Here is a 70,159-nt window from a genome sequence, read left to right as displayed (position 1 = left end):
ATAAAGATTAAATAAATACACTGATGTACTTTGAGCTTATCTTCACTGGCTGTTCTCCAATGTTCTGGATACAGGAGTCTAAAATTCAGAACTTGGCTCGTGAATACTGCAAAATCTTCTCTGCAGAGGCAAGAGTGATTGAAAACTTTGGCCCCTCTCTGGAGTGAGTACGATCAGTCGACTCCTCGTCCAACGTTAACATCCTATGGAGTGTTATATACAGTACACGGACCATTAAGCCTCAAACTCATTCACATCATGACAATCTTTGTCAAACAGGGTGCTTCCGGTGTACCTGATGTACCGACCAGCAAACACTGTCCCGTATGCCACAGTGGAGGCTGATCTGACAGGAGTCTATCAGAAATACTCTGTCCTGGATCATACAGGCAGAGTAGACACGAGGTCTGGCTCTGAGGCGGCGCTGAAGTGTTGTGCCCTGCAGCACTGGATCTTTCAGTGGACCAATGGCAATCTGCTAATCACTCGGCTAGAAGGTAGGCTGACGCTTGCATTTAACAAGGCTAGTTGAAGTTTCCCCCAAATGTGTGGCTAAAGTATTTAAGAAGATGATGACGCTTCGGGAAGCACAATGCTGTGGAGCTGATGCCACCTTCTGTGTTCACCTCCTGGTTCATCGCACAACACAGCAAACACTCACCAGGTACAATCAGTAGCGTATTGATCTGAAGAGGTAGTGAGCATGTGAGGCTTAAAATACAATGACGGATTACACACCTTACCATAACTAGTGAGGGAAAATCATTTTGTGATGATCTTAAAATGTTACCTTCTCAAAGAGGCATGTGTGTTTTTACACCTTACACAGGATTTGTTATGGACTGTTAGAAGATGAGAACACAACTTGTGTTTTTTTTTATGTTCCTACCTCATTTAATTGTATTGCTGTAGTTAATCTGGTGGCAATGGACAGTGCATGTTTGTCCCATTTAAATGTGTTACTGAACAACAGAAAAGTAATTGCGTGCTGTTGTTTCGCAGGTGTTGACACCAAGATCACCAATGTTGGAATTTCAGTCAAATCAACGGGGTCAGTATATTTGTGTTTTTGCTGTGATGCTGTAAAAACCTCATTTACAGGTAATTTACTTTTAAAATGATCACGACTGTAACATTTGGTTCTGTTGTGCGTCGCTGCAGGCATCAAGGTCTGTCTGTCGAAGGGAATCCCAAAGTGTTCGAGCAGTTTGTCTCCCAGCACCAGTGTAACTACTTCTGTGGTCTGCTCAGCCTGAGGTCACTAAAGGTCATGGACTCTTTATTGACGCCAACGAAGCCCAAAGGCTCCAGGAGCCCGTTACTTCAACGCAAAATGGCCGCTGGCTCCTCCAGCCCCCAGACCGGCCGGAAAGCTGCCGGCAGCCCCAGACTGCCCAGGAAGACTGAGCCAGAGGGCAGAAATACTCCCACTAAACAAAAAGCTGCTGATGCTCCCACAGCTGTGAAGGTGGAGTAGAATTATCTCTCAATAAGACATGAAAGATGACAGATTTTCTCAATTGAACAGTATTCTCATCACATGCCATTGATTGATGAAGTCCTAAAGCAAAAACGGCTCAATGTATCTGCAAAACGCACAGGAGCAAGTTGGAGACAGAAAGATGTCTGCTCAGAGAAACTCTTCAGATACCAGGAAAAAAGATGAATGAATTATGACTTAACTCTTTAATTTTAACAGCTTCCATTCCTTGTCATTATCACTTAGTGTGGACTGATGCCGTCACGTGTTGTGGTGTTTACCTTTTGTATCCTACATTCAACCGATCTTAGGGTTGGAACTCAAACTACAGTGTATTCTATCAACCCAGGTCACTGTATTTGTACTAAATAAAACATTTTTGAACTGAAGTGGCATTACGTAGTCTATGTGTAATTTGTTTTTAATGTAAAAGCACAAACACTTTGACCTTTGTGAGAATGTAGGAGAGTTATTATGTCAACTGAAGTCAAACAAATGCACAGTGCTGCACATTTTCAGGCTGGGAGTAAACAACCTATATTTTTTCAGGAATGTATCAAGTGAAATCACGTGACACTGTTGTACAGTGGCAAATGGTGCTGTGCTTTTATATTGTAACCTGTCATGTTTACTTGCTGTTCTACATTGCACTGTATTCAAAGAACCTGCACCTTTTGAATGCAACAGGCTGTAAAATAAATGAAATGAAATGAAAAGATATGCTTACGCCTTGTTCGAGTGTCATTCTTAATAGAAACGATCATGTTATTGAGTGAGCCCACTCCATCTGACATCAGCAGTCACTCATTATCATATATATCGTCTAGAAAGATAAGTAATCCGGTGTTATCTCAGTGACTCCTTTTTTCTGAGAGGACTGCGTCACATTTCTTTCTGTCGTTACCCTGACATTCACCCGTTATTTATAGCATTTCTATGAAAAGGATTGCCATATTTGGGCTGATTCCTTTAGAGCAACACTATCAATATCTTTTCCAGTTACATCAGAATTGTACTAAATATGTTAAATCTACTTTAGCTGTAGTACTCTGCAGCACAGTAATATCCTATAGTATCCTTTACTGTATCTGTCCGGTAACATCTAAGTGGAGCAGGAATGTGTAACACAGACATCTTGGGCACTAGGTCATCTAAAACACGACCTTGGAACTTGTTGGCCAGACAAAAGACAGAAATAGACTTAGCGGAAAAAAGTGCACAAATATATGTCAAAGGCCAAAATGTAAACAAGATGAGTCCACCGCCACGCTCGCAGCTCTGTGACTGCACTGTATCTGTAATTAGTTGAGCTAAAACGTCAATAATTATCATGCAATTTAGGTTTAGATGAGGTTTAGCAGGTTTAATGAGCACTAAATACAAAGTATAGCAGAAGCTAAGGGGGATGTCTTTAGTGTTGCATGTATTGGCTACATTTAAATGTGACCTAATGATGGCATTAGATAAATAATAAAGGGGTCACCACAGTTATGTTTGATTCATCCTGAAGAAAACATCAATGTGTGTCCAATCCAACCAAGTTGTTGAGACATTTCAATATAAAACCCACAAATATCAGACTCATGACGGTGCTACAGTTAAAGTCAAAGGATCGGTAGAGTCTGTAAACAATGTAATAACAATCCATTTTATAGTTGTTGAGATGTTTCAGTTTGGAGCGAAGTGGTGGTCCGACTTCTAGCGAGGCTAAAAATGATGCATGTCCACACATGGATCCAGAAAAATTGGTTTACATATAATTTGTAATCCGAACAATGCACTGCAGGATTCATCCCTTTATGCTGTATGATCTTATGAATGTCTACCATGACACTGTAGCATGCTTAGGAGCACTACCACTCAGACTCCTTCACAGATAAAGTGTCGCTCGCAACCAGTGTGTGTTTACAGAGTGAAAGGCTAACTTCATCATGATAATCGTTTGTGATTCCCAGTCATTGGTGAGTCACCGTTTATGTAAGCAGTGGCCTCACAAGTGTGAGCCGTGCCGGGAAGCTAAGTGTGCGCTAAAAAGTTAACTTAGTGTCACTTCTGATGTTGTCCAGTAGCAATGAGAGGGTCACATGCTGTCAACTGAAGGAAGAGACGACAGACTTAAGTGTGAAGTAGCTGAACCGGGTCCTTATTTCTTACACGCTGCTTCTTTGTTATGCCTGTCTTAATATAGCTGTGACACGTGTTGGCAGCAGTACACAAATAGGACTTCAAGCACAGTAGGAGCCCTTTTTATTACAATTTTAACAAAATGTTCATTAAGCCTGTGCAAGACATTCACAGACTTTCCAGTGTTTAATGTTTGGGGCCAAAGAAACAATCTTCTGCAACGATGACAACACACCTTTATTTATATATTGAATACAACAAAACTGCGTGACATCTGGTCCACTTGTCTCATTAATTCATTGATTTCCTCCTTGTGACTGTCCACACCTGGTGCACTCCATTCATGACTCTATTCAGACGTGAGACTAGATGATGTCGTGTAACTGAGGTGTGACTGCAACATGGAGTAGATTGCACCTATCATGAGACGAGACACTCCTGCCACCTACTGTTAGTAGTACCTTTGGAGTTGAAATATTTACTCACTGATTAGCAGTGATGAACAAACACAAAAGTATACAAGAGGTATAGGGGCTGTTTTATACCAAAAAGGGACATGCTCATCACAAATTATGCACAAAAATAAAAGTATTAATAGATTATGTTGAGTGGCAAAAATGTGTAAAAATCGATATTATTTTGGAAATGAACTCTTTTCTTCTCATACCTCTCCACTTTGTAAGATCAGATCTCATCACATTGTCAGTCTATTAGAAAAATCACCATTTTTCTGAGAGGAATAATGTCAGACAATGAGGCATACCTTAATCTGAACGAGTTTCCTGCAAGGCGTTACAGAAATAATTATGAGCAAAGTGTGGAAATTACAGAGAAAAGATGCGCTGGCACAGCTCGTCCTGCCGCTCTGAGTAGCTCTGTCCGAATGCTATAAAGAGCACTGGATCGCTCGCATTAATCTCAGCATTAATACCCATGATAAGACGCAGCAAATGAGAGAATTGTTAGTCCCCAACTGTAGAGATTTTGTGTGTACATTTAGGCCCTAAGTAATTGCCATTTCATTTAATAGGACATAATGTTGAGTTAATGTGAAGACCTCCCACTCAGAGCCCTTTAACACATTAAACACATTTGTAGCCTTCAGTCTCACATTCAGGCTCATTGTGAAAATATGCGTCACACAAAAGATTTAATATATAATATCTTTATATTCAACCAGACTTTATTTGTGGAAGATCAGAGGCACAAGGAGGATGCTCAGTAAGATGTCATTATATCGACAAACAGAAACAGCGACAGGTGTGGTATCTACGAACTCCTCGCTCACAAGGCTGCCGGGGATTCTGACCTCACATTGTTGTGCCTGACTGACCTCAATTACCATCGGCAGGCCACGGTAGTTGTGACCATGTTGGCAGATTATATGAAAATGATCACACGTTCCTAAATGCCACAGACTAGTTGGCATTTGAAAAAAGTTTTATCTCCAGTGCACCAAAAGTCCCTGGTTGCCCATGGTCTCTGTGCCATCGCTAAGTTGACTGTCACTGCCGAGTTAATCAACATATCACCTCGAGCTTTTGCTGACCACAAAACAATGACACACTGATGCATATCTCACGCTCACAGGAACATAAAGGCTAAATCTGAATAAAATGGATGTTGTCTAAATTCTGTATATGCATGATGTAGTGCTGAGCAATCCACCTTCCACATACTACAGAGAAGGAGGAGTTGTGGATATGCTGCTAAATGAAATACAAATCTGCTCCATTATGTTTTGCATAAAGCTCACCAAAGCCACTTATTGTGACACATGGGTGTAAAGAGGTATCTGTAATATCTACAGCAAAGATACCTGGGAAATCACCTGATATTAATCCAGATGTAGAAGAGGTATTCATATTCAGGAGGAGGCATTGTGGACAACCTTTTAAACGGCTGGTTTTCAATATTGGATGTATTAACAATCAAAACATGACAGCAACGCTTCACAACGATCTCCCTCCCTGCTCAGAGGCGGTTGCAGAAAAAAACTGATAAAGGATATGCAGCAACCACATCCTCTGTATGAAGCATGGCAGATGTATCGCCAAGATGTTCACAGATCACAACAATCCGAGGGAGTAAACCCTTCATAAACCAACTGTGAAATCCAGTTTTGCATACGGCATTCACACGCTGCTTTGTTGATTTACGATATAGATTAAGCATATATGGAAGTGTGACTTCATACATAGTTACATAATGCTCTTTAAGGGATGTACTGTATAAAGGGAAAACAATCAACAAAGAAGAAAATATGTTGAATCCAAAGAGTATATGTAAGCTTTTCTTTTTTGCCTTTAGTGATATGATAGTTTAAGATCAAGAAAGCAGGAGAGAGTTAGGTTGACATGCAGCAAAGGCCGTGTGTTGGAGTAAAAACCATGTGCCGCTGCAGGAAGGACTCATCCTTTGGTTACGGGCACCAGCTCTACCAGGAGCTACTGGAGCATCGCAAAGACTACATTTAGGTTTGAAACTGCCCGAGAGATGCATGAGCATTAATGAATAACTGAACTCTGCAGTGTGTGGGAACTTGACAGCTGCCATTGTTCCATAAGTGCACCTGGATATTCATGAAAGCTTTGTTAAAGAATGAGATGTAAAATGTTGCTGAAAAGCACAAAACTGTCATTTATCTTCCTTATTATTATTATCTGGATTTCTTTTTAGGATTTTCCTTTAACAATTATAAACAGACAGTATACATGTTTTTCTTCACATATAAGTTAACGGCTGAAAAAAGACAGAACTTCTTTATTTTAAATCCTTGGTTTTACAATTTATTATAAGTACATTTCCAAAACATATAGGCTCCGTCATAATGTGATGTCCCTGCAAACACACTCAGCACATTCAAAGAACATGTCGTGAAATGAAATTGACAACTCAGTATTAGTTATATATATATGCCAACATAACATCATGTTTTGAGTGTAACATATGTTACTAATATTCTCCAAAGGCTGAGTCAACAACTGAAATGGCAGCTGGGCTTCAGGTGTGTGGTCACTAATTATTGTAAACCCTTACTCAGTCAAACACACTTCCTCTAGGAAATTAGATTTGGTCCATGATAAAAGAAAGCAGTTAATAATTGGTGGTGATAGAAGCTTCTCACTTGTCCAGGTGTTGATATGGTGGAAAGTAAACTCACCTACATTCACTTTATGTTTTATTTGCAGGATAGAGTTTACCCACCTTTAAAGACGGCCATTAATATGTCATAAGTGATTGATTCAGAGTGATTGTTTTTTATTAGTGGTTGTTTGGTTTATGAGTCATAATAGTTATCACTGATTGTAAGCTTTACTTCATGTGAATCACAATAAAAAAGAAAAGGTACTCTGTTTGTATTGTGAATGTTTTAGCCAAAGCTTGACATAATTTCTTTAAGCTGAACTCAATATATATTTTTTTAAAACATGGCACAAATGACTATGTAAAGTCAGTAGACTGGTCCAAAACATTACCTGAAAAGCTATGATTTGGCTGTAAAACCTGCACACTTCTCCACACAGCTGTGAAATGTCAGTAAGGAGCTGGTCTCATGTCATCCTTTCTTGGAAAGAGTGGGGCTGTCGCAACCATCCCAGGTCTCCAAGTATCGACATGCAAACCACCTATACCTAACCCTATCATTAACCTGTTGTGTTTTCTATCCATACTGTTTTGGCATGGTCATGGACGGATTACTGAACAGGCCTACTTGGCACAGGAACAGAGACCCAACAGGTTAGGGGTCATCTGCCTCTGCTTGAAGTCATTTCTATCATTTCTTGTTGTGTCACAAATAGACACAAAATGAACACAAAGAGACGCTAAACAACCACAAGGACACACAAAATAACCACAAAGAAATGCAAAAAGAAGGAAACAAACGTCTCTTTGAATCTGTGGCTCTGGGAGGGGTGGCCCATTCTCTCATAATCCGTCCATGGGCATTGTATGTATACATTTGCATTAGATTTTTATATTAGCACTATAACTTTGTACTGTTCCCACGTTGTACTGCAAAATGCTGCACAGCAATTTCCCTCGAGACAACTATCTTAACCATTAATATCCTTATTTTAATATAATATCGCCCCTTGGCTGTCTTTAAACTTCTGCAAAACACTGCTGAACAAACACAGATCCAGCCACAACACGTTTGTTTTCAGTGTCTGCTCCCTCTCGTATCCTAAACTGACACCTCAACACAGCGCGCGTACGAGGGCGGGACTTCCGGTTGCGCGCACCCGGAAGATTCGGATGCAAGTTTTCAGCGCTTGTCCGTGCATCCATATGCTCGTTACTTTAAACGTTTTAATGTGATTTAGGTGCTTTTTCTACCCAGTAGTATTTGCAAAAATGTTATCTTTAGACTTTCTCGACGATGTTCGTCGCATGAATAAGCGGCAGGTATGTACCGGAACATTAGTTTTCACTGATGTTACGACCGTGTCTTTGTATGGTGGAGACCTCTGAGCTAACGTTAACTAGCCGCCAACGGCTTTTAACGCTGTAGCCTGTCTGTCACTTGTTAGCAACATAGAAAGTAAACTGTTTTATGCGCGTGTGTATCCAACACAATGTCCCCTTTTATACTGCGGCATAAAATACACATTGTAACCTTGTTTACAGTCTTCCTGACTTCAGTGTAGCTAGCCAATTTCCTCATTTTACCTCACTATTCATGGCACTGTTAGCTAAAACCAGTGAATCACCACTGACTTCAGTGTTAGCGACCATATGGTGGAGAAACCCAAGAGTTAACTAAGTTGGTCTACTTGAAATGGTGTTATTTATAGTTAGGGTTACAGGCACACTTGTTTTTGAGAGGTTATTATTAGAAATGTAATTTTAATATGTTTTTGTTTTGTTTGCAGCTCTATTACCAGGTGCTGAACTTTGGTATGATAGTTTCCTCTGCGCTGATGATCTGGAAAGGACTGATGGTTGTCACCGGCAGTGAGAGTCCAATTGTTGTTGTTCTCAGGTAAATTAGTCATATGTGTTGGGATTTAGTATCCTGTTATGCTTTACTTTGGCATTACAAGCATCTGCTGATGAGTTAGTGTTGTGAGAATTTAAATAACTTCCAGGTTTGTGGGTTCAGCTTGGAAATATTTAAAACATGTGCACAGAATAAACAACAAGTTCAAACTGTTATTTATTTATTTTTAATAGGCAAGCCACATTTGTGCCTCAACAGTTGGTTAAATTTAGTTTTTGGGGGGGTTCACATTTTCTCACAGACCGCTGTAAATTATTATTTGGGATACACGAAGAGATTGAGGGCTTTGTTAGCACAGAAGCAGAACATTTAAAGTATTGTACCACGGCACATATTTATAAGTAGGGCTGTGTATTGGTCATAATTTGGTGATAAGATGCGTATCCTGATACACGGGTTATGATTCAATATATTGAGATTTTTCAAAATCTACTTTTAGGGAAAGTAAACGCACAGCAATATGCATAAAACCTGTATAAAGAAAAGTAAACGTTTGTGCCCTTACGTCTACTTCCTGTCTCCGTTTAAGTTGTTTCGTGGGAGTGGAAGAGTCTATGGCTGAAGATAGATTGCAACACTGCTCTTTATTCTAGCGGTCGGAGGTTTATACTCGACACAAAATGGACCACTGTCTGCCAAAAACACTTTGCATATAAACTATTAATTATAAATCGATGCTTTGATTTTAAGAATTGACGCAGTATTACAAAGCTTAATAGCGCTATACTGTTCATTTGGGGAAGTTGCTCAGTCACTGCTTGGATCCTTTTTTTGTTTTCTTCCATGGATTAATTTTCACCAGGTTGTTACTTTTATAGCATCTTTAAGCAGTCACAGGGTAAACATCTCCCACACCCTGGGACTGAACTAAACGGAGTTAAAGTCGCCAACAATCTTGTTGTTGAGTTGTTTATGTCTCTGTTGCACAGAATTACAAAATTATTTTTATTCTGAAAGATCTGGGTCACACAAACATCCCCATGTGGAAAAGTAAACTCGACTTTCTGTCCAAAGTTCATTTGTTCATCTCCAGTTTTACCTCGCCAGCATTTAAGTCAACACGCTGCAAGTAAACTGGGACAATTCTTCACTAAGAACAAAGAATACCTTAACGTACCTTAACCCAAACCTAGAAATAATATTGAATACCGTTTCACCATTATCCTGTATGTGTATGAAAGTAGGATCCTTCTGCTCGTATTCAATCGCTTTCTGATTCTGTGAAAGTGTGTGTAAAGTAATGTGTTAAGCTGTGTGTTGATTAGTCCTCTCATGCATGCCTGGTGCTAGTTACACGTAATCTGTTGTGAACGGTAACAACGTACGCAGTTGATCAGCTGCTGACCTGTTGCTGACCTGTTGATCATACCAGTTCAACCTCTGATTGGTCGGGATGTCCTGATGCAGTTGGCTTTTTAGTCCTAACCTGCGTCATGTAATGTTGAGCAGTCATGTGGAAAGTTATTCTTAATACCTCTTTGTGACTCTGTTGTTTTCCAAATGAAAAACAAATCCACATTGTAAACATTTAGTTGTTTTTGAACTCTTAAAAGACACGACTCGCTGCCACTAGCTGTGGATAATGTATGTATGATATTTATCAAGAGTGAAAATCATATATTTAAATGGTAACTGACTGTGATGTGCGTCTACCATTCATTTCAGTGGGAGTATGGAGCCAGCGTTCCATAGAGGAGACCTGCTGTTTCTGACCAACCGGGTAGAGGATCCCATCAGAGTCGGAGAGATTGTCGTCTTCAGGATAGAAGGCAGAGAGATCCCAATAGTACACAGAGTTCTAAAGATCCATGAAAAGTATGAATACACATTTTTATTAGTGCTGTCCATGAATAAGTTGTACTTTCAGTATCACTGAGTCCCATGTCTGTGTATCAAACCTGAACATGCCATTCATAGTATTGCAAAGAAAATGCTCTGTGATATTTCACCCTCATCCAGACACAGATGTGTCGTGAAAGACTCGGTGGACGTTGTGATCTAAACTCACGCTGTTACTTTGTCCACAGGGAAAATGGAGACATTAAGTTCTTGACCAAAGGGGACAACAACGCAGTGGATGACAGAGGACTGTACAAGCAGGGCCAACACTGGCTGGAGAAAAAAGATGTGGTGGGACGAGCTCGAGGGTAAGCACTTTGGATACTATTCATAACAATACAGATATCTAGACAACATAATAGGGCGGATAGCTTCACCTATTCTGCTCTACAGGAGAGGCCACAAGTCTCAGTGAGATGGTTTTAGTCCAGCAGGGAAATACTTATTCAATTGAATAGTCTTTATTGACGAGATACATTAATATGTTCTGCCTATTCTTTAGGGCGCAATAAAAGCAACACTTGTACAATGTAATGGAGTCGAGCCCTTTTTGTCTTTGGTTGGTTACAAACTGAGCAGAAGGTCATATGCAAAGTAGCAATTTCACATTTTTGCTGTTTTTAGATTCGGGGATTAGGGTTGTTCTATTATCTTTGCCAGTTAATTTATATTGAAGAAGGTAGGACTTAGACAATTCGTTCTCTTCATCGGCCCACATGTACGAGAGGGATGGTGCTGTCACGATTATCAAAGATGGATAATTAACTGCTGGGAGGGCTAACGTAGTGAAGTCTGTCGGTCTGAAACTCCATAACTACAATCTGGTTGTTATTGTACCGACAAAAAACACCCACCTTTACCTTTTTACCAGATGTGGTCTGCATGATTTAATATCGTGGAAAGACTGGACAATAGATCTCCCTACTCACCCTGATGCAAACAAAACTGATAACAAGCAGGCACGCATGAAATATTAATTGCACCTCCACACACAGTTACTATCAGTGACTGAGCGATAGGCACATTAAATGCATCCCTTGCTCCTCCAGGTAGGATGGGCAGTGAACACTTAAATGTATGTTTGAGCAGATGTTTAATACAGAATAGGGCTGTCACGATCATGACCTCTTTAGTTGACTGTACTAGAAATGTTTGCAGTTTAATTGTCCTTTTTTCTGTTCATGTTACGCCACAGAGCAGTGCTGTTGTGTTGTGTTCAATGACTGCTCATTGAAGTGATGCAAAAGAGTGTGAATGATCTTCGGTGTTTCACCCCCTTTGCTACACACACATTTATTTTAAAATAGCTTAAACTGTTGTGTAGGCCGGCCGCATCTTAGGAGAAAGTGGTTCGAGACAGTAAATGGAGGCTTGATTTTATTTTCAGAAGTTAATATACAACAGGGATTAACCGTTCCTGCTTCCACACCGCACACGGGAGGCCAAGGAGAGACTGCCTTCAGCGCCGAACTTTACTTTGCTCTGCAGGAGCTGCAGTGTTTATTCAGAGTCAAACTGAAACCTAAAGGAGCTCATCCACCATCACTCTGTATGCAATGAGCTGTTCTTTAAATGACTCCACACTACTCGTATAGCGCCATGTGTCCATCCAAACCTTTGTATGTGAATTATTTAATAGGAAAAGCTGGAAGGAAGCAACAACTGACATATTATGCATTAATAAAATGTCTTGTCATCTCCAGGTTTGTGCCATACATTGGAATTGTCACCATTCTCATGAACGATTACCCCAAGTTCAAAGTAAGTTGGTCGACCTCAATGCAACATGCCCAGTTGACACTTTAGTGTGTTCAGCATGAGCCTCTAATGTGTTAAATGTCTCCTGCAGTATGCTGTTCTCTTCCTGCTGGGTCTCTTCGTGTTGGTCCATCGGGAGTGAGTTTACCCCAAACGTCAGGACTCGCGAAGGATAAACTACGTCCAGGAAACCTCAGTCATGCCTTTCAAAACAGAATTAAGTTAGATTTTGTCAAAACCCAACTGGCTTTTTTGTACCATTTGTTTGAACATTTTGTAGAAATGTGGATAGGGTGTTTACATTTGAAAAATCCAAGCTTTAAAAATATTTTTGTGAGGGACTCGACTAGATTTAGTTTGAAATCGATCTTTATTTGTAATCCTCAGAATGTGAAACGGCATTCATCAAGATAAATTACGTCTTGTTTATTTCCTGTTCAATCATTGTCTTAAAAAAAAAAAAAAAAAGATGTGTGAAGTATTTTATGACTGAATATGAATGATATTAAATATGAAATCTGGTTACCATCCACTATGGGTTATTTGAGCTCTTGGTCTAATTTCTTGCAATGCTGATCTATAACTGTCGAGGACCTGTCACAAGTTATTCTGCCTATACACCGGGGTTCCCATGGTCATGATCAAATGAGAGAAACTTCTCCAGGCCTGGAAATGTTTTGGAATCAACAGAATGTTTTGAAAATATATTATTTTGACTATTGTTTGAAAAATGTTAATAAAAATCCCCAAACATGCCTAACGTTACGCAAGATATGTTCTTTGTGTGACCTTTGAAACGTAACTAGTATCACATGATGCACGTTGGCGTGTGCAGCTAGTTAAAGTGTTAGCCCCTCTGTAGTGTGCCCTATAACCGCTCTATAGTTCCTTACATTAAACTACTTAGAGTCATGGAAATGGGGGAAAATAAGTGTTCATTGGTAAAAACAAATGTGTGGGACCTCTAATATACAGAATCAAATTAATTCACAAAAAACTAGGCATGTCTTGTGTCCAGTATTTGTTTTAGGGAGTAAAAAGGAATATCTCTTCTGGAAATCTTTTTGAAAGAAAAGCTTTACTGTAAAATGTTGAGCAATGCATTCTCTTACAGAGAGCGGCACTTAACCCTGAGTTGCTCCAGGGAGACTGTCCCTGTACTTTAGTTAAGTAAGTCGCTCTGGATAAAAGCTGTAAATGACCTGTAATAATAATTTTTCATTCATAAATCCAAATATTCTATGAAACCACTAACATCCTCTCTGAGTTTCCTGCTCACACGTGTTCTTGTTCATGAAATGGTGGTTGTTTGATAACTTAGGTAGAGGTCACTGATGTGGGCCTCATGCACCGCCTCTCTTTAAGTGAGCTGAGCTCTTCATTAGTGCAGATGTGGCTTTGAGTATTAACCTTGTTGCTGTTCTATTTGTTTATACAATGTGAGCACACTTGCAGTGTATTTGTTATCAGGGAGAATTCAGCTGAGGCTTTCCAACACAGTAATGTAATCATACAGTATACTGGTTCATTATAATGTGGATTTACTTGAAAACTCTATCAGGATACTTTGGCTGCCGTCTTCACTCCACCTCAAAGACCTCCATCGTGTGGCCTGTTCGGTGGGGCTTTTTTATTTATTTTATTGCTGTTATATGCAGTTCGTCATATAAATGCTTCAGGTTCACAAATGGGCACGAGAAAGCAGCATGTGGATTAGGAAATGATCAGTTAAGCAGTCTCTAGATACAACTTTGGATAGTTGTTCTGTGTCCGTTGTGGAATGAGAACGAGCTTTTCACGCTGTCAACTTTCCATTTTTTTTGTGAGTGAACAAAACAACACCAAGTTACTGCTAGAACATAATTATATCCCTTGATCTATGAATCAATTGTTTTAAAGCCTGAGATGCAAATATCAATCACGTCTTTGAACGGAGATGCGGTGCTGCTAAAACCACAGCTGTCTCAGTTCATCTGGTCTGAGAGAGTGACGGTCCGACGGTCTTCTAATTAAACTGACCTTCAGCTGTGCAGAATATCTAAAATCACAAGTATGTGTGAATGCCAAAGGTTATGAAAAGAGCAAGATGCAAACTGCAGCCCTTACACTTAACTTGCAACTTCAGCACCCCGAAGTGACAAAAAGGCTGTCTGTCTATCAGCTCTAAATTAGCTGCGAGAATCAGCAGGTTTTCCTTTCCTCGGAGGACTGATGGTGATCACAGCAGCATGCTGCAACTGGCCAAATGTCATGTTGCTCATTGTTAGGGGCCAGGCCCTGAGAGCAGGGAGGGGGTTGAGGGACCTGGACAGAATTACTATATGTGTTGCTAGAAGGAAGCATTAGTTGTCACCTCTGATATGTCTCCACAATTTACAACAATAGTGCACAACCAGTGTGTATGAAGCTTTGTATTAATGGTTGCAATCTACTGTATGTTGTGACATCATTTTCATTGGTTTAATATGAATTATAGGAGCATGAAGAATCTATTTGAGGAGATTTTCCTCAAAGAATTATAAATATAGTGGAAGCTATATCCCCAAAAACGTCTGAAAACTATTCCATGCTTTAACAAGAAAAAGTCCAATCAAACCTTAAGTAATTAAACCCCACTGGACATGTGTGCACTGATGTTTGCTGGTCGTGTAATTGGATGAATGAGAATACTGTTTTTCAGCAAAGATTCCGCATCTGCCCTGTGTTAAAGATAAATCGTGTGGTTGCGTAAATACGCACAGCAGAGGCGCGGTTCAACGAATCCTGACAATGACTCGGTTGAATACATTTCGATTTATGCAGCTGGCTGAATGAAAGTACACGCAACATAACAGAGCCCACCCCGCAGGGAAGCCTATAAAAGGAGGATGAGTCTGAGCAATCCACAACCAACAGGACACATTTGGAAATTTGCGCCTTGAGGACAGTTTGAAACTCTGCGCTAAATGAGAGGGTTTACGCTGAATAATTTTTGCCAGTGTGGCTTATTTGCTTATCTTGTCTTCTTTCTTTCATGTCTTTCACCGCCGCAGTCAGTTTCGACCTGACTGAGTTTAGGAATAAAGTTGCCAAAATCAAAGTGAATCCAAGAGGCAATCTTGGGCTACAGGTAAGAATCTGATCCAACAGCTTCGACCAGCCGAGTCATGTTGCATCGTATAGAATCGAATGACTCTAATGTAATATATTGTGCTTATATAATAGCCTACATTTATTTTTTCATGATCACATGTTCTGCCTCTAAGCAATGTTGATTTTCTCATGTCCCTCAAAGGATTTTCTCTTCTCCTGGTCTCACTTAGTTTAAGTCTATATTAAAAAGCGTTGTTTTGATTATTGCAGGACATTTCATGGGCAAGAAGAGCGTGATGGATACTCCCCTGCTGCCTTCAGCTGAGAGGCAGAGTGTGGATGCGCTGGAAGTCACCCCTGCCTGCAGAGCAGAGAGCTCTCGTGGAGCTTTTCCATGAGTTCCTGCGGGTGGCGTTGCAAGCGCAGGTGGATACACAAGAGAGCCGCACGAAAGATCAGTGTGAGCACCTCTGATGTTAAAATGACTCTTTATGCGCAAAAAAAGAGACTGAAATTCTGAACTTGATGTTATGGTTCTCCGTTTCAGGAGGAGGACATGTTGGTGAAGATTTTAGAAAACTACATCCAAAGCAGAAAGTGATACAGAAGGATGTCTGGCACGCATGGATCCGAGTCACCTGACCTCATGGGTTAAAATAAATACATCAGATACAGTCTACAGTCTCCTGCTCATCATGATTGTAATTTACTGTAACTGTCATACTGTTCATGTGCCTTTGCAATGCACGTAAGGTGTTTTAAATTTATGTTGATGATGATATTTCACATTGTCTTGTCCTTTAAAGTTATTATATTAAATAAAATAATTATTTGCACTGCTGTGAGTTTGATCTTCAGCAGATAGATTATGAACAATGGATGGATCACGTCTGTCAGCACACAGAAGACCTTCATTATGGTCATCACTGGTTTTCTTCTATTTGTTTCTGAAACATCCGTGAGAGAATATAAAAAAGAGATTATTGAACGTGTCACTAAACGCCTCTGTAGTGAGAAAATTATGATTTATTGAGGCCTCGACAACCACATTAGTGAGCATGGCTGCAGGTTCTGAAATAAAACAGAGAACAGTGCCTGTAAGCCGCTCGGCTTATATGTCTTGGCTTTACAGCATGAAAACTTTGTGTTTTCCTGCAGGGGTCTGGTACATGTGACCTTCACAGACTTTATTTATAGGCCCAACGCTAACAACTCATTGTTCAGCGATTCTTAAAGGCATTTCCAAAATAACACTTACATAAATACAACATGTAGGCAGCTTATATAAATCACATTTTCTACTTTCCTGAATACATGAAATCGATTATTATCTTGTGTACTTTCCCCGTCCTTTGCATAAAGGGATGATCTGTTCTCTCGATCAATAGTGGTGAGATGACATGCCTTGGGCTAATTCATTGTAGATAACGGGTGTAGGCTATTTTAATATCTCTCCCACAATGCCTGGTCTGTTGCTTAACATCAGGTTTGAGGTGAGGAGATGCTCTGTGTTCAGAGTGGTGGGAGGACCCATACACTGTAATCCACTACTCAGGTGAGAGCTGCCGGCAGCCCCAGACTGCCCAGGAAGACTGAGCCAGAGGGCAGGAAATACTCCAACTAAACAAAAAGCTGTGATGCTCCACAGCTGTGAAGGTGGAGTAGAATTATCTCTCAATAGACATGAAAGGATGACAGATTTTCCAATTGAAAGTTTCTATCACATGCCATTGATTGATGAAGTCCTAAAGCAAAAACGGCTCAAGGTATCTGCAAAACGACAACAGGAGCAAGTTGGAGACAGAAAACGATGTCTGCTAGAGAAAACTCTTCAGATACCAGGAAAAAAAAGATGAAGAATTATGACTTAACTCTTTAATTTTAACAGTCCATTCCTTGTCATTATCAATTAGGTGGACTGATGCCGTCAGTGTTGTGGTGTCTACCTTGTGTATCCGACATTCAACCGATCTTTAGGTTGGACTCAAAACTACAGTGTATCTATCAACAGGTCACTGTATTGTACTAAATAAAAATATTTGAATGAAGTGGCAGACGTAGGCTATGTGTAATTTGTTTTAATGTAAAAGCACAAAACACTTTGACCTTTGTGAGAATGTCGGAGAGTTATTATGTTCAACTGAAGTCAAACAAATGCACAGTGCTGCACATTTCAGGCTGGGAGTAAACAACCTATATTTTTTCAGGAATGTATCCAACTGTGAAATAACGGACACTGTTGTACAGTGGCAAATGGTGCTGTGCCTTTTATATTGTAACCTGTCATGTTTACTGCTGTTCTAAGTGCACTGATCAAAGAACCGCACCTTTTTGAATGCAACAGGCTGGAAAATAAATGAAATGAAATGAAAAAGATAATGCTTACGCCTTGTCGAGTGTCAGTCTTAATAGAAACGATCATGTTATGCGTGAGCCCACTCCATCTTGACACAGCCAGTCACTCATATCATATATATATCTAGAAAGAGAGTAATCCGGTGTTATCTCAGTGACTCCTTTTTTCTGAGAGGGACTGCGTCACATTCTTTCTGTCGTTACCCTGGACATTCACCGTTATTTTATAGCTTTCATGAAAAGGATTGCCATATTTGGGTGATTCCTTTAGAAGCAACACTATTCATAGTCTTTTCCAGTTACACAGAATTGTACTAAATATGTTAAATCTACTTTTAGCTGTAGTACTCTGCAGCACAGTAATATCTATTAGTATCCTTACTGTATCTGTACGGTAACACGAAGTGGGAGCAGGAATGTGTAACACAGACATCTTGGGCACTAGGTCATCTAAAACCCGACCTTGGAACTGTGGACAGACAAAGACAGAAATAGACTTAGCGGAAAAAAAGGCACAATATATGTCAAAGGCCAAAATGTAAACAAGATGAGTCCACCGCCACGCTCGCAGCTCTGGATGCACTGTTCTTGTAATTAGTTGAGCTAAAACGTCAATAATTATCATGCAATTTGGTTTAGATGAGGTTTAGCAGTTATGAGCACTAAATACAAAGTATAGCAGAGCTAAGGGGGATGTCTTTAGTGTTGCCATGATTGGTCAGTAAATGGTGACCTAATGATGGCATTAGATAAATAATAAAGGGGTCACCACAGTTATGTTTGATTCATCTCTAAGAAAACATCAATGGTGTCAATCCAACCAAGTTGTTGAGAAATTTCAATATAAAACCCAACAAATATCAGACTAATGACGGTGCTACAGTTAACGTCAAGATCGGTGAGTCTGTAAAACAATGTAATAACAATCCAGTTTATAGTTGTTGAGATGTTTCCAGTTTGGAGCGAAGTGGTGGTCGACTTCTAGCTGAGGCTAAAAAATTATGCATGTCCACATCATGGGGGGGAATCCAGAAAATTGGTTTACATATAATTTGTAATCCGAAAAAATGGCATGCAGGATTCATCCCTTTATGCTGTATGATCTTATGAATGTCTACCATGACACTGTAGCAGATTAGGAGCCACTACACTCAATCCTTCACAGATTAAAGTGTCGCTCGCAACCAGTGGTGTTTTACAGAGAGAAAGGCAAATTCATCAGGATGAATCGTTTGTGATCCCAGTCAGTGGTGAGTCACCGTTTATGTAAGCAGTGGCCTCACAAGTGTGAGCCGTGCCGGGAAGCTACGTGTGCGCTAAAAGTTAACTTAGTGTCACTTCTGATGTGTCCAGTAGCCAATGAGAGGGTCACATGCTGTCAACTGAAGGAAGAGACGACAGGGAATTAAGTGTGAAGTCGCGGAACCGGGTCCTTATTTCTTACACGCTGCTTCTTTGTTATGCCTGTCTTAATATAAGCTGTGGGACACGTGTTGGCCGCAGTACACAAAATAGGGACTTCAAGCACAGGAGGAGCCCTTTTTATTAAAATTTAAACAAAATGTTCATTAAGCCTGTGCAAGACATTCACCAGACTTTCCAGTGTTTAATGTTTGGGGCAAAGAAAACAACTTTCTGCAACGATGGACAACACACCTTATTTATATATTGAATACAAACAAAAACTGCGTGACATCTGGTCCACTTGTCTATCATTAATTCATTGATTTGTCCTCCTTGTGACTGTCCACACTGGTGTTTCACTCCATTTCATGACTCTATTCATACGTGAGATAGATGATGTCGTGTAACTGAGGTGTGACTGCAAACATGGAGTAGATTGCCCTCTCATGAGACGCGACACTCCTGCCACCTACTGTTAGTATACCTTGGAGTTGAAATATTTACTCACTGATTAGCAGTGATGAACAAACAACAAAAGTATACAAGAGGTATAGGGGCTGGTTTATTACCAAAAAGGGACATGCTCATCACAAATTATGCCCCACAAAAAATAAAGATTAATAGAGATGTTGAGTGGCAAAAAATGTGTAAAAATCGATATTATTTGAGAAATGAGACTCTTTGCTATCTCGATACCTTGATCCATTTGTCAAGAGTCAGTCATTTGACTCATCGACGATGTATGTATGACAGTAGCTAATATTGTAGATAGATCATTTACACGCCCCATTCGGCGACAGCCGAGACGGACATTGAACTCTCTGTCCTTTTGTTTACGGACACAATTTGATGGGACGCATACCACTTATACCTTCCTGAACGAGTTTCATGCAACGGTTTTTTTATTTTCGTTTACTACAACGAACATTAATATGAGATAAAGTGTGGAAATTACAGAGAAAAGATGCGCTGGCACAGCTGTCCTGCCGCTCTGAGTATATAGTAGCTCTGTCCGAAATGCTATAAAGAGCACTGGATCGCTCGCATTAATCTCAGCATTAAACCCCCACCCATGATTAAAGACGCAGAAATGAGGAATTGTTAGTCCCCAACTGTAGAGATTTGGGTGTACATTAGGCCATAAGTAATTGCCATCATTTAATAGACATTAATGGTTGAGTTAATGTGGAAGACCTCCCACTCAGAGCCCTTTAACACATTTAAACACATTGTGCCTCAGTCTCACATTCAGGCTCATTGTGAAAATATGCGTCACACAAAAGATTTAATATATAATATCTTTTATCAAACCAGACTTTATTTGTGGAAGATCAGAGGAACAAGGAGGATGCCTCAGTAAGATGTCATTATATCGACAAACAGGAAAAGCTACAGGTTGTGGTATCTACGAACTCTCGCTCAAAAGGCTGCGGGGATTCTGACCTCACATTGTTGTGCCTGATGACCTAATTCCCATCGGCAGGCACGGTAGTTGTGAACATGTGGCAGATATAGAAAATGATCACACGTTCTAATGCCACAGACTAGGGGCATTGAAAAAAAAGTTTTATCTCCAGTGCACCAAAAGCCCTGTTGCCCATGGTCTCTGTGCCATCGCTAAGTTGACTGTCACGTCCGAGTAATCAACATATCACCTCGGAAGCTTTTGCGGACCACAACACCATGACACACTGCTGATATCTCACGCTCACAGGAAACATAAAGGCTAAATCTGAATAAAAATGGATGTTGTCTAAATTCTGTATATGCATGATGTAGTGCTTGTTTTTTTTTTTTTTTTTTTTTTTTTTCTGGTTTCAATCCACCTTCCACCTATATTTTTCAGAGATTTGCTTTTTCTTTTTTTAGATTTTTTTTAGGTTTTAGGTATCGTCTTTTTGTGATTTCTTCTTTTGCTGATAAATGAAATACAAATCTGCTCCATTATGTTTTGCATAAAGCTCACCAAAGCCACTTATTGTGACACATGGGGTAAATGGAGGGTATCTTGTATATCTACAGCAAAGATACCTGGGAATCACCTGATATTAATCCAGATGTAGAAGAGGTATTCAATATCAGGAGGAGGCTTGTGGACAACCTTTTAACGGCTGGTTTTCAATATTGGATTATTAAACAATCAAAACAGGACAGCAACGCTTCACAACGGGATCTCCCTCCCTGTCGAGGCGGTTGCAGAAAAAAACGATAAAGGATATGCAGGCAACCACATCCTCTGTTATTGAAGCATGGCAGAGTGATCGCCAAGATGTCACAGATCACAACAATCCGGAGGGAGATGCTAAAACCCTTCATAAACCAACGTGAAATCCAGTTTGGCATACGGCATTCACACGCTGCTTTGTTGATTTCGATATAGCTTAAGCATTATATTGAAGTTGGATTCATACATAGTTACATAAGCTCTTTAAGGGATGACGTCATAAAGGGAAACAATCAACAAGAAGAAACTATTGTTTTGAATCCAAAGAGTAAGAGTATATGTAGCTTTTTCTGTTTTGCCTTTAGTGTCTGATAGTTAAGATCAAGAAAGCAGGAGAGAGTTAGGTTGACATGCAGCAAAGGCCGTGTTGTTGGAAGTAAAAACCATGTGCCGCTGCCGTAGGACTCATCTTTGGTTACGGGCACCCACCAGCTCTTACCAGGAGCTATGGAGCATCGCCAAGACTACATTTAGGTTTGAAAAAAAACTGCCCGAAGAGGCATGAGCATTAAATGAATAACTGACTCTGCAGTGGTGGGAAACTTGACCAAGCTGCCATTGTTCCATAGTGCACCTGGATATTCATGAAAGCCTTTGTTAAAGAATGAGATGTAAAATGTTGCTGAAAAGCACAAAAATGGCATTATCTTCCTTATTATTATTATCGGGATTTCTTTGAGGATTTCCTTTAACAATTATAAACAGAACAGTATACATGTTTTTCTTTTAACATAAAGTGAACGGACTGATGAAAAAGACGAATTCTTTATTTTAAATCCTTGGTTTACAATTTATTTATAAGTACATTTCCAAAACATATAGGCTCCCGTCATAAATGTGATGTCCCTGCAAACACACTCAGCACATTCAAAGAACATGTCGTGAAATTGAAATGACAACTCAGTATTAGTTATATATATATGCAAACATAACATCATGTTTTGGTGTACATATGTTACTAATATGCTCCAAAGGTGAGCAAACAAACTGAAATGGAGCTGGGCTTCCGGTGTGTGGTCAATTAATTATGTGTAACCCTTTACTCAGTCCAAACACACTTCCTTAGGAATTAGATTTGGCCATGATAAAAGAAAGCAGTTAAAATGGTGGTGTGATAGAAGCTTCTCACTTGTTCCAGGTGTTGATATGGGGAAAGTAACTCACCTACATTCACTTTATGTTTTATGCAGGATAGAGTTTACACACTTTCAGACGGCCAGTAATAGGTCATAAGTGATTGAATTCAGAGTGATTGTTTTTTATTAGTGGTTGTTTGGTTAGGATCAAAGAGTTATCTGATTGTAAGGCTGTACTTCAGGTGAATCACAATAAAAAAAGAAAAAGGTACTTGTTTGTATTGTGAAATGTTTTAGCAAAGCTTGACATAATTCTTTTTAAGGAACTCAATATATATTTTTTTAAAACATGGACAAAGGATATGTAACGTCAGTATAGGGACTGGTCCAAACATACTGAAAAGTAGATTTGGCTGTAAAACCTGCACATTTCACACAGCTGTGTGAAATGTCAGTAAGGAGCTGGCGCATGTAATCTTTCTTGCGAAAGAGTGGGCTGTCGCAACCATCCCAGGTATACAAGAGTATCGACATGAAAACCACCTATACCTAACCCTATCATTAACCTGTTGTGTTTTCTATCCATACTGTTTGGCATGGGCATGGAAGGTTACGAACAGGCATACTGCACAGGGGGGAAGGGTGAACAGAGACCCAAACAGGTTAGGGGTCATCTGCCTCGCTTGAAGTCATTTCTAACTCATTTCTTGTTGTGTCACAAATAGGACAAAAATGAAACACAAAGAGACGCTAAACAACCAAAAGGGACACACAAAAAACCACAAGACAGCAAAAAAGAAGGAAACAAAAGTCTCTTTGCATCTGTGGTCTGGAGGGGTGGCCCCTTTCTCTCAAATCCGTCCATGGGCCATTGTATGTATACATTTGCATTAGATTTTATATTAGCACTATAACTTTGTACTGTTCACACGTTGTAACTGCAAAATGCCTGCAAGCAATTTCCCCGAGACAAATTTAACCATAATATCTATTTAATATAATATCGCCCCTTGGCTGTCTTAAACTTCTGCAAAAAACTGCCTGAACAAAAACAGATTCCAGCCACAACAGTTTGTTTCAGTGTCTTGCTCCCCTCGTATCATAAACTGACACTCTCAACCAGGCGACGCGTACGAGGGGGGACTTCGGTTGCGCGCACCGAAGAAGAGTCGGAATGCAAGTTTTCAGCGCTTGTCCGTGCATCCATATGCTCGTTACTTTAAACGTTTGTAATGTGTTAGGTTGCTTTTTCTACCAGTAGTATTGCAAAAAATGTTATCTTTAGACTTTCTCGACGATGTTCGTCGCATGAATAAGCGGCAGGTATGTACCGGAAACATAGTTTTCACTGATGTTACGACCGTTGTCTTTGTATGGTGGAGACCTATGAGCTAACGTTAACTAGCCGCCAACGCTTATTTTAACGCTGTGCCTGTCGTCACTTGTTAGCAACATAGAAAGTAAATTGTTTTATGCGGTCGTGTGATCCAACACAATGTCCCCTTTTATATGCGGGCAATAAAATACACATGTAACCTTGTTTACAGTCTTCCTGACTCAGTTGTAGCTAGCCACAATTCCTCATTTACCTCCACTATTCATGGCACGTTAGCTAAAAAACCAGTGAATCACCACTGACTTCAGTTTGTTAGGCGACCATATGGTGGAGAAACCCAAGAGTTGAGGTTAACTAAGTTGGTTCTACTGACATGGGTTATTGATTAGTTAGGGTTAACAGCACACTTGTTTTTGAAGAGTTATTATTAGAAATGTAAATTGTAATATGTTTTTGTTTTTTGTTTGCAGCTCTATTCCCAGGTGCTAAATTTGGTAGATAGTTTCCTCTGCGCTGATGATCTGGAAGGACTGATGGTGGTCACCGCAGTGAGAGAGTCAATTGTTGTGTTCTCAGGTAAATTAGTCATATGTGTTGGGATTCGTATCTGTTATGACTTTACTTGGCATTACAAGCATCTTGCTGATGAGTTAGTGTTGTGCGAATAAATAAACTTCAGGTTTGGGGGTTCAGCTTGAATATTTAAAAATGGCACAGAATAAACAACAGTTCAAACTGTATTATTTATTTTTAATAGGCCAGCCACATTTGTGCCTCAAACAGTTGGTTGTTTAACATTTAGTTTTGGGGGGGGTTCACATTTTCTCACGACCGCGGTAAATTATATTGGATACACGAAGAGAGATTGAGGGGCTTGTTAGCACAGAAGCAGACCATTAAAGTATGGTACCCACGGCACATTTTATAAGTAGGGCTGTGTATTGGTCATTAATTTTAGGTTGATAAGATGCGATCCTGATACGAGGTTATGATTTCATAAGGAGATTTTTCAAAATCTACTTTTAGGGAAAGTAAACGCACAGAAATATGCATAAAACCTGTATAAAGAAAAGAAAAGTTGTGCCTTACGTCTACTCTGTCTCCGTTAAGTTGTTTCGTGGGAGGGAGGTCTATGGCTGAAGATAGATTGCAAACACTGCTCTTAATTTAGCGGTCGGAGGTTAACTCGACAACAAAATGGGACCACGTCTTGCCAAAAACACTTTGCTATAACACATAATTATAATCGATGCTGTGATTAAGAATTGACGCCTATACAAAGCTAATAGCGCTATACTGTTCATTGGGGAAGTGTCAGTCACTGCTTGGATCCTTTTTTGTTTTCTTCCAGGTTAATTTCACCAGGTGTTACTTTTAAGCATCTTTAAGCAGTCACAGGGTAACATTCTCCCCACCATGGGGACTGAACTAACGGAGTTAAAGCGACAACAATCTTGTTGTGAGTTGTTTATGTCTCGTTGCCACAGAATTTACAAAATTATTTTTATTCTTGAAAAGATGGGTCACCAAACAGCCCCATGTGTGAAAAGTAAACTCGACTTTCTGTCCAAATTCATTTGTTCATCTTCCAGGTTTACGCGCCAGCATTTAAGTTCAACACGCTGCAAGTAAACTGGGGACAATTCTTCACTAGACAAAGAATACCCTTAACGACCTTAACCCAAACCTAGAAATAATATGAAGACGTTTCACCCATGATCCTGTATGGGTATGAAAAGTAGGATCCTTCTGCTAGTATTCAAAGCTTTCTGATTTGTGAAAGTGTGTGTAAAGTAATGTTGTTAGCTGTGTGTGGATTAGTCCTCTCATGCATTGCCTGTGCTTAGTTACACGTTAATCTGTGTGAACGGGGTAAAACCGTACGCAGTTGAATCAGCTGCTGACTGTTGCTGACCTGTTGATCATACCAGTTCAACCTCTGATTGGCGGGATTGTACTGATGCAGTTGGCTTTTTAGTCCTAACTGGTTCATGTAATGTTGAGAGTCAGTGGGGAAAGTATTCTAATACCTCTTGTGCTCTGTTGTTTTCAAATGAAAAAAAAACAAATCCACTTGTAAACATTTAGTTGTTTTGGACTCTTAAAAGAACGACTCGCTGCACTAGCTGTTGGATAATGTATGTATGATATTTATCAAGAGTGAAAATCATATTATTAAATGGAACTGACTGTGATGTGCGTCTACCATTCATTCAGTGGGGTATGGAGCCAGCGTTCCATAGAGGAGACCTGATGTTTCTGACCAACCGGGTAGGGTATAGAGGATACCATCGAGTGGAGGATTGTCGTCTTCCGGATAGAAGGGCAGAGACAGAGCAGAGAGATCCCAATAGTACACAGAGTTCTAAAGATCCATGAAAAGTATGAATACACATTTTATAGTGCTGTGTCCATGAAAAGTTGTACTTTCCGTATCACTGAAGTCCCATGTCTGTGTATCAAACCGAAACATGCCATCTTCATAGTATTGCAAAAGAAATGCTCGTGATATTGCACCCTCATCCAGACACAGATGTGTCGGGAAAGACTCGGGGTGGACGTTGGGATCTAACTCACGCTGTACTTTGTCCACAGGGAAAATGGAGACTTTAAGTTCTTGACCAAAGGGGACAAAACGCAGTGGATGACACGAGGACTGTACAGCAGGGCCAACACTGCTGGAGAAAAAAGATGTGGTGGGACGAGCTCGAGGGTAGTAAGCACTTTGGATACTATTATAACAATACAGATATCTAGACCACAAATGGGCGGATCGCTTCACCTATTCTGCTCTACAGGAGAGGCCCACAGTCTCAGTGAGATGGTTTTAGTTCCAGCATGGAAATACTTTATTCCATTGATAGTCTTATTGACGAGATACCATTAAATGTTTGCCTATTCTTTAGGGCGCAAAAAAGCAACACTTGTACAAAGTAATGGAGTCGAGGCCCTTTTGTCTTTGGTTGGGTTACAAAATGAGCAGAAGGTCATATGACAAAGTAGCAATTCACATTTCTTGATGTTTTTAGATTCGGGGATATTAGGTTGTTCTATTATTCCTTTGCCAGTTTAATTTATATTGAAGAAGGTAGGAATTAGACAATGCGTTCTCTTCATCGGCCCCACATGTACGAGAGAGGGATGTGCTGTCACGATTATCAAAGAGGAGAATTAATGCTGGGAGGGACTAACGTAGTGAGTCTGTCGTCTGCAACTCAATAACACAATCTGGTTGTTATGGTACCGACAAAAAAAAAACACCCACCTTTAACTTTTGACCAGATGTGGTCGGCATGATTTAAATCGTGGAAAGACCTGGACAATAGATCCCTACTCACCCTGAGGCAAACAAAAACTGCTAACAGCAGGCACGCATGAAATATTAATTGCACTCCACACACAGTTACTATCAGTGCTGAGCGAATAGGCACATTAAATGCATCCCTTGCTCCTCCAGGTATTAGGATGCAGTGAACACTTAAATGTATGTTTGAGCAGATGTTTAATACAGAACTAGGGCTGTCACGATAATGACCTCTTTAGTTGACTGTACTAGAAATGTTTTGCGTTGAATTGTCCTTTTTTCTGTTCATGTTACGCCACAGAGCAGTGTGTTGGGGTGTTTCATGATGATCATTGAAAGTGATGCAAAAGAGTGTGAAGATCTTCGGGGTTCACCCCCTTTTGCTCACACACATTTATTTTAAAAATAGCTTAAAACTGTGTGTAGGCGGCCGCCATCTTGGGAAAGTGAGGTCGAGACAGTAAATGGAGGGCTTGATTTATTTTCAGAAGTTAATATACCAAACAGGGGATTAAACCGTTTCATGCTTCCACACGCACACGGGGGCCAAGGAGAGGGACTGCCTTCAGCGCCGAACTTTACTTTTGCTCTGCAGGAGCTGCAGTGTTTATTCAAGTCAAACCGAAACTCAAGGAGCTCAGCCACCATCACTTGTATGCAAGAGCTGTTCTTTTTAATGACTCCAACACTCGTTTACATAGCGCTGGGTCATCCCAAACCTTTATGTGAATTATGTAATAGGAAAAGCTGGAAGGTGGAAGGAAGCAACAACTGGACATATTATGCATTAATAAAATGTCTTGTTCATCTCCAGTTTGGGCCATACATTGGAATTGTCACCCATTACATGAACGATTACCCACGTTAAAGTAAGTTGGTCGACCTCAATGCAAAACATGCCCAGTTGACACTTTGTGTGTTCAAGCATGAGCCTTAATGTGTTAAATGGTCTCCTGCAGGATGCTGTTCTTCCTGCGGGGGTCTCTTCGGGTTGTCCATCGGGAGTGAGTTTACCCCAAACGTCAGGACTCGCGAAGGATAAACTACGTCCAGGAAAAAACCTCAGTCATGACTTTCAAACAGAATTAAAGTTAGATTTTGTCAAAACCCAACTGGCTTTTTTGTACCATTTGTTTGAACATTTTATGTAGGAAATGGGATAGGTGTTTACATTTGAAAAATCCAAGCTGCTTTTTAAACAAAAAAAATATTTTTGTGAGGGGACTCGACTAGATTAGTTTGAAAATCGATCTTTATTGGTAATCCTCAGAATGTGAACGGCATCATCAAGATTAAATTACGTCTTGTTTATTTCCTGTTCAATCATTGTCTTAAAAAAAAAAAAAGATGTGTGAAGTTTTATGACTGAATATGAATGATATTAATATGAATCGCGTTACCATCCACTATGGTTATTTGAGCTCTTGGTCTAATTTCTTGCAATGCTGATCTATACGGTCGAGGACCTGTACAAGTTTATTCTGCTATACAACGGGTTCCCATGGTCAGATCAATGGAGAAACTTTCCAGGCCTGGAAATGTTTTTTTGGAATCAAACAGAAAATGTTGAAAATATATTATTTGACTATTGTTTGAAAAAATTGTTAATCAAATCCCCAAAACATTGCCTACGTTACGCAAGATATGGTTCTTTGATGTGACTTTGAAACGAACTAGTATCCATGATGCACGTTGGCGTGTGCAGCTAGTAAAGTGTAGCCCTCTGTAGGTGCCTATAACGCTCTATAGTTCCTTACAATAAAACTACTAGAGTCATGGAAAGGGGGAAAAGAGTGGTCATTGAAAAACAAATGATGTGGGGACCTCTCATATACAGAATCAAATTAATTCACAAAAAACTAGGCATGTCTTGTGTCCAGTATTTGTTTTAGGGAAGTTAAAAAAGGAATATCTCTTCGGAAATCTTTTTGAAAGAAAGCTTTACTGTAAAATGTTGAGCAATGCATTCCTTACGAGAGCGCACTTAACCCTGAGTTGCTCCAGGGAGACGGTCCCTGTACTTTAGTTAAGTTAAAAGTCGCTCGGATTAAAAAGCGAAATGACCTGTAAAATAATTTTTATTCATAAATCCCAAAATTCTATGGAAAACCCACTAACATCCTCTCTGAGTTCTGCTCACACACGGGTTCTTGTTCATGGAAATGGTGGTTGGTGATTTTGATACCTAGGTAGAGGTCACTGATGGGGGGCCTCATGGCACCGCTCTCTTTAAGTGAGCTGAGCTCTTCATTAGTGCCAGATGTGCTTTGCGTATTAAACCTTGTTGCGTTTCTATTTGTTATGCAATGTGAGGCACACTTGCAGTGATTTGTTATCAGGCGAGAATCAGGCTGAGGCTTTCCAACAACAGTAATGTAATCTACAGTATACTGGTTCATATAATGGGATTACTGAAACTCTATCAGGATTACTTTGGATGAAGTCTTCACTTCACATCAAAGACCTGCATCGTGTTGCCTGTGCGGTGGGGCTTTTTATTTAGTTTTATTGCTGGTATATGCAGTTCGTAGATAAAATGCTTCAGTGTTTCACAAAGGGGCCACGAGAAAGCACATGTGGATTAGGCAAATGATCAGTTAAAGCCAGTCTCTAGTACACTTGGGATAGTTGTTCTGTGTCCGTTGTGGAATGAGAACGAGCTTTTCACGCTGTCAACTTTCCATTTTTTGCGACTGTGAACACAAAAACAACACCAAGTACTCTAGAAATAATTATATCCCTGGAGCTATGAATCATGTTTTAAGCCTGAGATGCAAATATCAATCACGTATGTGAACGGAGGATGCGGGTGCTGACATAAAACCACAGCTGTCTCAGTTCATATGGTCTGAGAGGAGTGACGGTCCGACGGTCTTCTAATAAATGACCTTCAGCTGTGCAGATATCTAAAATCACAAGTATGTGTGAATGCCCAAAGGTTATGAAAAAAGAAGCAAGATGCAAACTGCAGCCTTACAATTAACTTGCAACTTCAGCACCCGGAAGTGGACAAAAAGGCTGTTTTTCTTCTTCTCAATCCGGCAGCAGCTCAGTCGAGGGACTTGACTTGGGAACTGGAAGGTTGCCGGTTCAAGTCCCCGAATGGACCAAATACAGAGAACGGACTGGTACCTGGAGAGCTGCCAATTTGCCTCCAGGCACCTGATCCCCACACTGCTCCTCATGTGCTGTTTATATATGAGCTGCCCACTACTCCTAATACTATGATGCGTTAAAGAGTCTACATTTCACTGTGTATGCTGTGTTGTGTTTCATGTGTGATGATTTAAAGTTGATTCAATTCGAATCCTCCATTTAAAATAAGTAAATCTGAATAGTCTTTTAGAAATGTATTACTTCCTTTGAAATAAGGACTTAGCGAGTAAAATGGCTTTTGTTATCTGTTTGTTTCTCAGTGCAGGGGATGAAACTCAGGTCAATCTTGCCATCGTTCAGGCATCAAGCATAGACTCCGGTGTTTACGGCTGCACAATCACAAATGAATATGGGACCGACTCGACGGACTGTCTTCTTAGTGCAGATGGTAGGTGCTCTTCTACTTTACATTTGGCATAAAATAAACATTTTACCTTTCATCACTGGCCCGCAACATGTCTCTAATCTCTCTCTCTCGCTGTGTTGCAGTCTTGGCTGGAATGTCCCTCCGTGAGGACCTTGGTGGTAAGATGATACATTACATGTTTCAACCATGCTTTTCCTGCGTCAGAGCCCAAATGCTTTTCTGACTGCCTTTCTTACCTTCTTCTGTGTGCAGTTGGTGAAGAAATCGAAATGACACCCATGATATTCAGCAAGGGCGTGGCTGATTCTGGCGTCTGGGGCAATAAATTCTTTGGCCGTGTAATGATGCAGGAATCTCATATTGGTGATGGCTGTTCTCATAAAGTCTGGAGGGCAAAAGTCATCTATGGTCTGGAGCCTGTGTTCGAATCTGGAAACACATGTATCATTAAAGTGCGCAACCCCATCGCCTATGGAGGCAAAGCAGAAAGCTGCCTCATAGACCGGAACCTGGACATTGTCAAGCAGGTATGTAAGAAGAGTTTTGATTTAGTAAACTAACACATCCAGTGTTAAAGGGAATGAGTCAGGTGTCTTCTTGCCACCCACTTAGGATTACTGAGGCACGAATCAAATAAAGATTAAATAAATACACTGATGTACTTTGAGCTTATCTTCACTGGCTGTTCTCCAATGTTCTGGATACAGGAGTCTAAAATTCAGAACTTGGCTCGTGAATACTGCAAAATCTTCTCTGCAGAGGCAAGAGTGATTGAAAACTTTGGCCCCTCTCTGGAGTGAGTACGATCAGTCGACTCCTCGTCCAACGTTAACATCCTATGGAGTGTTATATACAGTACCACGGACCATTAAGCCTCAAACTCATTCACATCATGACAATCTTTGTCAAACAGGGTGCTTCCGGTGTACCTGATGTACCGACCAGCAAACACTGTCCCGTATGCCACAGTGGAGGCTGATCTGACAGGAGTCTATCAGAAATACTCTGTCCTGGATCATACAGGCAGAGTAGACACGAGGTCTGGCTCTGAGGCGGCGCTGAAGTGTTGTGCCCTGCAGCACTGGATCTTTCAGTGGACCAATGGCAATCTGCTAATCACTCGGCTAGAAGGTAGGCTGACACTTGCATTTAACAAGGCTAGTTGAAGTTTCCCCCAAATGTGTGGCTAAAGTATTTAAGAAGATGATGACGCTTCGGGAAGCACAATGCTGTGGAGCTGATGCCACCTTCTGTGTTCACCTCCTGGTTCATCGCACAACACAGCAAACACTCACCACAATCAGTAGCGTATTGATCTGAAGAGGTAGTGAGCATGTGAGGCTTAAAATACAATGACGGATTACACACCTTACCATAACTAGTGAGGGAAAATCATTTTGTGATGATCTTAAAATGTTACCTTCTCAAAGAGGCATGTGTGTTTTTACACCTTACACAGGATTTGTTATGGACTGTTAGAAGATGAGAACACAACTTGTGTTTTTTTTTATGTTCCTACCTCATTTAATTGTATTGCTGTAGTTAATCTGGTGGCAATGGACAGTGCATGTTTGTCCCATTTAAATGTGTTACTGAACAACAGAAAAGTAATTGCGTGCTGTTGTTTCGCAGGTGTTGACACCAAGATCACCAATGTTGGAATTTCAGTCAAATCAACGGGGTCAGTATATTTGTGTTTTTGCTGTGATGCTGTAAAAACCTCATTTACAGGTAATTTACTTTTAAAATGATCACGACTGTAACATTTGGTTCTGTTGTGCGTCACTGCAGGCATCAAGGTCTGTCTGTCGAAGGGAATCCCAAAGTGTTCGAGCAGTTTGTCTCCCAGCACCAGTGTAACTACTTCTGTGGTCTGCTCAGCCTGAGGTCACTAAAGGTCATGGACTCTTTATTGACGCCAACGAAGCCCAAAGGCTCCAGGAGCCCGTTACTTCAACGCAAAATGGCCGCTGGCTCCTCCAGCCCCCAGACCGGCCGGAAAGCTGCCGGCAGCCCCAGACTGCCCAGGAAGACTGAGCCAGAGGGCAGAAATACTCCCACTAAACAAAAAGCTGCTGATGCTCCCACAGCTGTGAAGGTGGAGTAGAATTATCTCTCAATAAGACATGAAAGATGACAGATTTTCTCAATTGAACAGTATTCTCATCACATGCCATTGATTGATGAAGTCCTAAAGCAAAAACGGCTCAATGTATCTGCAAAACGCACAGGAGCAAGTTGGAGACAGAAAGATGTCTGCTCAGAGAAACTCTTCAGATACCAGGAAAAAAGATGAATGAATTATGACTTAACTCTTTAATTTTAACAGCTTCCATTCCTTGTCATTATCACTTAGTGTGGACTGATGCCGTCACGTGTTGTGGTGTTTACCTTTTGTATCCTACATTCAACCGATCTTAGGGTTGGAACTCAAACTACAGTGTATTCTATCAACCCAGGTCACTGTATTTGTACTAAATAAAACATTTTTGAACTGAAGTGGCATTACGTAGTCTATGTGTAATTTGTTTTTAATGTAAAAGCACAAACACTTTGACCTTTGTGAGAATGTAGAAGAGTTATTATGTCAACTGAAGTCAAACAAATGCACAGTGCTGCACATTTTCAGGCTGGGAGTAAACAACCTATATTTTTTCAGGAATGTATCAAGTGAAATCACGTGACACTGTTGTACAGTGGCAAATGGTGCTGTGCTTTTATATTGTAACCTGTCATGTTTACTTGCTGTTCTACATTGCACTGTATTCAAAGAACCTGCACCTTTTGAATGCAACAGGCTGTAAAATAAATGAAATGAAATGAAAAGATATGCTTACGCCTTGTTCGAGTGTCATTCTTAATAGAAACGATCATGTTATTGAGTGAGCCCACTCCATCTGACATCAGCAGTCACTCATTATCATATATATCGTCTAGAAAGATAAGTAATCCGGTGTTATCTCAGTGACTCCTTTTTTCTGAGAGGACTGCGTCACATTTCTTTCTGTCGTTACCCTGACATTCACCCGTTATTTATAGCATTTCTATGAAAAGGATTGCCATATTGGGCTGATTCCTTTAGAGCAACACTATCAATATCTTTTCCAGTTACATCAGAATTGTACTAAATATGTTAAATCTACTTTAGCTGTAGTACTCTGCAGCACAGTAATATCCTATAGTATCCTTTACTGTATCTGTCCGGTAACATCTAAGTGGAGCAGGAATGTGTAACACAGACATCTTGGGCACTAGGTCATCTAAAACACGACCTTGGAACTTGTTGGCCAGACAAAAGACAGAAATAGACTTAGCGGAAAAAAGTGCACAAATATATGTCAAAGGCCAAAATGTAAACAAGATGAGTCCACCGCCACGCTCGCAGCTCTGTGACTGCACTGTATCTGTAATTAGTTGAGCTAAAACGTCAATAATTATCATGCAATTTAGGTTTAGATGAGGTTTAGCAGGTTTAATGAGCACTAAATACAAAGTATAGCAGAAGCTAAGGGGGATGTCTTTAGTGTTGCATGTATTGGCTACATTTAAATGTGACCTAATGATGGCATTAGATAAATAATAAAGGGGTCACCACAGTTATGTTTGATTCATCCTGAAGAAAACATCAATGTGTGTCCAATCCAACCAAGTTGTTGAGACATTTCAATATAAAACCCACAAATATCAGACTCATGACGGTGCTACAGTTAAAGTCAAAGGATCGGTAGAGTCTGTAAACAATGTAATAACAATCCATTTTATAGTTGTTGAGATGTTTCAGTTTGGAGCGAAGTGGTGGTCCGACTTCTAGCGAGGCTAAAAATGATGCATGTCCACACATGGATCCAGAAAAATTGGTTTACATATAATTTGTAATCCGAACAATGCACTGCAGGATTCATCCCTTTATGCTGTATGATCTTATGAATGTCTACCATGACACTGTAGCATGCTTAGGAGCACTACCACTCAGACTCCTTCACAGATAAAGTGTCGCTCGCAACCAGTGTGTGTTTACAGAGTGAAAGGCTAACTTCATCATGATAATCGTTTGTGATTCCCAGTCATTGGTGAGTCACCGTTTATGTAAGCAGTGGCCTCACAAGTGTGAGCCGTGCCGGGAAGCTAAGTGTGCGCTAAAAAGTTAACTTAGTGTCACTTCTGATGTTGTCCAGTAGCAATGAGAGGGTCACATGCTGTCAACTGAAGGAAGAGACGACAGACTTAAGTGTGAAGTAGCTGAACCGGGTCCTTATTTCTTACACGCTGCTTCTTTGTTATGCCTGTCTTAATATAGCTGTGACACGTGTTGGCAGCAGTACACAAATAGGACTTCAAGCACAGTAGGAGCCCTTTTTATTACAATTTTAACAAAATGTTCATTAAGCCTGTGCAAGACATTCACAGACTTTCCAGTGTTTAATGTTTGGGGCCAAAGAAACAATCTTCTGCAACGATGACAACACACCTTTATTTATATATTGAATACAACAAAACTGCGTGACATCTGGTCCACTTGTCTCATTAATTCATTGATTTCCTCCTTGTGACTGTCCACACCTGGTGCACTCCATTCATGACTCTATTCAGACGTGAGACTAGATGATGTCGTGTAACTGAGGTGTGACTGCAACATGGAGTAGATTGCACCTATCATGAGACGAGACACTCCTGCCACCTACTGTTAGTAGTACCTTTGGAGTTGAAATATTTACTCACTGATTAGCAGTGATGAACAAACACAAAAGTATACAAGAGGTATAGGGGCTGTTTTATACCAAAAAGGGACATGCTCATCACAAATTATGCACAAAAATAAAAGTATTAATAGATTATGTTGAGTGGCAAAAATGTGTAAAAATCGATATTATTTTGGAAATTAACTCTTTTCTTCTCATACCTCTCCACTTTGTAAGATCAGATCTCATCACATTGTCAGTCTATTAGAAAAATCACCATTTTTCTGAGAGGAATAATGTCAGACAATGAGGCATACCTTAATCTGAACGAGTTTCCTGCAAGGCGTTACAGAAATAATTATGAGAAAAGTGTGGAAATTACAGAGAAAAGATGCGCTGGCACAGCTCGTCCTGCCGCTCTGAGTAGCTCTGTCCGAATGCTATAAAGAGCACTGGATCGCTCGCATTAATCTCAGCATTAATACCCATGATAAGACGCAGCAAATGAGAGAATTGTTAGTCCCCAACTGTAGAGATTTTGTGTGTACATTTAGGCCCTAAGTAATTGCCATTTCATTTAATAGGACATAATGTTGAGTTAATGTGAAGACCTCCCACTCAGAGCCCTTTAACACATTAAACACATTTGTAGCCTTCAGTCTCACATTCAGGCTCATTGTGAAAATATGCGTCACACAAAAGATTTAATATATAATATCTTTATATTCAACCAGACTTTATTTGTGGAAGATCAGAGGCACAAGGAGGATGCTCAGTAAGATGTCATTATATCGACAAACAGAAACAGCGACAGGTGTGGTATCTACGAACTCCTCGCTCACAAGGCTGCCGGGGATTCTGACCTCACATTGTTGTGCCTGACTGACCTCAATTACCATCGGCAGGCCACGGTAGTTGTGACCATGTTGGCAGATTATATGAAAATGATCACACGTTCCTAAATGCCACAGACTAGTTGGCATTTGAAAAAAGTTTTATCTCCAGTGCACCAAAAGTCCCTGGTTGCCCATGGTCTCCGTGCCATCGCTAAGTTGACTGTCACTGCCGAGTTAATCAACATATCACCTCGAGCTTTTGCTGACCACAAAACAATGACACACTGATGCATATCTCACGCTCACAGGAACATAAAGGCTAAATCTGAATAAAATGGATGTTGTCTAAATTCTGTATATGCATGATGTAGTGCTGAGCAATCCACCTTCCACATACTACAGAGAAGGAGGAGTTGTGGATATGCTGCTAAATGAAATACAAATCTGCTCCATTATGTTTTGCATAAAGCTCACCAAAGCCACTTATTGTGACACATGGGTGTAAAGAGGTATCTGTAATATCTACAGCAAAGATACCTGGGAAATCACCTGATATTAATCCAGATGTAGAAGAGGTATTCATATTCAGGAGGAGGTATTGTGGACAACCTTTTAAACGGCTGGTTTTCAATATTGGATGTATTAACAATCAAAACATGACAGCAACGCTTCACAACGATCTCCCTCCCTGCTCAGAGGCGGTTGCAGAAAAAAACTGATAAAGGATATGCAGCAACCACATCCTCTGTATGAAGCATGGCAGATGTATCGCCAAGATGTTCACAGATCACAACAATCCGAGGGAGTAAACCCTTCATAAACCAACTGTGAAATCCAGTTTTGCATACGGCATTCACACGCTGCTTTGTTGATTTACGATATAGATTAAGCATATATGGAAGTGTGACTTCATACATAGTTACATAATGCTCTTTAAGGGATGTACTGTATAAAGGGAAAACAATCAACAAAGAAGAAAATATGTTGAATCCAAAGAGTATATGTAAGCTTTTCTTTTTTGCCTTTAGTGATATGATAATTTAAGATCAGGAAAGCAGGAGAGAGTTAGGTTGACATGCAGCAAAGGCCGTGTGTTGGAGTAAAAACCATGTGCCGCTGCAGGAAGGACTCATCCTTTGGTTACGGGCACCAGCTCTACCAGGAGCTACTGGAGCATCGCAAAGACTACATTTAGGTTTGAAACTGCCCGAGAGATGCATGAGCATTAATGAATAACTGAACTCTGCAGTGTGTGGGAACTTGACAGCTGCCATTGTTCCATAAGTGCACCTGGATATTCATGAAAGCTTTGTTAAAGAATGAGATGTAAAATGTTGCTGAAAAGCACAAAACTGTTATTTATCTTCCTTATTATTAATATCTGGATTTCTTTTTAGGATTTTCCTTTAACAATTATAAACAGACAGTATACATGTTTTTCTTCACATATAAGTTAACGGCTGAAAAAAGACAGAACTTCTTTATTTTAAATCCTTGGTTTTACAATTTATTATAAGTACATTTCCAAAACATATAGGCTCCGTCATAATGTGATGTCCCTGCAAACACACTCAGCACATTCAAAGAACATGTCGTGAAATGAAATTGACAACTCAGTATTAGTTATATATATATGCCAACATAACATCATGTTTTGAGTGTAACATATGTTACTAATATTCTCCAAAGGCTGAGTCAACAACTGAAATGGCAGCTGGGCTTCAGGTGTGTGGTCACTAATTATTGTAAACCCTTACTCAGTCAAACACACTTCCTCTAGGAAATTAGATTTGGTCCATGATAAAAGAAAGCAGTTAATAATTTGTGGTGATAGAAGCTTCTCACTTGTCCAGGTGTTGATATGGTGGAAAGTAAACTCACCTACATTCACTTTATGTTTTATTTGCAGGATAGAGTTTACCCACCTTTAAAGACGGCCATTAATATGTCATAAGTGATTGATTCAGAGTGATTGTTTTTTATTAGTGGTTGTTTGGTTTATGAGTCATAATAGTTATCACTGATTGTAAGCTTTACTTCATGTGAATCACAATAAAAAAGAAAAGGTACTCTGTTTGTATTGTGAATGTTTTAGCCAAAGCTTGACATCATTTCTTTAAGCTGAACTCAATATATATTTTTTTAAAACATGGCACAAATGACTATGTAAAGTCAGTAGACTGGTCCAAAACATTACCTGAAAAGCTATGATTTGGCTGTAAAACCTGCACACTTCTCCACACAGCTGTGAAATGTCAGTAAGGAGCTGGTCTCATGTCATCCTTTCTTGGAAAGAGTGGGGCTGTCGCAACCATCCCAGGTCTCCAAGTATCGACATGCAAACCACCTATACCTAACCCTATCATTAACCTGTTGTGTTTTCTATCCATACTGTTTTGGCATGGTCATGGACGGATTACTGAACAGGCCTACTTGGCACAGGAACTCCCCCAACAGGTTAGGGGTCATCTGCCTCTGCTTGAAGTCATTTCTATCATTTCTTGTTGTGCCACAAATAGACACAAAATGAACACAAAGAGACGCTAAACAACCACAAGGACACACAAAATAACCACAAAGAAATGCAAAAAGAAGGAAACAAACGTCTCTTTGAATCTGTGGCTCTGGGAGGGGTGGCCCATTCTCTCATAATCCGTCCATGGGCATTGTATGTATACATTTGCATTAGATTTTTATATTAGCACTATAACTTTGTACTGTTCCCACGTTGTACTGCAAAATGCTGCACAGCAATTTCCCTCGAGACAACTATCTTAACCATTAATATCCTTATTTTAATATAATATCGCCCCTTGGCTGTCTTTAAACTTCTGCAAAACACTGTTGAACAAACACAGATCCAGCCACAACACGTTTGTTTTCAGTGTCTGCTCCCTCTCGTATCCTAAACTGACACCTCAACACAGCGCGCGTACGGGGGCGGGACTTCCGGTTGCGCGCACCCGGAAGATTCGGATGCAAGTTTTCAGCGCTTGTCCGTGCATCCATATGCTCGTTACTTTAAACGTTTTAATGTGATTTAGGTGCTTTTTCTACCCAGTAGTATTTGCAAAAATGTTATCTTTAGACTTTCTCGACGATGTTCGTCGCATGAATAAGCGGCAGGTATGTACCGGAACATTAGTTTTCACTGATGTTACGACCGTGTCTTTGTATGGTGGAGACCTCTGAGCTAACGTTAACTAGCCGCCAACGGCTTTTAACGCTGTAGCCTGTCTGTCACTTGTTAGCAACATAGAAAGTAAACTGTTTTATGCGCGTGTGTATCCAACACAATGTCCCCTTTTATACTGCGGCATAAAATACACATTGTAACCTTGTTTACAGTCTTCCTGACTTCAGTGTAGCTAGCCAATTTCCTCATTTTACCTCACTATTCATGGCACTGTTAGCTAAAACCAGTGAATCACCACTGACTTCAGTGTTAGCGACCATATGGTGGAGAAACCCAAGAGTTAACAACTAAGTTGGTCTACTTGAAATGGTGTTATTTATAGTTAGGGTTACAGGCACACTTGTTTTTGAGAGGTTATTATTAGAAATGTAATTTTAATATGTTTTTGTTTTGTTTGCAGCTCTATTACCAGGTGCTGAACTTTGGTATGATAGTTTCCTCTGCGCTGATGATCTGGAAAGGACTGATGGTTGTCACCGGCAGTGAGAGTCCAATTGTTGTTGTTCTCAGGTAAATTAGTCATATGTGTTGGGATTTAGTATCCTGTTATGCTTTACTTTGGCATTACAAGCATCTGCTGATGAGTTAGTGTTGTGAGAATTTAAATAACTTCCAGGTTTGTGGGTTCAGCTTGGAAATATTTAAAACATGTGCACAGAATAAACAACAAGTTCAAACTGTTATTTATTTATTTTTAATAGGCAAGCCACATTTGTGCCTCAACAGTTGGTTAAATTTAGTTTTTGGGGGGGTTCACATTTTCTCACAGACCGCTGTAAATTATTATTTGGGATACACGAAGAGATTGAGGGCTTTGTTAGCACAGAAGCAGAACATTTAAAGTATTGTACCACGGCACATATTTATAAGTAGGGCTGTGTATTAGTCATAATTTGGTGATAAGATGCGTATCCTGATACACGGGTTATGATTCAATATATTGAGATTTTTCAAAATCTACTTTTAGGGAAAGTAAACGCACAGCAATATGCATAAAACCTGTATAAAGAAAAGTAAACGTTTGTGCCCTTACGTCTACTTCCTGTCTCCGTTTAAGTTGTTTCGTGGGAGTGGAAGAGTCGATGGCTGAAGATAGATTGCAACACTGCTCTTTATTCTAGCGGTCGGAGGTTTATACTCGACACAAAATGGACCACTGTCTGCCAAAAACACTTTGCATATAAACTATTAATTATAAATCGATGCTTTGTTTTTAAGAATTGACGCAGTATTACAAAGCTTAATAGCGCTATACTGTTCATTTGGGGAAGTTGCTCAGTCACTGCTTGGATCCTTTTTTTGTTTTCTTCCATGGATTAATTTTCACCAGGTTGTTACTTTTATAGCATCTTTAAGCAGTCACAGGGTAAACATCTCCCACACCCTGGGACTGAACTAAACGGAGTTAAAGTCGCCAACAATCTTGTTGTTGAGTTGTTTATGTCTCTGTTGCACAGAATTACAAAATTATTTTTATTCTGAAAGATCTGGGTCACACAAACATCCCCATGTGGAAAAGTAAACTCGACTTTCTGTCCAAAGTTCATTTGTTCATCTCCAGTTTTACCTCGCCAGCATTTAAGTCAACACGCTGCAAGTAAACTGGGACAATTCTTCACTAAGAACAAAGAATACCTTAACGTACCTTAACCCAAACCTAGAAATAATATTGAATACCGTTTCACCATTATCCTGTATGTGTATGAAAGTAGGATCCTTCTGCTCGTATTCAATCGCTTTCTGATTCTGTGAAAGTGTGTGTAAAGTAATGTGTTAAGCTGTGTGTTGATTAGTCCTCTCATGCATGCCTGGTGCTAGTTACACGTAATCTGTTGTGAATGGTAACAACGTACGCAGTTGATCAGCTGCTGACCTGTTGCTGACCTGTTGATCATACCAGTTCAACCTCTGATTGGTCGGGATGTCCTGATGCAGTTGGCTTTTTAGTCCTAACCTGCGTCATGTAATGTTGAGCAGTCATGTGGAAAGTTATTCTTAATACCTCTTTGTGACTCTGTTGTTTTCCAAATGAAAAACAAATCCACATTGTAAACATTTAGTTGTTTTTGAACTCTTAAAAGACACGACTCGCTGCCACTAGCTGTGGATAATGTATGTATGATATTTATCAAGAGTGAAAATCATATATTTAAATGGTAACTGACTGTGATGTGCGTCTACCATTCATTTCAGTGGGAGTATGGAGCCAGCGTTCCATAGAGGAGACCTGCTGTTTCTGACCAACCGGGTAGAGGATCCCATCAGAGTCGGAGAGATTGTCGTCTTCAGGATAGAAGGCAGAGAGATCCCAATAGTACACAGAGTTCTAAAGATCCATGAAAAGTATGAATACACATTTTTATTAGTGCTGTCCATGAATAAGTTGTACTTTCAGTATCACTGAGTCCCATGTCTGTGTATCAAACCTGAACATGCCATTCATAGTATTGCAAAGAAAATGCTCTGTGATATTTCACCCTCATCCAGACACAGATGTGTCGTGAAAGACTCGGTGGACGTTGTGATCTAAACTCACGCTGTTACTTTGTCCACAGGGAAAATGGAGACATTAAGTTCTTGACCAAAGGGGACAACAACGCAGTGGATGACAGAGGACTGTACAAGCAGGGCCAACACTGGCTGGAGAAAAAAGATGTGGTGGGACGAGCTCGAGGGTAAGCACTTTGGATACTATTCATAACAATACAGATATCTAGACAACATAATAGGGCGGATAGCTTCACCTATTCTGCTCTACAGGAGAGGCCACAAGTCTCAGTGAGATGGTTTTAGTCCAGCAGGGAAATACTTATTCAATTGAATAGTCTTTATTGACGAGATACATTAATATGTTCTGCCTATTCTTTAGGGCGCAATAAAAGCAACACTTGTACAATGTAATGGAGTCGAGCCCTTTTTGTCTTTGGTTGGTTACAAACTGAGCAGAAGGTCATATGCAAAGTAGCAATTTCACATTTTTGCTGTTTTTAGATTCGGGGATTAGGGTTGTTCTATTATCTTTGCCAGTTAATTTATATTGAAGAAGGTAGGACTTAGACAATTCGTTCTCTTCATCGGCCCACATGTACGAGAGGGATGGTGCTGTCACGATTACAAAGATGGATAATTAACTGCTGGGAGGGCTAACGTAGTGAAGTCTGTCGGTCTGAAACTCCATAACTACAATCTGGTTGTTATTGTACCGACAAAAAACACCCACCTTTACCTTTTTACCAGATGTGGTCTGCATGATTTAATATCGTGGAAAGACTGGACAATAGATCTCCCTACTCACCCTGATGCAAACAAAACTGATAACAAGCAGGCACGCATGAAATATTAATTGCACCTCCACACACAGTTACTATCAGTGACTGAGCGATAGGCACATTAAATGCATCCCTTGCTCCTCCAGGTAGGATGGGCAGTGAACACTTAAATGTATGTTTGAGCAGATGTTTAATACAGAATAGGGCTGTCACGATCATGACCTCTTTAGTTGACTGTACTAGAAATGTTTGCAGTTTAATTGTCCTTTTTTCTGTTCATGTTACGCCACAGAGCAGTGCTGTTGTGTTGTGTTCAATGACTGCTCATTGAAGTGATGCAAAAGAGTGTGAATGATCTTCGGTGTTTCACCCCCTTTGCTACACACACATTTATTTTAAAATAGCTTAAACTGTTGTGTAGGCCGGCCGCATCTTAGGAGAAAGTGGTTCGAGACAGTGAATGGAGGCTTGATTTTATTTTCAGAAGTTAATATACAACAGGGATTAACCGTTCCTGCTTCCACACCGCACACGGGAGGCCAAGGAGAGACTGCCTTCAGCGCCGAACTTTACTTTGCTCTGCAGGAGCTGCAGTGTTTATTCAGAGTCAAACTGAAACCTAAAGGAGCTCATCCACCATCACTCTGTATGCAATGAGCTGTTCTTTAAATGACTCCACACTACTCGTATAGCGCCATGTGTCCATCCAAACATTTGTATGTGAATTATTTAATAGGAAAAGCTGGAAGGAAGCAACAACTGACATATTATGCATTAATAAAATGTCTTGTCATCTCCAGGTTTGTGCCATACATTGGAATTGTCACCATTCTCATGAACGATTACCCCAAGTTCAAAGTAAGTTGGTCGACCTCAATGCAACATGCCCAGTTGACACTTTATGTGTTCAGCATGAGCCTCTAATGTGTTAAATGTCTCCTGCAGTATGCTGTTCTCTTCCTGCTGGGTCTCTTCGTGTTGGTCCATCGGGAGTGAGTTTACCCCAAACGTCAGGACTCGCGAAGGATAAACTACGTCCAGGAAACCTCAGTCATGCCTTTCAAAACAGAATTAAGTTAGATTTTGTCAAAACCCAACTGGCTTTTTTGTACCATTTGTTTGAACATTTTGTAGAAATGTGGATAGGGTGTTTACATTTGAAAAATCCAAGCTTTAAAAATATTTTTGTGAGGGACTCGACTAGATTTAGTTTGAAATCGATCTTTATTTGTAATCCTCAGAATGTGAAACGGCATTCATCAAGATAAATTACGTCTTGTTTATTTCCTGTTCAATCATTGTCTTAAAAAAAAAAAAAAAAAGATGTGTGAAGTATTTTATGACTGAATATGAATGATATTAAATATGAAATCTGGTTACCATCCACTATGGGTTATTTGAGCTCTTGGTCTAATTTCTTGCAATGCTGATCTATAACTGTCGAGGACCTGTCACAAGTTTATTCTGCCTATACACCGGGGTTCCCATGGTCATGATCAAATGAGAGAAACTTCTCCAGGCCTGGAAATGTTTTGGAATCAACAGAATGTTTTGAAAATATATTATTTTGACTATTGTTTGAAAAATGTTAATAAAAATCCCCAAACATGCCTAACGTTACGCAAGATATGTTCTTTGTGTGACCTTTGAAACGTAACTAGTATCACATGATGCACGTTGGCGTGTGCAGCTAGTTAAAGTGTTAGCCCCTCTGTAGTGTGCCCTATAACCGCTCTATAGTTCCTTACATTAAACTACTTAGAGTCATGGAAATGGGGGAAAATAAGTGTTCATTGGTAAAAACAAATGTGTGGGACCTCTAATATACAGAATCAAATTAATTCACAAAAAACTAGGCATGTCTTGTGTCCAGTATTTGTTTTAGGGAGTAAAAAGGAATATCTCTTCTGGAAATCTTTTTGAAAGAAAAGCTTTACTGTAAAATGTTGAGCAATGCATTCTCTTACAGAGAGCGGCACTTAACCCTGAGTTGCTCCAGGGAGACTGTCCCTGTACTTTAGTTAAGTAAGTCGCTCTGGATAAAAGCTGTAAATGACCTGTAATAATAATTTTTCATTCATAAATCCAAATATTCTATGAAACCACTAACATCCTCTCTGAGTTTCCTGCTCACACGTGTTCTTGTTCATGAAATGGTGGTTGTTTGATAACTTAGTGTAGAGGTCACTGATGTGGGCCTCATGCACCGCCTCTCTTTAAGTGAGCTGAGCTCTTCATTAGTGCAGATGTGCTTTGAGTATTAACCTTGTTGCTGTTCTATTTGTTTATACAATGTGAGCACACTTGCAGTGTACATTGTTATCAGGGAGAATTCAGCTGAGGCTTTCCAACACAGTAATGTAATCATACAGTATACTGGTTCATTATAATGTGGATCTACTTGAAACTCTATCAGGATACTTTGGCTGCCGTCTTCACTCCACCTCAAAGACCTCCATCGTGTTGCCTGTTCGGTGGGGCTTTTTATTTATTTTTATTGCTGTTATATGCAGTTCGTCATATAAATGCTTCAGGTTTCACAAATGGGCACGAGAAAGCACATGTGGATTAGGAAATGATCAGTTAAAGCAGTCTCTAGATACACTTTGGATAGTTGTTCTGTGTCCGTTGTGGAATGAGAACGAGCTTTTCACGCTGTCAACTTTCCATTTTTTTTGTGAGTGAACAAAACAACACCAAGTTACTGTAGAACATAATTATATCCCTTGATCTATGAATCAATTGTTTTAAGCCTGAGATGCAAATATCAATCACGTCTTTGAACGGAGATGCGGTGCTGCATAAAACCACAGCTGTCTCAGTTCATCTGGTCTGAGAGAGTGACGGTCCGACGGTCTTCTAATTAAACTGACCTTCAGCTGTGCAGAATATCTAAAATCACAAGTATGTGTGAATGCCAAAGGTTATGAAAAGAGCAAGATGCAAACTGCAGCCCTTACACTTAACTTGCAACTTCAGCACCCCGAAGTGACAAAAAGGCTGTCTGTCTTATCAGCTCTAAATTAGCTGCGAGAATCAGCAGGTTTTCCTTTCCTCGGAGGACTGATGGTGATCACAGCAGCATGCTGCAACTGGCCAAATGTCATGTTGCTCATTGTTAGGGGCCAGGCCCTGAGAGCAGGAGGGGGTTTGAGGGACCTGGACAGGAAATTACTATATGTGTTGCTAGAAGGAAGCATTAGTTGTCACCTCTGATATGTCTCCACAATTTACACAATCAGTGCACAACCAGTGTGTATGAAGCTTTTATTAATGGTTGCAATCTACTGTATGTTGTGACATCATTTTCATTGGTTTAATATGAATTATAGGAGCATGAAGAATCTATTTGAGGAGATTTTCCTCAAAGAATTATAAATATAGTGAAGCTATATCCCCAAAAACGTCTGAAAACTATTCCATGCTTTAACAAGAAAAAGTCCAATCAAACCTTAATTAATTAAACCCCACTGGACATGTGTGCACTGATGTGTTGCTGGTCGTGTAATTGGATGAATGAGAATACTGTTTTTCAGCAAAGATTCGCATCTGCCCTGTGTTAAAGATAAATCGTGTGGTGCGTAAAATACGCACAGCCAGAGGCGCGGTTCAACGAAATCCTGACAATGACTCGGTTGAATACATTTCGATTTATGCAGCTGGCTGAATGAAAAGTACACGCAACATAAACAGAGCCCACCCCGCGCAGGAGAGCCTATAAAAGGAGGATGAGTCTGAGCAATCCACAACCAACAGGACACATTTGGAAATTTGCGCCTTGGAGGACAGTTTGAAACTCTGCGCTAAAATGAGAGGGTTTACGCTGAATAATTTTTGCCAGTGTGGCTTATTTGCTTATCTTGTCTTCTTTTCTTTCATGTCTTTCACCGCCGCAGTCAGTTTCGACCTGACTGAGTTTAGGAATAAAGTTGCCAAAATCAAAGTGAATCCAAGAGGCAATCTTTGGGCTACAGGTAAGAATCTGATCCAACAGCTTCGACCAGCCGATCATGTTTGCATCGTATAGAATCGAATGACTCTAATGTAATATATTGTGCTTATATAATAGCCTACATTTATTTTTTCATGATCACATGTTCTGCCTCTAACAATGTTGATTTTCTCATGTCCCTCAAAGGATTTTCTCTTCTCCTGGTCTCACTTAGTTTAAGTCTATATTAAAAAGCGTTGTTTTTGATTATTGCAGGACATTTCATGGGCAAGAAGAGCGTGATGGATACTCCCCTGCTGCCTTCAGCTGAGAGGCAGAGTGTGGATGCGCTGGAAGTCACCCTGCCTGCAGAGCAGAGAGCTCTCGTGGAGCTTTTCCATGAGTTCCTGCGGGTGGCGTTGCAAGCGCAGGTGGATACACAAGAGAGCCGCACGAAAGATCAGGTGAGCACCTCTGATGTTAAAATGACTCTTTATGCGCAAAAAAAGAGACTGAAATTCTGAACTTGATGTTATGGTTCTCCGTTTCAGGAGGAGGACATGTTGGTGAAGATTTTAGAAAACTACATCCAAAGCAGAAAGTGATACAGAAGGATGTCTGGCACGCATGGATCCGAGGTCACCTGACCTCATGGGTTAAAATAAATACATCAGATACAGTCTACAGTCTCCTGCTCATCATGATTGTAATTTACTGTAACTGTCATACTGTTCATGTGCCCTTTGCAATGCACGTAAAGGTGTTTTAAATTTATGTTGATGATGATATTTCACATTGTCTTGTCCTTTAAAGTTATTTATATTAAATAAAATAATTATTTGCACTGCTGTGAGTTTGATCTTCAGCAGATAGATTATGAACAATGGATGGATCACGTCTGTCAGCACACAGAAGACCTTCATTATGGTCATCACTGGTTTTCTTCTATTTGTTTCTGAAACATCCGTGAGAGAATACAAAAAAGAGATTATTGAACGTGTCACTAAACGCCTCTGTAGTGAGAAAATTATGATTTATTGAGGCCTCGACAACCACATTAGTGAGCATGGCTGCAGGTTCTGAAATAAAACAGAGAACAGTGCCTGTAAGCATCGCTCGGCTTATATGTCTTGGCTTTACAGCATGAAAACTTTGTGTTTTCCTGCAGGGGTCTGGTACATGTGACCTTCACAGACTTTATTTATAGGCCCAACGCTAACAACTCATTGTTCAGCGATTCTTAAAGGCATTTCCAAAATAACACTTACATAAATACAACATGTAGGCAGCTTATATAAATCACATTTTCTACTTTCCTGAATACATGAAATCGATTATTATCTTGTGTACTTTCCCCGTCCTTTGCATAAAGGGATGATCTGTTCTCTCGATCAATAGTGGTGAGATGACATGCCTTGGGCTAATTCATTGTAGATAACGGGTGTAGGCTATTTTAATATCTCTCCCACAATGCCTGGTCTGTTGCTTAACATCAGGTTTGAGGTGAGGAGGATGCTCTGTGTTCAGAGTGGTGGGAGGACCCATACACTGTAATCCACTACTCAGGTGAGAGAGTAGAGAGTTGTGTAGGCTCCATTTCTGGCTAACTCTCGATTTTGGCCCAATAAGAGACTCAGAATATAGAAACGACTTTAGTTTTGCCAGGTGGTAATCCTATCTTCATGAAGGTTAAACTGTTAGGAGGTGTTGATTCAACTTTACTCTCCTCTTGGAGGATGCAGCTTGTGGTGCAGCACTGTACTGCGTTATACTGCGAGGCGTTTCTAATAATTAGTTTTCCCTTATTGTTATAAATCAGATCATTTAAATTAATACATTCATTTTAGTTAGGTGTAGGTATTTTGGTGTATGCTCTCAAATATGCACCACATAAAAAGTCTAATTTAGGTCTAATTTAACAAGTCTGGGTGCAGACATAATCGTTTTTTTCTTCATAAATACACATCTTAAGTTTCCATTATGTAGCCAAACAAGTCTGGAAGTTCTGTAACTCTCAGGTGCAGAACATTGTACACACATAGGTTAGTAGGCTAGGAAATTGGGTTCAATTTGGATGAGTACATCCCCAAAGAAAAACATTAAAACTTGCATTCAGAGCTTTGATGATTTATTCTTCAGTGTTCCTTTTGGTTCAAATATTCTTATTGGGGTAAAGATGTGCACACGCTGCCTCGGTCTCTGCGGTTAAAACTCTTTTTAAGAGCTAATATTCTGAACATTGTATTGTGAGACTGACGTAGCTTTTTGTTATTTACTGATAGCACATAATACACAAGATGTGTGAGTACGTATTTGAAAACTGAACAAAAAAATCATATTCACATTGTCGTGTCTTTTATTAATTAACTTGAAATGTCAGGCATCTGCATGTTAATCTGTTGCGGTGCAGCGCAATGTGTTGACACAATAATGATTCACTGTGTGTGTGTGTGTGTGTGTGTGTGTGTGTGTGTGTGTGTGTGTGTGTGTGTGTGTGTGTGTGTGTGTGTGAATATAACTGTCCTCTCATGACTTGAAGATCCAAACATGTTGCAGAGCGTTCACTGTTGAGGAGGGTGAAGTCTCCACACAGTTTGAGTGCATCACAGATTCATGTTAGCGTCTCTCTCTCTGTGTTTACTTTGAATTTGCTCCATTGCACAGATAAAAGCTTTGTTCTATTGTATGCTCAGATTTATCCAGTAATCCCCGACCTTCACCAGCTACATGTCTCTAAATTCACAGGCTTTATGCTTGCCAAAGGTAAAAGACAAATTCAAATTCAAATTCCAGGAAAAGAAAATGTTGTTCATCCACAGATATCCATCCATCCATCCATCGTCTACCGCTTATCCGGGATCGGGTCGCGGGGGCAGCAGCTCCAGTAAGGAACCCAAACTTCCCTTCTCCGGGCCACATCCTCCAGCTCCGACTGGGGGATCCCGAGGCGTTCCCAGGCCAGTGAGGAGATATAATCTCTCCACCGAGTCCTGGGTCTTCCCCGGGGTCTCCTCCCAGCTGGACGTGCCTGGAACACCTCCCTAGGGAGGCGCCCACGTGGCATCCTTACTAGATGCCCGAACCACCTCAACTGGCTCCTTTCAACGTAAAGGAGCAGCGGCTCTACTCCGAGTCTCTCACGGATGGCTGAGCTTCTCACCCTATCTCTAAGGGAGACGCCAGGCACCCGTCTGAGAAAACCCATTTCGGCCGCTTGTACCCGTGATCTCGTTCTTTCGGTCATGACCCAGCCTTCATGACCATAGGTGAGGGTAGGAACGAAGATCGACCGGTAGATCGAGAGCTTTGCCTTCTGGCTCAGCTCTCTTTTCGTCAAAACGGTGCGGTAAAGTGACTGTAATACCGCCCCCGCTGCTCCGATTCTCCGGCCAATCTCTCGCTCCATTGTCCCCTCACTCGCGAACAAGATCCCGAGGTACTTGAACTCCTTCACTTGGGGTAAGGGCTCATTCCTTACCCGGAGTAGGCAATCCACCGGTTTCCTGCTGAGAGCCATGGCCTCAGATTTTGAGGTGCTGATCCTCATCCCAACCGCTGCACACTCGGCTGCGAACCGATCCAGTGACTGTTGAAGGTCACAGACCGATAAGGACCACATCATCTGTAAAGAGCAGCGATGAGATCCTCAGGTCACCGAACTGCAACCCCTCTCCTCCACGACTACGCCTCGATATCCTGTCCATGAAAATCACAAACAGGATTGGTGATAAAGCGCAGCCCTGGCGGAGGCCAACATTCACGGGAAACGAGTCCGACTTACTGCCGAGTATCCGGACACAACTCTCACTTTGGGCGTACAGGGATTGGATGGCCCTCAAAAGTGACCCCCTCACCCCATACTCCCGCAGCACCTCCCACAGTATCACCCGGGGGACCCGGTCATACGCCTTCTCCAGATCCACAAAACACATGTAGACCGGATGGGCGTACTCCCAGGCCCCCTCCAGGATCCTTGCAAGAGTAAAGAGTTGGTCTGTTGTTCCACGACCAGGACGGAATCTGCATTGTTCCGTGATACCCCTGTAGTTGGCACACACTCTCTGGTCCCCCTTTTTAAATAGGGGAACCACCACCCCGGTCTGCCACCCCCTAGGCACTGTCCCAGACTTCCACGCAATGTTCCATCCATCTATCTATCTATCTATCTATCTATCTATCTATCTATCTATCTATCTATCTATCTATCTATCTATCTATCTATCTGTCTGTCTGTCTGTCTGTCTGTCTGTCTGTCTGTCTGTCTGTCTGTCTGTCTGTCTGTCTGTCTGTCTGTCTGTCTGTCTGTCTGTCTGTCTGTCTGTCTGTCTGTCTGTCTGTCTGTCTGTCTGTCTGTCTGTCTATCTATCTATCTATCTATCTATCTATCTATCTATCTATCTATCTATCTATCTATCTGTCTGTCTGTCTGTCTGTCTGTCTGTCTGTCTGTCTGTCTGTCTGTCTGTCTGTCTGTCTGTCTGTCTGTCTGTCTGTCTGTCTGTCTGTCTATCTATCTATCTATCTATCTATCTATCTATCTATCTATCTATCTATCTATCTATCTTATCTGTCTGTCTGTCTGTCTGTCTGTCTGTCTGTCTGTCTGTCTGTCTATCTATCTATCTATCTATCTATCTATCTATCTATCTATTTATCTATCTATCTATCTATCTATCTATCTATCTATCTATCTATCTATCTATCTATCTATCTATCTATCTATCTATCTATCTATCTATCTATCTATCTATCTATCTATCTATCTATCTATCTATCTATCTATCTATCTATCTATCTATCTATCTATCTATCTATCTATCTATCTATCTAGCCACCACATACATTGGCCAGCTTATATATTTCCTCATCATGAATGGGTTAAATGGGAATTTTTGTACTGATATTTATATTTTATTTGAATAGAGAGACAAATATTGGCCATCTGGCTTTTATTTTTAATAGCTGCGATGTCATCTAAATCATGGCCTGTTGTCCTAAACTGCTGCTGTGTGACACATTTACTACAGTAAGAGATCAGTAAACAGTAAACAGCCGCATGATTTACAACGATTTGTTTCTATGAGGCTTTCTTGGACAGTTTCATCTTTTACCTAATTAAAGATTTACTTGTAAATGTGTTTCATATGTCATGTGAGGGCATTTTAATTAGAACAAACATAACAGACAAACATCCCTGTTCATAGTGTACGGTGCGAAAGTCTCTAACATTCAAAGGCTCGGTACAAACTTGAAAGGTAATGCGTTGCAAACACCCAAAGTCATATTCATATGTCTTTATGTCCTGTCTTTGTTTCCCTGCACATCTACTTGTTTCTTTGTTTTCTTTGTTTTAATAATGACTCAATTTCTAGCCAACAGGTGAACCTGATGCATAATTCACACTGTGGATGTATGTTGTGTCAACAGTTGTAGCCTCGGCTTCTCCTTGAATTTGTAAGCGCTCGGTTTTAACACCAAAAGCTGACAGTGACAAATGTTTTACGCCTCAACTCAATAAAACCAAGGCTTTGGGCACCAGTCCAAGTCATTATTGATTGACTGCCCCAAAGGTACTAATGTTCAATAGAGTAATCTATCTTGCCCTCATAGGAGATTCAAAGGTCTCACATAGTTAAGTAAAGAAAGCAGGAGACTGAACATCTGAAACATTTATGTAGTCATCGTAATGTTATCATATGCTCGATGGTCTTCCTCTCACATATCTTAGAACAGTGTAAAACTAGCGATGCTACACTGCCACCCTCTGGCAGATACAATCACACTACACATGAGCACATCTCTATGCTGATGCTGCCTGTCAGTGTTTTTTAATATGCATACAGTGTCTGACTGTACATTGAACCAGCATCAGTACAAGCTGCAGCAACATCTGTCTGGATAAAGTAAACAAACAAACAAACAAATACACATCTAGATAGGCAAACTTGTGATTTGTGCACTTGATTAAGTTAAGCACAATTATTATTTCTTGCTTTGCTTTTGCTTAATAATAATAAAAAATAATCCTTCAAAATGTTCTCGTTGCTTATGACACACTTCATGAATGAATTTAAATCTATTATGTGGTGAACAAGTAAAGATAATAACATCTAAAGACGTCATATTAACTGTTTGTTTACAGCATCTTTTGTGCACCACTGTACTGTATTGTTTTAAGATGATTGCAGCTGTATGCAGCACTTTTGCTAAAGCCCCCTTTGGGAACAATAAAGTATATTTTATCTCATCTTGTACAGGATAATTATATGATGGCTGTGTGTAATAAAGCATCCTACGAGGCTGTTATAAATAAAAACACAAACTTTAAACACTTGTCATGCAAACAAATTAATACTAAAATGTACAAAGAATGCAATGTATATTATTACATTACATTATTGCAGGGCTCAATCTTCAAATATGTTTCGTAACACTTTGTTTTTGAATCGTGATGTCATTGGAGCACGTGACCTTCTTTTCTTTGCGGCGATTTCATTGGTCGAGCCCAGAAGAATCTGCACAGTGGGCCAGGACCACCGAAGCCATTTTATTATTATAACAGCAAAGGTGCAGGTGCATTAACACATATTTTTTATAGTTAACGTTTTAATTTTAGAGCTCACGTTACCATGGGACAGTGTGGAATTACGTCATCCAAAACCGTCTTGGTTTTTCTCAATCTCATATTTTGGGTAAGAAAACGATGGATGTTTGAACAATGTGCAGCATCCCAGTGAGGCCAGGGATGGAGAGCATTAGCAAGCTAGCACACTGCGCCAGAGATGCGGTCTGCAGTCTGCAGTCCGGCGGTATACGAGCTGCTTCCACAGACACAGGATATCCACGGACACGGAGTCACTTCAGCGCGCACTAATTGGAGAAACAATAATGTGACTGTACGCTTGCAACAGTGTGTCGGTAGCTGCCGCCCACAAGTTGTAGCGATGACGTTATGCAGCAGCTGCAGGTCCTGTAGCGGATGATGAGTTAGTCTGAGCTATTGATTGTATCATGCAATTAACAGAGTTGGATAAAGATATACATAAACATTCATATATATAAAACAGAGCTCTAAACGGTTTATCTGGAGACCATATCATCTCCCAGGATGGATGAATAATAGTGGAGATAACAAGCGGCCCACTTCACATTGCACCAGTCTCTCAAGTGTGTTCTTCAGCTGGAGCTACATACACATGTATACAATGATACATATGTTATTTTAAAATGTTACCGAGCTCTTTACCTCTTGGTTGAATTAAAATTTGCTCTATTGGCACGACCATTAGTTTAATACAGTATCGCCAAAATCAAGAATGAATCCTTACAACTTGACAGTATAATCAATACTATACACGTCTGTACGCACACACAACATTACTTTTACATGCATTTAGCTGCTGCCTTTATCCAAAGACAACCCAAGCATTGCATCAACGTGCATCAACACAAGTACATTAACCACGTCCTGGATGTAGGATGCTACCAGTGTCTTACATCGGCTTCAAGCAGACACTATAATACAATACCTAACTGAATTACTGTACTAGTATAGTACAATGAAAACAAATCATTACCTAATAGAAGACAGAAAATGCATTATGGCACATATTGTTAAACAACAATTGGATGTAATCGTCATGTGAGATCCATACAAGGAAACAGAATAAATGTGGACTGAATTCAGATCCTGGAGGATTTCTCTCACTGTCTCTCTGATTCTCTGTTCTCTCTGCAGGCTGCAGCTGGGATTCTGTGCTACATTGGAGCCTATGTGTTCATCACATATGATGACTATGACCACTTCTTCGAAGATGTGTACACTTTGATTCCTGCTATCATAATAATAGCTGTCGGGACTCTTCTCTTCATCATCGGCTTGATCGGCTGTTGCGCAACGATACGTGAAAGCTCCTGTGGTCTGGCAACTGTGAGTGTTGGACTACTTTGACCCGCAAAGGACAAACATACAAGCACCATATCTGTATAGTATACTACACATGTTAAGTAATCATTTATTTCACCTTACTAATGAGCCTCTGAACAATGTGTCTTTGTTGTCATTTCAGTTTGCTGCCATTCTCCTGCTGGTGTTTGTAACAGAGTGTGTGGTGGTGGTGCTTGGCTACATATACAGGGCAAAGGTAAACACAGTCTCACTACAGGAGCATTTCAAGTTAGATACAAGCAGGTCTACGTTTGCAGCATTCTGTCAGATGTTTTTAAATCTGAAATGTTCCAACTACATGTGGGTTTTGTGTGTTTTGTGTGTTGCTTTTTATATATTTGGTCCAGGTGGAAGATAAGAGGGACGCAGTTCAAAACCTCATTATCTAGGGTTAATTCATGTTTGAGTGTTACCTACCTTGTAATTGTTTTGTATATTTATATATCCCTTTTAGAGATGACATAGGAACATGTGCAGACACTGAGCAGTAACAGCTGCTGTGCTTTTGTTTCAGGCTGAAGATCAGGTGAATCACTCCATCCAGAAGGTTTACAATGAATACAACGGCACCAACACGGATGCTCCCAGCCGCGCTATCGACTATGTGCAGAAGCAGGTGAGAAGAAAAGTCTGTTGGTTCAAACATTTTCCTTTCGTCAGTAAAAACTCAAATGTGAACAAACATTTGAGTTTAATAAAAGTCATTGTTATGCCTTGTTTGGATGTATGTTTATTTTGTAGAACAAATTTCAAATTGCATTCTTAATTAACTCCAGACTCTTTATTTCCCCCTCTTTATTCTTCTCTATTCTCCTGTTAGCTTCACTGCTGTGGCATTCACAACTACTCTGACTGGAGGAACACACGCTGGTTTAAAGAATCTAAGAACAACAGCGTCCCAGTCAGCTGCTGTCAGCCCAGCATCAGTAACTGTACTGGCACTCTCGCTCGGCCAGCAGATCTCTACCAAGAGGTAGAAACAAGATTTATTTTTGTGTGCGGCACAAACACATGTACGATGTGCATTATGGCCTGTGGATTTAGTTTTCTAAGAAGATGTTGCTTTGCTCGTGAAACTCTTTTTATGTCATTTTCTGTCGTAGGGTTGTGAAGCTCTTGTTGTGAAGAAGTTAAAGGAGATCATGATGTATGTCATCTGGTCTGCACTCACGTTTGCATCGATACAGGTAAGTAGGGAGTCATCTGAAATCAGCAGAGGAAATAAAAACGTATATATTCTTAGAGTCCATCAGTGAAAGTGGTCCCTAGCTTAGCAAAAGCATCACATTGATTCATTCTCATTAAACAGCTGCCTGCAAAAAACACACATAAGACATCTTATTCTATGACTGTATTTGAATCGAAAGCATGTTTATTGGGATCATCATTAACGCTGCAGTCTTCTCTGTCAACACAAACAGCGCTGACAGTAGCTCTGACTTCATTGTGTCAAAGGAATTTGACTGTGTTGAACGGCTCAGCATGCTGACCAAGAAACCTCACACTCAAACATACTCACTATAGCACACCATGCATCGTGTGTGTGTGTTAAAATACTTTCTTTTGTTGCCTTGCTGTCTGCCTGCAGATGCTGGGCATGCTCTGTGCCTGCGTGGTGCTGTGCAGGAGGAGTCACGACCCAGCGTACGAGCTGCTGGTCACAACCAACAGCTATGCATGAACAACGCAGCCAGCCAACGAAGCACTCAACAGATCAAAAGGAGTGGCACCGGACATGTCCACAGTAGATTTCAGCTGTAGTTATCTAAGCTCAAACACACCTTGCACAATTCATGATAAAGTAGTGAACACTGATGTGGTTTTGGGAGGGGGCGGGGGCTTTAAGGGGAAACCTGTTATTTATCTACATGCTTTGTAAGTTACTGTTACTTTAAATGTTATTTTTTCTCTCTCCTTTACTATTACTGAAACATTTACTGAAGCCAAAGTTGTATATGGCTAATTTACATTATTGATGTTGATGCAGATTTCTTTCCCCTGCTTTTTATTGTGGCTGATACAATGTGGGCTAATAATGAGAAGTAATATGTAATTTCACACAGTGTGGGAGTGTTGGATGGAATGTATTTCCTTGTCTACGCTAAAAAAAAGATCATGTACACTATTCCTAAGAACTTTGTTTGACCAGACAGTTTTTTTTTTTTACCATAGACAGAGCAGATTCAGTGTTTTTATCTCAGCGTTCTGTCTCAGCTCTGCGTTTTGTCTCTCAAAGCCATGTTTGGTAGAAAAAGTTATTCGTATTCACAAATATCCAGGCTGTGAATAATGTACATTCTGTTTTGGTGTGGATGTTCTCTGAATCAGGCTTCAATACGGAGGCATTGCCAATATATGAATGAACCTTTTAGTCTCCAGTGCTATTAATATGAGTATTATCAGTGTTACCTGAACACCTCTGTATGTGTAGACTCAGTTAGTTAGTCAGATAATTCCCTCTGTTCAGTTTGTTAGTCATAAACCTGCTTTAAAGAATTACGACACGTTTATTTCATACGTTTTTGTAGATTGTGCACCGTTTTAATATTTTTGAGCTGTTAAGTTGACGCCTAGATATTTAGCTAGTGTCGCAGAAAAAACACGATGAACAATTGTGTATGGACTGGAAGCCGGAAAGGCCAAGGACAAATAAACTCATACATTTCAATTTGACTGTTTAATTTCATCCACATGGTTTTACATGAAAGGGAATATGTTGCCAGTTAAACCACATACACAGGTGATGATTTGATAATCCACCGGTCACATGAATCACTTTACAGATGTGAAAACAGTTTCATAGAACATTACTAATGGACATACATAATTACATACAGACAAAGAAATGCCACATTTAGAACCAAACGCAACCTGCAGCAGCATAACAAAAGTTTGGTTTTAACGCTACTGAGCAATTTAGACATTAATATAATCATGAATAAAATCTTTTAATAAAGCATTAGCTGAAGTTATGTATTATAGTTCTACAAATTGAAGTCAGTGACTGAATAAATAGTTTTAGTCTTGTTTTAAATGCGCTTGGCTCACTATTTCGCAATGTTAAGTGCCCGGAGTGTGGGAAAACAACAATGCGCATGCCCGAAGCCTTCGGCAACGAAAGCGGATGGCGCACATTCGAAGCCACGTGGGCCTGAGTGCCTGCCCCGCTGCTATTTGATTGGCTGTTTGCCAAGTACTGTTGTCATTTGTTCGTATTAGTTAGCAGGAATTAGTATTTCTTTAAAAAAGAAATAGTAACTGCAGTCACTATAAACGATGAGGATGATCTTCTACAGAACACACTTTTGAAGCCTGGTAGGAATATTATTTAGAAATATATAAATATATAAATATATACTATATATGTACTATATACATATATACTTTAGCCGTTTATATATATATATATATATATATATATATATATATATATATATATATATATATAAACGGCTAAAGTTAACTGCTAGCTTGTCAGAGAAGATGCTTTTTTGCTTCAGACTCACGTTGCAAATATGACAGACAAAAGCAAAATGTAATTGGAAGCCAATATTTGAACACCAGATAGTTTATCATTCTTCAGTCCCACGAGGCTGTACTGTGTGTGTTGTCATTCGTCTGTGTGTGTTTTGTCTGTAGTTTCTTGTGTGTGTGTGTGTGTGTGTGTGTTCAGTTTTTGCACAGATAGTTTCCTGGCACCAGTCCAGACAGTCCGTTCTTCTCCACTGTCCACCATCCATCATCTCCTTGTTCCAACACTCGGACCATGTCCCCTCTACTGACGGACAATTCATCTTCCATCTGACCAGTCAAAAATGAACAAAGATGACGAATGTTAGTTAAAAATGGGTGACACTAACAAGCCTTTATCACTGCAGTCTCCTACCCGAACATTAGCTTTTTACTGTACAATCGGAGTGATGGTTTCATGGCTTAGTATTGTAAATAACACACAACAATGTGTTCATATTAATCACCCGTGCTGCATATTCATAAAGTACAAGGTAACTGTCTTCATCAGCTGAAACTGTGGCCGACGCTGCTGCAGGCTGGACGTCTGGTAGGAGCGCGTACCCTGCATCTGATATCTCAACCGAAGCTAGAGTGACAGAAAGGGACAACTTTATATATACAATGCATTCATATTGTATTCAGTTACAATAGGTTGAATACTACTTTCCCGTGTGTGTACTTTTCTTTAGTTTTATATACTTCATCTTCATATAGACTATGTGTTCTGTATATAAATATGTATTTACACATTCCAATAGAAAATATCCATTATAGGAGCTTCAATGGGCTGAAATGTTCACTACTTATAGTGTAGGAGAGATCTAACAAGTGAATGCAATACTTACAGCCACCAGAAGGTGTCAGTGCTGATTGTGAGTTTTCAAGACTCTCGACACTGACGTTCGAAGAACTTACGAGCAGAGCATCAGAGCACCTGAGGGGTCCACACATTTAGGATATTTAGAGATTCTGATCAGCAGACAGTTATGTCTTAGCAACACAGGGAAAAACAGGGAAATGTAGCGTAATTGTGAGGAAAGATGAACTAGGAGGAGACAGCGTTTTCATGTGTTACACCCTGAATCCTGGCAGGTTGTACAGAAACAATGCTGTCTCCTCCTGAATCCTCCAATGTGGATAGTGTCAGACCTCATCATCACGTCTTCTCCTTCTGCTATATGATTCTGGCCATTCCTGTTTGCCGACGTCTCCGGGTAGTAGCTCTCAAACAATATGGGCTCTGTGAGAGAGGAAAAGGGAAGTTACTCATTTGAGAAGTGAGGTCAAGTGCTGCCTGTGTGTCCACTAAAAGAGAAGGGTTAGAGCAGCGCTCTAAATCCAACAGCATCCTTTTCTCACTTCTCCCTTTGTGTGTCCTTTCCCCTTCAGAGAAAAAGACAATCTGAATGTTGAGTAGCCTCTTACCTGGAGGCCTCGACCCCGTGCTTTTCATCCCTATGAAATAGTTGTTGTCTGTGGTGATGTCACACTTCTCCAGGAGCTTCCTCACATCCTCGTTAAACTGTTTTCATAACGAGAGGCAATTCCATTGAAATCAGAATTGTTCCTGTATAAGTCAATACGTGAATATTTCTGTAGTTAGAGACTTTTGTAGTTATCCAGGAGGATGAAACTATGAAAGATCATCCATCTAACGGGTGCCACCACGTGCTGTTTGTTCTTGGTTTCAGAGGTCAAACCCTACCGTAACACTTGTAGTATATAGCTCAACAGAACGACGTCTTTCCTTCTCCACGCACCTTCGAAGTAGGCGCTGATATGCCAGAAACCTCAACCCTGTTCTTGCTTTCAAGAAAGCGATTACATATCTACTGCCGCGCTGTACTAATCTCCATGCTAACATCTGCATGCAAACATGTTCGCAATACAAAGCTAACATGCTGAATGTTTACCCTCAACACATTGCAATGCTGCTAAAGTTCTCAAGATAAATTGCAACTAAAACTACATTTTCACATAGGTTTAGTAGCTTTTGCCTGAATTAACACTAAGCTGAACCCAGAAGGTGACGTATCCATTTAAAACTTCACAAGTGAGCTCACCTCATCGTCTTTGACACACTGCATGGAGAAATGATTGCAGTGGTCCCAGAGAGCACACCTGAGCGTGCTGATGCGATCTCCCTCCAGCTGCTGGAACACCTGAGGAACATGTACACAGATCCATTTCCAAATTCATATCAGTAAGTTTGAGAATTATTTAGTTCTCATTGTTACCCTGAGCTTACTTTTTGTCATGCTGCACCGGCAGTATCATCTGAATGTATTAGGAATGATTACAAATCTAACAGAACTTGTGAGTTATTGCGTGATTAAAGGGTTTGTTTTTCCATTTTTAGCACTAGAAAGGAGCTGCGAGAGGATAAATATAAAGGGGATGTGGTGTGAGGTCGAGTCTGTGTTGTGAGGAAGCTCATGTTTTTGGCATGTAATATAGAAATATAGTCATTACTTTACCTCACAGGTACTTTTGTGCGTTTCCTCCCAGTCCTGGCGAACACTTTCCAGCTGAGCAGTGTTGGTAAAATGCAGCTTCTCTGTAAGAGATTACAGTATCATTATAGATGGTTATAGTTCAAGAATGAAACACAGCAACCAACACATATGTCATGAATATATAATGTAGTGCTAGTATTCTCTTAACACGTGTGATCAGTGGTGACTGTGTCGAGAAATGTCATGAAATATAAAAACAAGTTCTGGAGATGAAACGGGACTCTGGGTCAAACTGTACCTGCTTCATTAGCTGCCTGTCTGCATTGCTTGGCCCTGTGACGTACCTGTGAAACATTTATTACACAGAAAGCGTCATGCATGACCAGTGTGACACGCACTTATCACAAAGTGCAGAGGCTTCACTATTAACACATCATCACATTATAAGGCCAACACATGTTGCAAAGGTTACTTTGGTACCTTTTACAAACGTGTAAATAGAATCGGGGTCAGTTGGGGATTTAAACTTGGTTGCAAAGCCACAGTTTCTAAATGGAGGTTATTATTTGATTCCCTTTTTTCGGATTCGAACCGGTGGCCGCTGTGGCGAGGACTCAGCCTTTACATATGGGAGCGCCTGTTAAACCACAAACTGCTCCGGCATTACTTTCATAGTGAGGTACCTCCATTTAGTATTTGTACCTTTTCGGAGTTTTTGGATGTAACGTTTGTCTTCTCGGCCCCCTCTTCTGCCTCGTCTGCCTCTTTGCATCTCACCTCGTAGTTCTTCTTAGACTGTGAGGGAGAGATACACAAACCACAGAGTTCTAAGGACAGGAAGAGCCCTGTCATGTTTGCTATTTATACCAATAATGGCATTATGCCATCAAATCAGTCTGTGGCTGTTTCTCTACCTCCACCGTCCTCTTGTACAAAGAAACCTTTTTCTTCTGAACCTTCTCCATGATGCTTTGAAACTAAGGGGAAACAGAAGGGTCAAAATCAATCTACTGTACAACCTTTTCATAGCCACAGTCACTAACATGCTGCAGGAACCTAAAACTAAAATAACATTTCTAACTTGTTGAGCTTCCTGCAGGCATGATCTCTGCTAATGACCGGTATGTTGTTCTCATTGTAGACATGTTAGTGCTCCGTGCATTACTTAGCTTTGTAACTACATGCACAGGGATTTAAATGACCATATGGGTTTCATGCAATCTGCAAACGGGTAGAGCTAATACAACTTCACCTGCATATCTGTGTACAATAATTAGGTTGTTAAGCAACACAGATTGCCCAGTACCTTCTTCCTCTGTTCTTTCTGCCGTTCTCTGAATGTCTCAATCTTTTTCACCTCCTCTTTCAGTAAATCAGACAGTTGGATGTGAACGTTACCGATGTTCTCGATTTCTGCAGCCAAATAAGGAATTACAGTAAATTGAACAAGTTATACTCTTTATATACAAAGACAGCTGCACTATTTTGTACTTTTGTCCATGGACTGGAGGAACTTACGTGTTTTTAAGATTTCGAAGGACGCTCTCAAGGTGCTGGAAAGACATCACACATTTAAGATGATTCAGTGCATTTTTCTTTTTACGGCACTTAGAACAAATTCATCACCCAACATTTTAAGATTCACCCAGGGCGCTCGCTCTCAGCATATTATTTTTAAGTAACATGTTCCTATTCCTTTCCAAGAACACAAAGAAGCTTAGTGGAACTTAACTGTTCGACAGCTGGTGACTAAGCAGCTTCACCAGAGCAGTCCCCTCACTGTCAGGAGCTGAAAGAGGCTAAACTGTGGCTCATTATTTATTTTAATTTGTTTTAGGTTTAATGTACAAAAAGTATCTGGTGATGGTAGAGCCATTTGTTTCTGTTACTGTCACGGGGTAGTGTGCAGTCGGTGTAGTCAGCTCTGTAGCAGACGTCTGACATGATAGAGAACAGGAAACTGGCAGACAATGATCAACTATACACTGAGAGGGGTTGCCGCAGTAGGTGGTACACACACACACACACACACACACACACACACACACACACACACACGCACGCACACACAGCCTATGCTTTTTTCAGACACAGTAATGTGTGTTTGCTCTACGAAGATAGGTCATATTTTTTATATCACATGTTTCAATCAGCATTAAACATTTAAAACTTAAAACTATCACATTGTGTCTTTGAACACAACACCAAGTGTACAGTCTGTGTACGGTACATCATATACACCTCATAGCATCAGACTCTGATCCCATTCACCTGATCTCTGAGTGTCCTCCAGCTTTGCGAGCAATGGTCACTAGCTCCTTCCCGTACTTCTCCTCTGCTAGAGCTCTGCGGACAGTCAGTCACTATACACGTTAGTGTTTAGTTGTAAAACTGATCTGTGTTATATCTTCATGTCCTACATTAAGAGACACATTTCTGTATGTTGTACCATCCTTTGTACCTTTCACCCTGTTCACACACACACACACACACACACACACACACACACACACACACACACACACACACTTTGGAGCCAGAACATCATCCTTTGACAACATGATCATGTCATTACAGGTTAGTCAGGTAGTAATATCATCACAAAATTATATTTTTCTTGCTGATAACATGTCCTGAAGTGGACCGAGCCATCTTTAGTTTGACTTGGTTGCATCTGGAGATGTAACTCTGTATGAATATAATATTATCTGCGGACTTGTTGTTCTATTGTGATGCAAATGATCCGTGGGACTAACTTAACACGGCTGTGACTGAGCACATGTGCTCTTCTGCTGTCTCATGATAATGATGCTCTGGAGGTAATTACACACATTTGGTTTCAGCTAATGAAATGATACCTCATTTTAAAAAGCTCCTCCACATCTTTGCACATATGCCTTCCATCTCGTAACCTTTGGATCACAGCGTCGTACCCGGCGTGACTATTGAAATCCGACCCCTGTATTGAGAAGACATGGACAATTTTATTGCAATAAACGACATTGCTCAACAAATGTCGCAACTCACTATGTGGTAAAAATGCAGAACTAGCACTTGGTAAAAAATAGTTCTAAGTGACATGGCAACATACTCAGTACCTCACGAAACTGCACCTTATAGCAGAAGGATAGTAGGTAGTTTGACACTTTACAATAACTTAAACCCTGAGGGGAGACTTGTGGGACAGAGTTTGTTGGTTTTATGAACCGCACAACTCACCAGTACCGTGATACAACTCTGCATTTCTATTTTTATAACCTCAAATTTGACCTCTACACTCTAAATGTAGGTTTCAGTTTAATACTGCACACCACTGGTACAAGTTAGAATAGAGTCTATAAACACCAGTGACGGATCATTAAAGTTCAAGAGAACTAAAAATAGACTTACCCAGAAAGCATCTTTAAACATCAGAGGGGCCATCTCAGTTGTTACTTCCTTGAACTGAACACAGCTGCTTTCCTCAGTGTGAACCTTTTTATTATTTTTACAAGAGTTCTCTCTAAAGTTAATCGCTCACCAACAGTTTGAATAAAGTTGTTGAAGGTCGTGAGATACTTGACTAAGTAAACTGTGTTTAAACCGAAGTGTCCCAAACGTCAGTGAGTCATTTTGAATGAGGAAGAGCTTCTGTCCGATGATGTCACTGACCACAGGCAGCTCAGCCCATGTGTGAGCTTCTCTTTCACTATCATTTGGGGGACGAGACTCAATGCAAAGGTTGTTTTAAGGATCTAGTCCAGGGGTCAAAGAGCCATTTTGCCCCCTCTTCCACCAAATAAGATTTGTCTGGAGCCGCAAAACACATTTGATAACACAGCTTAGAAGTTTTATATATAGTTATACTACATTTGTTGCATTTATGAAATTAAAGAATGACAATAAAGGAAACTGTTGTGATCGTATTGCTATTTCTTTTACCCGTTTTAACAAAGGCAAAACACCAAACTCTCTTGAAGAGAAGGAATACATTCACTGGCATGTTTAGACCTACCCAACTATGCCGGCCTATTAGAGTCATCCCCATATTTGTTGAATCAGATAAAAAAATAATGATTATAATAAAAAAATAAAAAAATAAAAAAAATAGATGAAACAATGAAAAATACAATATAAAAATAAAATAAAACAAAAATAAGAAATACACAAAACAATGAAAAATACAATATTAAAATAAATAAAAATAAAAAATAAGAAATACACAAAACAATGAAAAATACAATATAAAAATAAAATAAAATAAAAAATAAGAAATACACAAAACAATGAAAAATACAATATAAAAATAAAATAAATACATGAAACAATGAAAAATACAATAAAATAAAAAATAAGAAATACACAAAACAATGAAAAATACAATATTAAAATAAATTAAAAACTAAAATGTATAGCAGCATAGCTAAAAATATAATAATAAATATGACGTAATTATCATCTTATTCTATTAAAATGATTATAATACGTTTCCAATATGTTAACATCCATATAATACAAATCTATTTAAATGGAATCAGTAATGTCATTTTGATCATTTCTCTTATTCCTTTGATTACTTAAAGAACATTTATGTTAATAGTCCATAATTCATAAATCTCTAAAAGTGAACAAACATTTCCATCCTCCTGTTGTTGTGTACATCCCCGTGAGGACCACAAGGGGGAGACACAGACCTGTGTAAAGAGAGATCAGACAGTCTTTAAGTATTACATGGGATCAAAGCCTCCCAGCACACAGTCGGTAGTTCTTAAATCTCCACGGGAGGTCGGACATTAAATCCCAAATCTCTCAATCCGGTTCGGATTAATACAAATCTGTGCCTCCGGGCATCTCTCCGGGAAGACATGGAGACACGTGCACGAGCACAGAGAAGCTTATTATTGATTTTCAAAGTGAGGAGAAGGACAGACTGTGATGTCTCTCACCAGACGCTCAATGAGATGTGTGAAAATCTTTGGCTCTCTCACAAAGCCGGGGGATCATTCTGTCACACACCTAACGGCATATTAAAAGGACAGTACAGATCATTACAGCCAGCTGAGACTAATGGAGTCTTTTACTCTTTTGATTTGTCTTATAATTAAAATCATGAAGCACTTTGAGATGCTGTTCCAACAAATATTATTGCACAAACCAGATCTACGTTTGATTTATTAATTGATTTGACAGATTGCTCTTTTTTTTGGATGATATATTCAAGAGATCCTGGGAAAACCACTAAACTTTTTATATTTTAATAAAAAAACGGGTCTGTTTTGATCTTTTTCAGATAATTCAATGAGGTTTTTAATGGTTTATATAGTTTAAGAAGTTTGATCATTTTCTCTACCAATAAAGGGTAAACTTAATTAGTTTAGTTTGTCAGAAAGAGTATCCTATATGTCTTATCTGATCTTATACAACTATAGCACATAAGTTTATTCCTTATATATGAATCTCCTAAAGAGTTACAGGAAATACATTCTACTATATAACATATTCTTTATACAGTAGTCTGCTTCCAACCATTTAACCACGTAACATTTGAATTCAGGCTTTTCACTGTATATCTTTCGTTCTGTTCCATGGATTTACAGCGAGTCATCCATCTGTAGCGGCCATGTTTTTGGGTTCAAGAGGGTGTACCAATTCAATTTTCCCACTTAGAAAACCAAACATTTACCAGTTAGAGCGAAAATAATCCTCCCAGGCCAAGGCGTGCAAGTTTTCAAGTGGAGATGACTGAGTCCGTGGAGCTTGGCCTTCGCTGTGACCCTGTTTGAGGCCTCTAATGGAGGGACAAGCTCTGGGAATCAGCTGTGCTGCCAAGGTCTGAGCACACTATTACACACACACACACACACACACACACACACACACACACACACACACACACACCAGGGTTTCAGCACACACATACAAACACACACACACTTACACTTAAGTTTCCTACCCCTCTCTCCCTCGTTTTCTCTCTCTCCCTCACACTCCCCGGAGTGGCAGTTATTGAACTGTGACAAACGAGCCGTGTCAGACCAGCCCCCCTACCTGGGGGATTGGCTAAATGACCTTTCCATTACCCAACCACTGCTGTATTCCCCCTCCACAGATAGAGTTACACACACAGCCACAGAGCCCATGTGCCAGGACCAGTGTCACCGTCGCTGCCATTTGTCGCTACATCTCTCTGTGCTTTCTTATTTTATTTTATTTTTCATCTTAAGCCTGCAACATATTTAGTATTTATTTAAATGTTGTGTGCCTATATTCCCCTCAGCAGTGAGGGTTTGAACCATGTGTGTGTCCTAAGTGATAAACATGTGATGCCATAAGCAGCGTGCCTCGTTGCTTGGGTTTGTCCACGTGTGGAAGTGTGTGTTGAAGTTGTGTGTGTGTGTGAGAGAGAGAGAGAGAGAGAGAGTGTGTGTGTGTCTTAACGGGTTTTCACACGTTCGCTCTCCAACCACCATACTTGTTAACCATTAGCGCTAGCCATGAATCTCACCAGATACTTTAGGAAACAAGTCCGAGGAGAAGAACGAAGAGGGGGGTGAGGAGTGGAAAGGTTAAACGTGGATGAGAGGATGCAAGATGAGCGAGATGAAGAAGGGAGAGAATGCAGGATCAGGGGGAATGTGGAGAAGTGAAGTACAAGTGAAAGAAACGAGACGCTCTGAACTGAACAGGAGTCCTCAGCTGACTGCTGCTGCCTGTTGGATAGGAATGCAAGTGAAGTCCTTGGCCACATTAGTGGGAACCTGTTAGGAAGCTGACAGATGGAGAGCTAATGATGTGTAGGCACAAGGGCAGGGCCTGTAGTTGCTAGTGAGACGATCTGTAGTGGCTGTCATAATACAGCTGAAAACCAACAGCTGAGGGAGGCGGAGAAGAAAGAGGTGGAGGAGAGGAAAGAGCAGAATCACGCTGACCCCTGAGAGCGGGTCCGGGGGCCTTTCTGACGTTTGATCTACGTCTGGCTTTGAATGAAACATTTATTAGCTGTCTTAATCCTCAGCATTACTGCTCAGAACCCCGGTGTTAATCAATGTGATCCTCGTGTGTCCGTTAGTCCCTGATGTGATTCTCTGGACACTGGGATGAAGGCAATATGGACACACACACACACACACACACACACACACACACACACACACACACACATGTCTAGTATGCACGTTTGTGTGGATTGTCCTTTTGTATAAATATTTAATCAGCCCTGATGTCACATAATACGATCATGGCAATGTTTCTGTTTATTTGATGATTTCTAAACGTCAATAGAGGCCTATTAGGCTAGTTTGTTGGTAGATTGTGTGTGTGAGGGCTTGCATGCATGTAAGTGTGTGTCTGTACATTTCAGTTGATGTGTACTGGTGGTGACCCCTGTAAAAGGGATGCGTGCCACAGGCAATTCCCCCTTCGTCCTGCTCCTCGCTCCTTCCCCCGCACGGTCCCTTCAACAGACTGGCTTTTGGTGTTACACTAATTTGCCCGGCGGCCATTCTCTCCACAGGGAAGCACCCTGTCCTCCTCACCTGCCCCCACGCCCCCCCCCCCCCTGTTCCCTTGCTCTCTTTCCTTACACCTCCTGACCCTCTCCCCTCAGTTTTTTCTCATTTCATCCTCCTCCTCTCTCACCTCCCTCCTCCTCTCCTCTTCTTTCTCACCCCCCCCCCCCACTTCTTCCTCTCACCCTTCCTCTCTCCAGCCTCTACATGTTTCTAGTCCTGCTAGTCTCTCATGAGCTGGCCTTTTACCACCCCGTGCCGCTTGTCTGTGTGTGCAGATGTGTGTACTCGTGCACATATACCTGTATTTGTGCGCTTCTTGCATTGTGTGTCCACGTGTGTGTTGTAAAGCCAGAAAGGGAAGTCTGCTAATTTGCTAAGTGGTTTCATAGAGGACAGAGATTCTGCTTGGTTTCACTCCTCTGATCCAGGCCACAAGGGGAGACAAAGTCTGCACGGACGCAGGCCAACACACACGGCCACTCCGCCTGGACCAGCGCTCTTCTTTGCTTTGTAGTTTCTTTTCAAAGAGTACAAATGGATTTTTTAAGGAGTGTGTGTGTGTGTGCGTGTGGGCATGCATGAAGGTGTGTGTTCAGGTTTAGTTTATGTTTGCTCAGTGGAAGATAATGGATTATGTGTGTGTGCTTACACATACTAACCTTTTTGTGCGTTTGTTTGTTGGGTTAAAAGAGTTATAAAGTGGAAAGAGGATTGTAATTTGACAAACTGATAAAAGGAATTTAGGATTTTGCAAATCCACTAAATTGTGACTCTTGTTACTGTCAACACCATTTTCTGAATGAAAACCACACCAGAAATAATATTTGATAATTTCAAGTTTAATTTAAAGACGGTTTAAAGAATAAAGCAGTACTTTTTCTTTATTTAACTATAAATTAAAAATAATATATTCATAATAAACTAAGTTTAGTGTGTTGAAACTCCAACTGGTTTGAAATACAGAAAAAAGTATTTTTTAATAGAAGAAGAAATATGAGATTTTGCCTGTTTTGCCAACTTGCAGCAATACTTTGAATAATGTGCAACTTGATTGAGTGTTAATGGGCTACTCCGACAGTTTACTCGAGACAGATTACAAACAGAAAGGTCAAAATAAAAGCATCACAGGCCGAGATATCCTGGCTTTTATTCTCTGTGAGTAAAAACAACTTGATTGTCTCTTCCCTTTGAGCTCCACTGCCTCCTAAATACTCTTTTCTTTCACATCCCAAACCTCCGGTTTGTAATAAAGGCTGTTCTGTTAATCTCAAACGTTGGAAAGCTCCCTACAGATACAGCTTAACTTCATGTGTAAACTCGACGGAGTGGCTCATAGATGTGTTATTATGAACAGTCCTTCCAAAGCCACCCTCTGCACCCTCACATTTGGAACAGCAGGTGGGGCTGTCGAGTTTCTAAAGTTCCCGTTTGAGTTTCATGCCTCCAAAAGTCTCCCCATCTCCACATTCCTTTTGTTTTCTGTTCAGGCTCACAGTGAATGTTGAGGCCTTCTGAGGAAATCATAAGTAGCTGCTCCGCTGCTCGTCCACGGCACGCGGGGCAGCCTGATAACCCGGAGTGAAAACTATTCACAGAAAGAGTTGTCAAAAAAGCTGTGATAAACCCCCCCCCACAAAGGATACCGTTCTTTTTCTAATCTGCATCTGACTCATAATGCAAACCAGATCTCAAAGCTTTGCACTACTGTTTCATTCACTCCTGGAAGCTTCCTATTAAACTGATTGGCTCTCCACTGCTTTCAACAGCGTCTTGCAAAATGAACCAAAAACGTTGTCTGTGAACCCCGATAGGAAATCACACGTTGGAACATCTTTCTATACACCTAGACTTTAAATACGCTGTACAATCCTACGTGGAATAATATTTCTGTAGACCTCCTAGGTGCTAACTTTGTGTGATATATGCATTTCAGTACACAGCGGCGAGAGACCAACTGCTCATATTCTTGGTAATATTTTAAGTTGATTATTTCCTGCATCCGCTGATGTCTGAAGAACGAGATCTAAATTGAAGTTCAGTTCACAAACTACATGCCGGGAACGGGCTGATGGTGCAACAGTAATTGGTGCATAGAGATGTAGGACTTCTATAAGCGCTGCATCAGCAGCTTTATGTGACAGTTTGTCTTTGATGTTGCGTTGCCGTGTGCAGTGCAAGGTTGGTTGTTGGTGATCCATCAGACATTTTATTGGCATGGTAAAAACTGAGCACAGCACAGGCTCCATTTTACAGTATTAGAGTTGCCTCAGAGGTATTTAGCTGTTCTTCCCTTTACCTCCGTCCCAGACTTATTGTCTTTCTTTATCCGGCTTGTTAAGCT

General features: G+C 40.4%; 8 protein-coding genes across 9 annotated transcripts in view; 7 read left to right on the top strand and 1 right to left on the bottom strand.

The window, feature by feature from the left end:
- Positions 1-1,869, top strand: part of LOC115025175 (alpha-protein kinase 3-like) — an 11,792-nt gene extending 9,923 nt beyond the window's left edge. Inside the window, 4 exon segments of the mRNA XM_029457234.1 lie at positions 75-163; positions 280-497; positions 1,003-1,051; positions 1,162-1,869. Of these exon segments, the coding sequence (XP_029313094.1) occupies positions 75-163; positions 280-497; positions 1,003-1,051; positions 1,162-1,477 (672 nt within the window). The 3' untranslated portion in view covers positions 1,478-1,869.
- A 5,912-nt stretch (positions 1,870-7,781) lies between these two features.
- Positions 7,782-12,971, top strand: LOC115025191 (signal peptidase complex catalytic subunit SEC11A). Its single transcript, XM_029457235.1, has 6 exons — positions 7,782-8,014; positions 8,482-8,591; positions 10,275-10,424; positions 10,637-10,756; positions 12,152-12,209; positions 12,298-12,971. Exons 1-6 carry the CDS (start codon positions 7,964-7,966, stop codon positions 12,346-12,348), a joined length of 540 nt encoding a protein of 179 aa, XP_029313095.1. The 5' UTR covers positions 7,782-7,963; the 3' UTR covers positions 12,349-12,971.
- A 2,180-nt stretch (positions 12,972-15,151) lies between these two features.
- LOC115025208 (neuromedin-B-like) lies at positions 15,152-15,879 on the top strand. Its single transcript, XM_029457236.1, is given in 6 exon segments — positions 15,152-15,212; positions 15,215-15,301; positions 15,304-15,315; positions 15,549-15,640; positions 15,642-15,732; positions 15,821-15,879. Coding segments are annotated over 6 exon segments (402 nt in total).
- Positions 15,880-30,364: 14,485 nt separating this feature from the next.
- LOC115004119 (alpha-protein kinase 3-like) lies at positions 30,365-32,999 on the top strand. The gene is made up of 7 exons (XM_029426071.1): positions 30,365-30,521; positions 30,623-30,658; positions 30,753-31,027; positions 31,208-31,296; positions 31,414-31,631; positions 32,133-32,181; positions 32,292-32,999. Exons 1-7 carry the CDS (start codon positions 30,365-30,367, stop codon positions 32,605-32,607), a joined length of 1,140 nt encoding a protein of 379 aa, XP_029281931.1. The 3' UTR covers positions 32,608-32,999.
- A 5,922-nt stretch (positions 33,000-38,921) lies between these two features.
- Positions 38,922-44,100, top strand: LOC115006403 (signal peptidase complex catalytic subunit SEC11A). The gene is made up of 6 exons (XM_029428627.1): positions 38,922-39,141; positions 39,612-39,721; positions 41,405-41,554; positions 41,767-41,886; positions 43,281-43,338; positions 43,426-44,100. Exons 1-6 carry the CDS (start codon positions 39,091-39,093, stop codon positions 43,474-43,476), a joined length of 540 nt encoding a protein of 179 aa, XP_029284487.1. The 5' UTR covers positions 38,922-39,090; the 3' UTR covers positions 43,477-44,100.
- Positions 44,101-46,241: 2,141 nt separating this feature from the next.
- On the top strand, positions 46,242-47,255 carry LOC115005394 (neuromedin-B-like). The gene is made up of 3 exons (XM_029427199.1): positions 46,242-46,454; positions 46,688-46,875; positions 46,963-47,255. The coding sequence occupies exons 1-3, from the start codon at positions 46,289-46,291 to the stop codon at positions 47,014-47,016; spliced, it is 408 nt and encodes a 135-aa protein (XP_029283059.1). The 5' UTR covers positions 46,242-46,288; the 3' UTR covers positions 47,017-47,255.
- A 5,675-nt stretch (positions 47,256-52,930) lies between these two features.
- On the top strand, positions 52,931-57,027 carry LOC115006292 (tetraspanin-3-like). Its single transcript, XM_029428434.1, has 7 exons — positions 52,931-53,103; positions 54,150-54,341; positions 54,481-54,555; positions 54,874-54,975; positions 55,180-55,332; positions 55,463-55,546; positions 55,948-57,027. The coding sequence occupies exons 1-7, from the start codon at positions 53,041-53,043 to the stop codon at positions 56,038-56,040; spliced, it is 762 nt and encodes a 253-aa protein (XP_029284294.1). The 5' UTR covers positions 52,931-53,040; the 3' UTR covers positions 56,041-57,027.
- LOC115006277 (proline-serine-threonine phosphatase-interacting protein 1-like) lies at positions 56,563-63,952 on the bottom strand. 2 transcript variants are annotated; one of them, XM_029428412.1, is made up of 15 exons: positions 63,719-63,952; positions 63,187-63,287; positions 62,600-62,674; positions 61,847-61,881; positions 61,635-61,741; positions 61,243-61,305; positions 61,031-61,123; positions 60,627-60,672; positions 60,350-60,429; positions 59,936-60,034; positions 59,298-59,394; positions 59,022-59,112; positions 58,718-58,806; positions 58,337-58,458; positions 56,563-58,160 (listed from the first exon to the last, which is right to left on the bottom strand). In XM_029428412.1, exons 1-15 carry the CDS (start codon positions 63,749-63,751, stop codon positions 58,029-58,031), a joined length of 1,263 nt encoding a protein of 420 aa, XP_029284272.1. In that variant the 5' UTR covers positions 63,752-63,952; the 3' UTR covers positions 56,563-58,028. The 2 variants fall into 2 exon arrangements, with proteins under 2 accessions (XP_029284272.1, XP_029284280.1); XM_029428420.1 differs by lacking the exon at positions 62,600-62,674.
- Positions 63,953-70,159: the final 6,207 nt, after the last annotated feature.

This window comes from Cottoperca gobio, chromosome 3 (genome assembly GCF_900634415.1).
Source record: "Cottoperca gobio chromosome 3, fCotGob3.1, whole genome shotgun sequence".
NCBI lineage: Eukaryota > Metazoa > Chordata > Actinopteri > Perciformes > Bovichtidae > Cottoperca > Cottoperca gobio.
This window is presented reverse-complemented; position numbering and strand designations above follow the sequence as displayed.

Coding starts and splice junctions, on each gene's coding strand:
- LOC115006403 (XM_029428627.1), top strand. CDS start 39,091: ATGTTATCTTTAGACTTTCTCGACGATGTTCGTCGCATGAATAAGCGG. Junction 41,555..41,766: donor GTTCTAAAGATCCATGAAAA/GTATGAATACAC, acceptor CTTTGTCCACAG/GGAAAATGGAGACATTAAGT. Junction 43,339..43,425: donor ACGATTACCCCAAGTTCAAA/GTAAGTTGGTCG, acceptor TGTCTCCTGCAG/TATGCTGTTCTCTTCCTGCT.
- LOC115006277 (XM_029428412.1), bottom strand. CDS start 63,751: ATGGCCCCTCTGATGTTTAAAGATGCTTTCTGG. Junction 59,113..59,297: donor CACGGGGTCGAGGCCTCCAG/GTAAGAGGCTAC, acceptor CCTCTCTCACAG/AGCCCATATTGTTTGAGAGC. Junction 58,161..58,336: donor TTTATGAATATGCAGCACGG/GTGATTAATATG, acceptor TTGACTGGTCAG/ATGGAAGATGAATTGTCCGT.
- LOC115005394 (XM_029427199.1), top strand. CDS start 46,289: ATGAGAGGGTTTACGCTGAATAATTTTTGCCAGTGTGGCTTATTTGCT. Junction 46,455..46,687: donor AGGCAATCTTTGGGCTACAG/GTAAGAATCTGA, acceptor TGATTATTGCAG/GACATTTCATGGGCAAGAAG. Junction 46,876..46,962: donor AGAGCCGCACGAAAGATCAG/GTGAGCACCTCT, acceptor TCTCCGTTTCAG/GAGGAGGACATGTTGGTGAA.
- LOC115025191 (XM_029457235.1), top strand. CDS start 7,964: ATGTTATCTTTAGACTTTCTCGACGATGTTCGTCGCATGAATAAGCGG. Junction 10,757..12,151: donor GTGGTGGGACGAGCTCGAGG/GTAAGCACTTTG, acceptor TGTCATCTCCAG/GTTTGTGCCATACATTGGAA. Junction 12,210..12,297: donor ACGATTACCCCAAGTTCAAA/GTAAGTTGGTCG, acceptor TGTCTCCTGCAG/TATGCTGTTCTCTTCCTGCT.
- LOC115006292 (XM_029428434.1), top strand. CDS start 53,041: ATGGGACAGTGTGGAATTACGTCATCCAAAACCGTCTTGGTTTTTCTC. Junction 53,104..54,149: donor TTCTCAATCTCATATTTTGG/GTAAGAAAACGA, acceptor TTCTCTCTGCAG/GCTGCAGCTGGGATTCTGTG. Junction 54,342..54,480: donor GCTCCTGTGGTCTGGCAACT/GTGAGTGTTGGA, acceptor TTGTCATTTCAG/TTTGCTGCCATTCTCCTGCT.
- LOC115004119 (XM_029426071.1), top strand. CDS start 30,365: ATGGCTTTTGTTATCTGTTTGTTTCTCAGTGCAGGGGATGAAACTCAG. Junction 31,028..31,207: donor ACCTGGACATTGTCAAGCAG/GTATGTAAGAAG, acceptor TTCTGGATACAG/GAGTCTAAAATTCAGAACTT. Junction 31,632..32,132: donor GCTAATCACTCGGCTAGAAG/GTAGGCTGACAC, acceptor GTTGTTTCGCAG/GTGTTGACACCAAGATCACC.